This window comes from Prosopis cineraria, unplaced genomic scaffold (genome assembly GCF_029017545.1).
Source record: "Prosopis cineraria cultivar Desert tree isolate PC_DT_omini unplaced genomic scaffold, ASM2901754v1 PC9, whole genome shotgun sequence".
NCBI lineage: Eukaryota > Viridiplantae > Streptophyta > Magnoliopsida > Fabales > Fabaceae > Prosopis > Prosopis cineraria.
Window position 1 is genome coordinate 1,229,987 of NW_026555340.1, and position 72,089 is coordinate 1,302,075.

Consider the following 72,089-nt stretch of genomic DNA (forward strand, 5'->3'; position numbering starts at 1 on the left):
AACTGCCAAGGCTTCAAGTTTAAATTTGAAACAGCAAAACTAGAGGTTTTTGGGGAAGCTAAAAATAATTATTTATTTAGTTATTTTTGTAAAAAATAACCCGGTAAAAGAAACCCATTGCCTCTTGAACTCCCTCGCAGGGGGGCAAATTGGCTGATTTCAACTATGATTACCCTGTGTTGGCCTGTCTCATGTGTGCGAGGCTACTTCTCCTCCAAGCCCATTTTACTAGCCAACTTCATTCCTTAGTATATATACATTAGGAGAGTCCTTCTTTTAGTCAATGTGGGACTTTGACACACACACACTTTTGACACACATTCAACAAATGTGTCTGTCGACTTCACATGGAGGATAATCACTTCGAATTTGGTGTCTGTCAACTTAAACCAAACCTAGACTAATAAAACTTAGCACACAAAAAAGTCGGTGTAACTTCGTTATTGAACCAACAGATCTTGAGCGTGTGTTAGAGGGTCTTATTAATTAGATTATACCCCACAGTCTCTGCTATTAACGATGGTTTTGCATGTTATCGATCATGCGCGCACCTGGTTTTAACAAATGCTTTAGAGATTTTGCCACAATCTAATAGGAGCGACCCTACTCCACATTTGTATAGGTGTTTTCATCAAGTATATTTACAATGAATACACCATCCATAAGGACTATGAAAACATTAAGAGCTTTCGCTCAACTTCCATTCAATGCATTCTGGCACTTTCCCAAGCCATAGGAAGGGATAAAATTCAGTGCTAGCAGAACTAACAAGTGACTTGTTCTTACCCATTGAACCTTCTTCATGGGATCTCCAATCACAAAGATTGGGTTGCCATCACCGTTAATTTCAAATAGGCTTAAGTTTCATTCCCTTTGACATTTCAATAATAAATTTCTTCCCCAGGTGTTTAGTTAACAAATCCGCCAGATTTAACTCTGATCTTACATAATCGATTGAGATGACTCTATCTTTGAGCAGCTACCTTATAATATTATGTCTCAATTGAATATGTCTACTTTTGCCATTGGAGGTCTTATTTTTAGTCATTGCTATTATAGACTAGCTATCACAATGTAAAGACACTGATGGTGTGGGCTTTTCATCTATTGGAATACTCGCTAAGAAGTTTTTCAACCACTTAGCCTCAGTCCCAGCTAACTCCATGGCAATGAACTTAGAATCCCTTGAGGATTTTGTGTTGATTGTCTGTTTTGCAGACTTCCAGGTTATTGCTCCACCATCAAGAGTAAATATATAACCAATAGTAGATTTTATCTCTTCTAAATCCGAAATCTAGTTAGCATCACTATATCCTTCCAATACAGTGGGGAATCCACTATACAATATACCATAATTCATAGTACCTCTCAAATATCTCAAGACTCTCACTAGAGCCTTCCAGTATTTACTGCCTGGACAGTAGGTATATCTACTCAATTTGCCTACAGCATAAGCTATATCAGGCCTAGTAAAATTCATCAAATGCAACAAACTCCTAATAATCTGTGCATACTCAGATTGAGCTATTGGGTCACCCTTGTGCTTTTTTAATTGCACACTCGAATCATAAGGAGTACTTAGAGGAGCATCTTCAAGATGCCCAAACTTTCTAAGAATTTTCTCAACATAATGTTATTGGGAAAGCAAAATTCCATTTTTATTCCTTATGATTTTTACACCCAAGATTACCTTAGCTTTACCCATATCTTTCATATCAAAATTTGAAGAAAGAAAATTTTTTGTTTCATTAACAACACACATACTAGAGCCAAAAATTAGCATATCATCTACATACAGGCATATAATCACACAATTATTATTCACTAGTTTTGTATAAACACATCTTTCTACTTCAACAGTAGAAAATCCACCAGTTGTCAAAACTTGATCAAGTTTCTCATGCCATTGCTTAGGTAATTGTTTTAAGACATACAAAGACTTGACAAGTTTATAAACTTTATTTTCTTGCCCAAGAATCACACATCCCTCAGGCTGTACCATGTAAATTTCTTCTTCCAAATCACAATTTAAAAAGTGGTTTTAACATCCATTTGGTAAACAAAAAGTTTGTAAATTGAAGCCCAAGTAATAAGAACTCTTATAGAAGAGATTCTACTCATGGGAAAAAATGTGTTAAAATAATTTATATTTTCTTTTTGCATAAAACCTTTGGCCACAAGCCTTGCTTTATATTTATCAATTGAACCATCTAAAAAATATTTTTTCTTAAAAATCCATTTACATCCAATAGCCTTAGCTCCTTGGGAAAAATCTACTAAAACCCAAGTTTTATTTTTCCTTAAAGAATCAATTTCAATTTCAATTGTTTCTTTCTAAAAATTGGCATTAGAAGAAGAAATAGCTTCATAAAAATTTAATGGTTCGTCTTGTACTAAATAAGTGTAAAAGTCATCTCCAAAACTTGTTTCTTTCCTTTGCCTTTTACTTCTCCTTAAAACCAAATCCTCATTTAAATTTTGTTCAAATTCTGAATTCTCAACAGGTTTAAAGACATGCTTAATTTTTAAGGGAAAAATATGTTTAAAAAATTCAGCATCCTTAGTCTTTATAATTATGTTTTGGTCTAAAATATCACTTTTTAAAACTAAAAATTGATATGCTGCACTTTGTTCAGCATACCCAATAAATGTACAATCAAAAGTTTTAGAACCAATTTTTCTCTTTTTAGGATCAGGTAATAAAACTTTTGCAAGACACCTCCACACTTTTAAATATTTTAAATTTGGGTTAAACCCTTTCCATGACTCATAAGGTGTTTTCTTTATTTTCTTATAGGGTATCCTATTTTGTAAAAAACATGCAGACAAAATAACTTCACCCTACAAGTTATTAGGTGCAGAAGAACTCACAAGCAAAGCATTCATCATTTCTTTTAATGTTCTATTTTTTTTTCTACAGCACTATTAGACTTGGGAGAATAAGGAGGTGTTATCTCATGTATAATTCCTTCTTTTTCACAAAAATCATTTAACAAAACATATTCTCCACCTCTCTTAGATCTAACCTTTTTAATTCTTTTGTTTAACTGATTCCCAACCTCTACTTTATATAAAAGAAATTTTTCAAAAGCCTCATCTTTGTTTCTTAACAAGTATACCTTAGTATATCTTGAAAAATTATCAATAAAAGTGATATAATATTCTTTACCACCTCTAGTCATGGTTTGTTTTAAATCACCTAAATCTGTGTGAATTAAAGATAGTAATTCAGATTATCTTTAACTAGAAAAGTGAGGTTTTTTACTTTGTTTAGTTTCTGCACATACTTTACATTTTCCAAAATCTTTGTTTTTAATTTCAGAAAGTAGTCTAAGTTGTCACATCCTATTTATATAATCTTTATTAGTATGACCTAGTCTAGTATGCCACATATCAAAGGAATTAACCATATAATAGGCATATACTCAAAAGATTCAGTCATATTTATTTCATCAACATTCAAATAAACAATCCCTAATTACAATACTCTTTGCCCACAAACACATTATTTTTTATCATTACAATCTTATCATATTCAAATGATACTTTAACCCTAGCTTTCCCTAAAAGAGCAACTGATACTAAGTTAGCTCTAACTTCAGGCACATGCAGAACATCGTTCAAAGCTAGAGTCTTTCCTGATGTGAGCTTTAAGACCACTTTCTCTTTTCCTTGAACTTTGGCAGTTCGGGAATCAACAACGTAAACATAGTCTTTCCCTTCCTTTACAGGATTATAGGAGATAAACATCTCTTAGCTAGCACATATGTGCCTAGTAGCCTCGGAGTTTACCACCCATTTCTTCACATCAAAAATCAAGAGAGCTTGTGACACTACTACAGCAATGATGTCATCATCACTATCACCATCTCATTGTACCAAATTTACATTTGGCTTCCAAGGCTTATCACGATTTGCTCTCTTCCTACACTGTGCTGCATAGTATCTTGGTTTACCATAGGCAAAACAGTCTCCTTTCTTCTTAAAAGAGGGGTTAGAAGCATTGGGTTTGTAATCATATTTTCTATTCTTCTTGTCTTTAGTTTTAGAATCATACCTCTTGTGGTGAGGCTTTGTCTCCACCAGGTTGGCTTTAGATGTCATTTCTTTGGTTCGAGCTGCACGTATTGCCTTGCGATTGTGTCTTTGATGATGATGTGAGTGATCAGGTCAGTCAAGGACAACTGCTTCTGTTTGTGTTTTAACTGCTATTTGTAATCAGACCATGATTCTGGCAGCTTCTCAATCAGGATCCTAGCAACAAACTCGTCTAGAAGGTTGATGTTTTCAGCACGAAGCTCCTCCAGTAGCTTATGATATTCGTTGATTTATTCCTTCACATCCTTGTTCTCAGTCATCTCCCATTTATAATAATTTCCCGTAGTGAACTTTTGTTTGCCAGCATCCTCAGCAGTGTACTTTGTCACCAAGGACTCCCATATATTACAAGCTTCCTTATAGACACATTAGACATCAAACAGATCATTAGATAAAGTGCTAATGATAGTGTGTCAGTATACCTTGTTTGCATAAGTCCATGCAACTCTCTAGGCTTAATCAGTATCAGCAGGAGGCTCGAATTGAGCAAAAGCAGCGGCCATACCATGCATGTCAAGAATGGTGAAGACTCGTTCTTACCAACATTTGAAGTTCTTGCCGTCAAAGACTTCTATCTTCAATATGTCTAGGAACGACCTCAGTATGGGAACGGCAACAGTGGCAGGGACATACTGACTTCCAGCCGAACCACTGGGCACACCTTCGAGAGTGACATTCTTAGCACTATTAGTTGCCATCGGGTTGAATAGTTCATAAGATTATTGTCGGCACCAATAGGAGACGTGAACGGCGAACTATGTATTGCTTAAAATATTGTTGGTGGCTCCAGTGGGAGACATAAACAACAAACTATGTACTGTTTGAGTTATGGCTGGAACTGTCCTTAAGAACTATTTTGGCACACTGTAATAATGAATCGATAGTTCCCCAAGATTAAACAAGCACTTCCTGTGGCGGAATAAGGGAACAGAACAACAGAGACTAAAAACAGACACAGATAAACATGAGAGCAGAAGGCAGAAGGAGGAGAGAACATTGAAAACTCAAGAGGCTGGTCCCCATTTTCTGTCAGCACCCAGGGGCTATATATAGCCTGAAGATGGAGACACAAATACTGGCTCATAATCACTGATTAATGCTTTGGTTACACACGTTTTAAACAGCAAAACATACATGGATTAATGCTTCAGTTACACACGTCCATTAATCCACAGAAAAAACGTTTAAGACATTAACTTCACAAAATCGGTTTATCTGGAGACGTTGGCAAATGAAAGATTAACTCATAAAATTAGTTTTTAGAAGAGATTTAATGCTGGAAAAACTATTAAGGCTTCAAGTTTAAATTTGAAACAGCAAAGCTAAAAATAATTATTTATTTAATTATTTTGTAAAAATAACCTGGTAAAAGAAACCCATTGCCTCTTGAACTCACGCTGGGGGGTGAATCAGTTGATTTCAACTGTGATTGCCTTATGTTGGCCTGTCTCATGTGCGTGAGGCCACTTCTCCTTCAAGCCTATTTTACGAGCCCACTACATTCCTTAGTATATATATACATTAGGAGAGTCCTTCTTTTAGTCAATGTGGGACTTTGACACACACACAATTTTGACACACATACAACATAAATTTCATACATCTTTGTTATAATATTGACATTTATAATTTAATTAAATAAAATTGAAAATTTTTTCAAAAAATTTAATAATATCTAATTACTTTTTCCTTCAAAAAGTACTTATTCTTTTAAATTTAAAATTTAAACTTTTTAAGTGATCCATAATACTCTTAATTCTCTTCTATAAATATCTTTATTCTCAATAGAATTTCCTTTTAAGTGATCCGTAATAATTTATAAATAACAAGTACTTCGCTGAATAAAACTGTTTAATACAACAGTAAAAAAATGTTTATCAAACACCTTTTTTAAAACCTTTTTTCTTAAAATAATCAAAATTGAAAATCAAAAGATAAAAAAATTGCCTGAACAACAACAATTTTCAAGTCAGGAAGCTACCCTGACAATTCCAAGATGTATGATCCAAACAAAGTTGGGATTTTACCTTATATGCCCTTATCGATATCACATCTTGATAATTAATTAAATTTAATAATATCGTTAGCCTTAGTTTGTAGTACCAACTAATCTATTTTTTGTACTAACCTTCATAATTCTTAAGAGATTGCCCTTTTAAGTGATCCATCATCTCTATATAGATATGGCTTACAATCTCTCTTACTTATCCCTGGAAGACTTCCATTCCAAACACAAGGCATGACCTATGCTTTTTGCTATTCTCATCTTCTTCCTCTATTATTCTGCTTCTCCTTACCTCTCATCCCTATCTATTCACTGTACATTTAAGAGTCTAGATTTGGCTCTAATGATGCCGACATACTCTACATGGGATCTGCTGGATCTCAGGCTGGTTCTATTCAATTCAACATTTATGAAGACGAGTTCGGTTTCGGCCGTGCTCATCATAAGAAAGGATTTGGACCATCTAAATTTTTCTATTTTTTTCAATTTTAATTTCAATTTCAATTTCAATTTTAATTTTATAAAAATAAAATGTATAAATGTTTTTAATAAATATATTTATCATCAATCTGAATATATTCATCATCAATCTAGATAATACTGATTAAATTTGAATGGTTCAATTTAATATTATAATTTTTATAAATTAATTATCTAGATGTATTCTGAAGAGTCCAAATTCAATATTAAATTTTTATCTGCAAGGCCTCAATTTAAAGTTTTTATTTTTATTTTATATTTATTAAAATAAAAAATTATTAAAAAATTAATATTGAATATGTCTTGTCCAGAGTACATTTAGATAGTCAGTTTATGAAAATTATAATATTAAATTGAACCACTTAAAATCTCAAATTAAATTAGTACTATTTAGATGATGAATATATTTATCAAAAAAGTTTATAAATTTTATTTTTATAAAATTGAAATTAAAATTGAAATTGAAAAAATCTAGGCCATCCAAATTTTAATTTGGATGGCCTAGATCTTTTCTTATGATGAGCACCACGGTGCTCAGCAAGAAATCGGACTCTTATGAAGACTATACTTGTCAAGTCGGTTGGGCCATCTATGCCAGAATAGTCAAACTCTGAGACCCAAGTACTGGACACATCACTGACTTCACCTCCCACTATACCTTCACTATAGACACACATGGTAAAACTAAGTATGGCCATGGAATTTGCTTCTTCCTTGCTCCTTTTGGCTTTGAAATCCCTCCAAATTCTGCTAGTGGCTTTATGGGCCTATTCAATATGAAAACTAGCTTCTCATCCAAGAGCCAAATTATTCACATGGAGTTCGATTCTTATGCAAATACTGAATAGGGTGAGACGATGGAACATATGGGAATCAACAACTATTCTCTTGTGCCATTAGTATCTACGTATTGGAATGCTAGTCTACACAGTAATGATATTGTAAATATATGGATTGCCTACAACTCTACATCGAAGAACTTGAGTGTCTCATGGAAATACCAGAAAACATTTAGTCCTCAAGAGAACACTAGTCTCTCTTATCTAATTGATTTATCTGAGGCGTTGCCTGAATGGGTTAGAGTTGGATTTTCTGTGGCAACCGAAGAGTATGGAGAACTCAATACTCTTCTCTCTTGGGAGTTCAACTCAACAATGGATGATACAGAAAATAACAAAAACAAGACAAAACTTATGATAATTTTAGTCACCATTTTAGGGAGTGTTGTTTTGATAGTTGGAGGAGTAATTGTAACATACGCATTACTTTGGAGGAAGAAAAAAATGAGAAGCACTATGAAAGAAGGTACAAACTTAACGTCAATGAATGATGACCTTAAAAGGGGAGCAGGACCGAGAAGGTTCTCTCATGAAAAACTTGTTAAGGCTATCAACAATTTCTCTAAAGACAGGGAATTAGGTCGAGGTGGATTTGGAGCTATTTACCAAGGTTATTTTTCAGATATAGATTTAACAGTTGCTAAGAAGAAAGTATCAAGAGGATCAAGGTAAAGGAAAAAAGAGTATATAACTGAGGTTAAGATTGTTAGTCAGCTAAGACACAGGAATCTTGTGCAGCTCATCGATTAGTGCCATGAAAATTGTGAGTTTCTACTTTTTTATGAGTTCATGTCAAATGGTAGCCTTGATGCTTATTTGTCAGGGAAGAAGCCTCCTTTTCTATGGAACTTGAGGCACAAATAGCTTTGGGATTAGACTCAGGAGTGCTCTAGCTTCATAAAGAATGGCAGCAATGCATGCTTCACCGAGATATCAAATCAATCAATGTCATGCTAGATTCCAACTTCAATGTAAAACTTGGAGACTTTGGGTTGGCCAAGCTTGTGGACCATGATATAGGAGCCCATACATCAAGATTGGCAGGCATAATGGGCTATGTGGCTCCAAAATATGTGAGTATATGTAGGCCTAGTAAGGAATCAGATGTTTATAGCTTTGGAGTGGTTGCCTTGGAGATTTCCACTAGAAAAAAAGAAAATGTCCTTATGAAGGATGGAGGTAGAGAAATAGGATTGATTGAATGGGTCTAGGGCCATTATGCGAGAGGAGAGCTAGCCTTGGCCATGGATGAAAAGTTGCAACTATATTTATAAATTGGTCATCTAGTTCTTATATTTAGGATTAGAAAAAGAAATAATCCTCCGGCCCTTTTTATAAGTCATTTCTACTAACATCATCAATATCAATACAAAAAAAGTTTAAGTAATAAAAGTGTGTAGAATTTCAAATATATCCCTATATAACAAATTCAAAAAGTGATATCATATTACTTTTTCTTTCTCATAAAGGGTAATTTTGGATATACTTTTCAAATATTACCTTAAAGTTGCATTGTGACTTATAAATGAAACCAAATAGACCTTCTAGAACGTGCCTTATAAATGGAACTGAAGGGAGTACTATCATATTCAGGCTTATTAAGAAATATCTAATAACAAATAATAGAATTACTCTAATTAAGATTAAACATAGTGTCTAGGCTTTAAGTGGAAATGATATGAACAAACAATAAAAGAAACTCATAGGCATTACATTATTGCAAGACTTCATTCCAAGAGATAAATCTCAATATGACCATTTGGTAAGCGTCCCTTGAATAAGTTTAGTGTCGGGTTATCTACCCTTAGTAGATCAGGCCCATATAAAAGCCTAAATTGAGGAATACGGTTCTTGTCACAATTATGAGAAATGCTTGGGGTTAATGTGCAATTTACTCAAGGCCTCAAATGTAATTTTGTCCAACCTTTAAATTTTAAGAGGGAACGATTAAGAAACTGAATTAGCCACACGTTCCCATAAGTCATCGATTATGGGTGTAGTTTTCTCATTTTTTCCTAAGTGAAAAGAACAGACACTTTCATTTTTCCTAGCTTCTTATTCTCTCTCTATGTGTGCATTTGCTGTGTGTATCCGAATGAAGTTCGACCGGTGTAGCTTTATTCCCACATATGTCTGTGCAAATCAACGACCCAAGGTATGCTTTTCTCCTCAGATTCTTATATTGGTATCAGAGCATTCATTTTTCTTGGGCTATGTTTCCTATGTTTAAAGAACCTATAATGATTTATTTAACCAAATACATGCAAATATACAAGTTTATTTTTTTGTTTTCTTACTGTGTTTTCGCATGAATCTTCCTCTATCCATCTTTATGATTATTATTGCCAAAAAACATGTTTATATGCTTCTTAGTTGATATGAGTGTTCCATATAAGACTATACAAGTTTTGCATGCAATCAATAGTGATGAACATAATGACCGAAAACAAACCAAATAGTGGGTGTTTGAAAACTGAGTTTTTTGAACAAAAGGATTAGATAAACGTGTAGAGCTCAAAAAATGAAGAAAATGACACCAAGAACACATAAAACGGAGACCGAACAAAGGAGATATGGCCTCTGGAAGTTTCGAGTCTGATGGACCTGACTTGCCAGAGGAACCAAGTCAAGTTGACTCGGTTGGAGGTAGACAACGATAGAAACGACACGTCGTTTCTATCTTCTTCAAAATGACACATTGTTTTGATGTGTCATTCCTTAAAAAAAAAAGGTTTCTTCTAGGCTAGCGAGCCCAGAAGCCTTAAAAAAAACCAATTTTAGGCTTCGAAGCCCAAACAAAAAGAAATAGTTTTCTTTTGGGTTATGGGTCACAAGTTGGGTACATCGAACCCAACCTAGATTCAAAAAAATTTAAATAAATAAAAATATATTTAATTTAAATTTTTTAAATAAAATATAAATAAATATTTGGACATGTAGCCTATGGGACCCACCGGAAGACTCAATCGGCACGTGGTTGAACCCTCCCTGTAGCTGTTAGTGCGCAGAGCATAACAGACCAGTGCGTGTAGACGTCGAAGCACGATAAGGCCCCTGAGAGTGAAATATTCTCTTTTTTAATTTTTTTCTAGAATTTCTTAATCCAAAATTGTTCTTGAGGTGTGTGCCAGTGTGCGCGGGACCAGATTAGGACACAGTTTATCTTGAAAAATCCTTAAATTCAAGATCTTTATTTTGATATATAATTTGCATATTTTAGAGAAAAAACAAGAATTTATTTTTTCGGTTATCTAGTGCATTTGAAGAGTTTAAAAAAAAGTTTCAAATTTTTTCTCTTTTATATTTTTTAGGCAAATATGAAGCAAGAGGCTTCTAGCAGCACTGATAACTTAGAAAATTATTCTGTTAGTATTGAGTATTTGAATGAACTAGATTATGAGCCTCTTAGTGAGAATTTTAACCCAAAACCCTTCGAAGAGGAGGAAGAGGAATATGAACATTAAAGTCAAAATTTTGATTCTAATCCTAAACAAGATCCCAATGTTGATCTTGAAAATGTGTTGGAAGGACCTAAAGAGGTGCGCATGCTGTCGAGACCATAATATGAATCAGAGGGTGATGAAAATGTTCAAGATGAAAATGAAAATGTGGAACAACCTTTCACACCCTCAGTGATCATAAATATAGCAAAAAGAGAAGCTAAAAGAATAAAAAAGCTGGGTCAAATTTCTCTGATAATGAGAGCAAATTCAAGCTTCATAACAAAAGAAAAACAAGCTGTGGTTATAGGAGAAATTTTCAAACAACTTAGGAAAGAGCTTGTGCAACATAACAAGCGAAACAAGTCATACTCAGAAAATCCTTTATAGAATAGAGCCATCAAGGGGATAAAAGTACAATAAAAATATAAAGACATAATTAAGAGTTATCTTTTAGGTCTATACCTTAAGCATTAATCTATTTTTTCAAGAATTTATTTTTAGTTAAACTATGTTGTATTAAGACCTTGGTAATTTATGATATATATGAAGCATGTTGTTTTATTTTTTTTATTACTTTATATATACTTTTTTTGAGTGGGAGCTCTAAAGTGATAAGTCATTTAAGAGCCATATATGATGATAATAAAAATATTTGTAAAATTCTTTATAGACGATAGTGATTTTGTTAGAATCAATGTGATGAGAGATATAAACGTAGCCTCTTGATCATTGACCTAATAGAGTTATTATCACTCTAATTAAGAATAATACAAATATAAGACATTGTACGTTTCTCTTAAGTATTTTATTCTTGGTTTAATATAGAAAACTATTAATGTGGGATAGTTTCATCTCAGAACTAAGAATAGCAAAAAAAGCATTATCGTTGAATTGCATAAGGGTGACAAATTAAACAAGGATAACTAGGATATTTAGCACCGTAAGGTGTCATATATTTTGGAAGAACAAGATGTTGTTGAGCCACTAACTGTGGTCATGGCTGAACTTGAGGTAAGGTGTAATGTCCACCTTGACACTACAAAAATTCACCACACAATCACAACAACCAATTATAATTAGAAGCAAGGATTTGCTCCTAATCTCACACTTTATATATAAGGTTAAAACTAATAATCTTTTAAAAATAATTTAAGAATATTTGGGATCCCATAAAAACCCTTTAAATTGCTAGTTTGAGCTCAAACTTAATGTTTTAAATAGGCATTGGAACCATGGAAAAGTTTTGGGAAGCAACCACATCAAAATAGGGCCAAAAATGTCATTTTTGAGTGTTTTGGTCCATCCGCCGCGGCTCGTGGTCTATGCGCTACAACATGTGGCATAGAATGCCAAATTTTCTCACTGTACCGTGCGCCACAACTTGCATAAAATGCACCGTGGCGCACCTGTCCATGATAGATTTTCCAGACGAACTTCAAACACCCATTTTCACATCCGATGTTCGATTGGAGTGATTCAAGCACCTACGTGAAGCTTATTCAATAAGCTAACTAATGATACAAGTTTCGTTATAATCTGACACCGTATGAGAATTTTAAACACTTAGATGCAAAAGTCAATTTTTTAAAGAAATTTTCAACCATCTAAGTACTCAAAACTCACAACTAATACCATTAACCCATTGTGAGGCTTGAACCAAGTCCAATGGACCAAAATACAATTGAGTGACCAATCAAACACACAAAACATATCAAACACAAAATTTGGCCACTCAATGGCCATTTACCCAATATGGCTAAAACACACAGTCAATACTACATGCACTATTTGGCTTCTATTGCCACATAATACATTACAATTACACTGTCACCACATAGATAAAACATTCCTTGCACTTGTATTGGTATTTTAGCCCATCACCATAAAAATTCCCACATATTCACATCATATACCATATTGGGCTAAAAGACACAATAACATAGTATGAAACAAGTACAACCAATTAAAATGATATGCATTCCTAGTTAGCAACATATAATATCATATAATAAGTTTATGTACACCACTCAAACCAAAATCGGGCATTACTATTCAATGTAGAAAATCTACAAATTCTTGCCCCATTCCTTCCCTCACTCAGTCTTAGCTGTAGAACCTGTATAATGGTAACCACGGGGTGAGATAAAACTCTCAGTAACTAAGATAATCTACATTAGTGATTAGCAAGCCAAGTTATAAAAAAGCATTAAAATAAGTTACATAATCACATTATCTAAGATGACAAATTTGCATGCATGATCCCTAACCATCCGGTCCTCCAATACTCCTGACCAAACCAGTAGGCTATTCACAGAACCAAACCACATATATGGTCCCCAAGCTCACCATCCATGGTAGGACTACTCGGCCAAGGTGTTCTAAACCACTTCTGGACTATTGATTCTCCCTATTACAAGTAATTGGGGTGTCATTACTCTAACACTACATCCTACGGATGCTAAAGAGCAAAGTCTCTAACTCTGTACCCTTTTGAATACTAAGGAGAGTAAATCTCCAACACCGCACCCATTTTCGAGCACTAAGCAGAGTAAATGCTGCACCTGGCGTCCCGAGATGCCAGCAATGCCATATGGACTTAATCTTCACTATCTCCACTAGGGTGACCTCCCACCCTCAAATATGCCACATTTCACCATATATCTCCACTTGACCATACATAAACAACTTTTCAAACCAATATAAAAAATCTTACCATTTACTTCAAAAATATAGAATTTCACAAACCAATACTCTACTCATTTTCTAAAATAGTTAACCTTTAAAGAACTTATACATATATACTCAACAAATCATAGAAAAGCACTTGAAAATAACTTATACAAAGTAATAAACAATGCAAATTATCTAGTTACCTCAACTGTAACACCCTCAAAAATACAAACCGATTTTTCACAAATTATTAAAACCATTATTATAGTAGAATTTTTTTTTACCATGATACATCCAAGACATACCACAGGTCTTAAAATATCCCAAAAGGCAATTAAAACCATGAGGGACAGACATGATCCTCATGGCATGATATTCAAATCAGATCATAAATCAAGAGGGACAGACATAATCCTCTTGGTCATATAAATACTTTTAATAAAAAGGATTAGAGTTTACATGCTTCTCAAAGAAGATATGTCCTAAGTTGGCACAAGATACATTGTATAATCCAAAATAAGAGGCAACGTAAAAGATGGTGTCTCATACACCATAGTTACACCTCTGGTGCTTTCTCGGCCGGACTCGCTCCTGTAAAAATATTAACCACGGGAATGAGACTTAAAAGTCCCAGTAACCAAAAATTAATATGTAATGATGCATGCGAATGTAACTAATCATGCGATTGCTAAGTGGGCACACAAAACATTTAACCGAACAATATTTTCAAACAAACCGAACAAGTATTTAATTTGCATGACTGCACCTTATATCCTCCTTTCGCCATGTTCGGACGCCAAATCACCCGGCCAAAGGTGAGTTGGACCAAGCGACACGCCACTCATTGGGTCCAATGAGGGCTTACCACGTGGTAATAATTAACCGAACAGAAATTCCCATTAACACCATACATTAAATACCCTGACAAGTCATGCATCATTCAAATATCCAAACAGAAATATATCCGAACAATAATATCTCATCATGATAAATAAAAATAATTTTTTTAACCCACTTGGCAATAATTTCAAACAAGCATATACAGTATTTATTTTCAATAATTCATAATTTTCCAAACAATAAAACAACACATAATCATTCACAAACACACCCATCACAACACATTAATAATGGTTACCTTGTGTCTTGAATAACAAGTTCCCCTTCACAACTCCTTTTTCATCACTATCTTTATCAATATAATCTACATAATTATTTCACAATGCTATATATTAATTTTACATTAAAATAAATAACTCTAATTTAAATAGTTAGAAAGTCTTAGATCTATAATCCATATTAACACTAATTTAAGATTTATGCCTCATTTAACTTCCCAAATTCTTTTCTAAAATTCTCGTACCCTAATAAACTATTTTTTTTATTCTCAAATCACTTCTAGTATCACAATTTCATCCTTCTATATTCTAAAAATTCGTCCAAAAATAAATTAAATTTTAAAATTATCCTGAAGCCTCAAATCACCTTTCTATAACCTCAAAAATACCTATTCATACTTAAATAAATATTTAATAATCATAGGTTTATCCCTACATCTCATATTCCACATAAATTCAACCATATAGATCTAGATTTTAACTCAAAAATTCTTAAACATGAGTTTCAACCTCAAGAAAATATTCTATAATATTATTATATCCCTAAGAGTTTTAACCTATATTTTTAATCCATCATATCATCAGATTAACTATCCTATAGAAATTCCTAATCAGAATATTTACTCTATCCTATAAAATAATCATATCACTAGAAAGCTAATATTATTTAGAAAATAACTATAAAATTAATTTTGTAATTAAATAAATTTTTAAATGCTAATCTAAACAGGAAAGCTAGAACATACCTGAAGAAAAAGAAAATAATCCCCCTTGTGAGAAAACGCCGAGCAACGTGAGAGGAAGAGAGAAAAATAATATAAAAATGGGATTGTGAGTCCCAAAATTATATTAAAAAAAACTATAGGTTTGAATTTAATTATTCAAACCTTTGGGCCAAAGTTGCAATTTTCTCTAAATTGCATCTTAGCCTCTCATGCTTCCTAATGCACACACTCCCTCCTTTTTATACATGAAGGCACCTCTTCTCTTCCCTCATCTAACCAATGTGGGACTTAGAAACAACAACCTTCCCCCCCTTTTTTTTGTTCCTTCTACCTTCTCTCTTTTTTTTCAACACATACATAAAAAAAATTATTTATGTATTATATCTTAACTAAATATTGCTTATGTGGTTTTAAATTTAAATTTTTAAATTCATAATTAAATACCTAACCATAATATTATTTCTAAATAACCTCAAATAATATAAATTCCTATTATTATCATCATTTTTTTTTCTCAAAACCTAAATTCCACAATTTCTTTATTATATAAAAAATCAGGATGTTACATCAACCCTTTTGTTACTAAAAGGGTTGACTGTGGTACTAAATTTTCTTCTTGTGTCAAGGTAAGTCTTCCCACACCACAATCTACATCAACAAGTACTATATGTTAATTTTCAATTAACACAACCACCATTAGCTAATAATAACCTCCTAATTCTCCCACTTCTCACTCAAATTCTCAACAAATAGACTTGTCAAGATTAGAATTTGTTTACATCATCCCTTTAAGTCTCTTTTTAACTCTATCACAACATAAAACTCAATATCTCAACTTATCGCACTTAAAATCCCATGATCAAGTTGGGGCTTGATCTAAAATTCACTAAACAAGAAAGTAGCTTCCTATTACCACATATCCAAGATCAATAAACCTAAATTAAAACCTTTAGAGTCAATAGAAACCTTCAAAACATTGACTCATGGCTTAATCAAATCAGACCAAATTCTCACTCTTCTAAATCCCATGGAAAATGAGATGAAAAGGTAGAGGAGAAGGGTAAGAAGCTTACTCAAGAGTTTGAAGGCTCAAATCATCTTCAAAATCCTCCTAAATTGATGCCCTAACAGTGCCCAAAGCTGCCCCCTTCATGCTCTAGGTTTTCCACCCCAAAATCTATCAATTTCTGATCATTTCTAAAAATTTAAGTTTCCTGCTGTGCTGTACGCCACAGTGCATGCCACGCAAGTCGCGGCTCACGACGCAGTGAGCAACAAGTTAATTTTGCTCCCCCCGATGCCTCCCGACTTGATCCGACTTTCATCCTATCTCAATTTAGAGCCAAATATGACCCAAAAATCTAATTAGCCACCCAAAAACATAATTAAATAAATTAATCATATTTTTAACTAATTTATCCCTTAATTAATCCATTTTTCCAAATTTAAAGTTTTAGGATGTTACAGTTCTCCCCTACTTTAATAGAATTTTGCCCTCAAAATTCAAGAACAACCACAACACATACCTAGGGAAACAAATAAGGATATTGCTGCTTCATTTTATCCTCTGCCTCCCAAGTAGCATCACCAGGAGCCATTCCTTTCCACACCACCTTAACCAATTGGATAATCTTGTTCCACAATTGCCTATCTTTAATATCCACTATTCGTTCTGGCTCTGCTCGATAAGTCATATTCTCTTGCAGCTCTACCTCTTCGGGTTCAATCACATGAGATGGATTAGGTTAATATTTCTTCAGTTGAGAAACATGAAAAACATCATGAATTCCAGATAATTATGGTGGTAAGACAATTTGGTAGGCAATTGGCCCAACTTTCCTGAAGATCTCAAATGGACCCATGAATCGAGAAGATAATTTCTTTGCTCTGATTGACCTCCCGATTCCCGTCATAGGTGAAACTCTTAGAAAAACATGGTCAACCAGCCATAAACTCTAATGGCATTCATCGTTTATCCGCATAACTCTTCTTCCTACTCTAAGCCGTTAGAAGTTTCTACCTTATCATTTAAAGCTTTTGCATTGTCTAATCCACAATATCAGGACCCATAATGCTTCTCTCACTCAGTTCAACCCAATAAAGAGGAGATTGACATTTTCTTCCATATAGTGCCTCATAGGGAGCCATTCCTATACTGGAGTGGAAACTATTATTGTAGGCAAACTCAGCTAAAGGAAGATGGCTATCCCAATTGCCTTTCGGTTCCAAGGCACAAGCTCTTAACATGTCCTCTAAAGTCTGTATAGTCCTTTTTGTCAATCTATCAGTCTGTGGATGATACGCTATGCTGAATCATAATTCAATACCTATTGCCCTCTGCAATGCTTTCTAAAAGTTTAAGGTGAACCTTAGGTCACGATCAGAGACAATGTCCTTTGGCACCCCATGCAATCTCACAACTTCCTGAATGTAGATCTTTGCTAACTTCTCCAATGAATCACTTATTCGCACTGCCAAGAAATGGGCTGACTTTGTCAACCTATCTACAATCACCCAGATAGAATCATAATTGGATTGGGTTCTTGGTAATCCCGAAATGAAATCCATAGATATACTATCCTACTTCCACTTCGGTATCTCTAGTGGTTGTAAGGTTCCTGCTGGTCTCTGATGCTCGATTTTAACCTTTTGACAAATTAAACACCGAGACATAAAATCTATGACATCTCTTTTCATTCCAGGCCACCACCAATACCACTTCATATCTAATATATCTTAGTTGCTCTAGGGTAAATTGTATATCTACTCTTATGTGCCTCATTCAGAATTATCTTTCTAAAATCAGCCTCATCTAGTACACAAACCCGATCTCGATATACAACATATCCATCATCACTGAAACCAAAGTCTGTGGTTTGCCTTTCCTTCACATCTTCTCGAATTTTCAACAGATACTCATCCTCAAGCTGTGCTGTCCTTAACTCTCTCCAAAACTCATTGGTAATCTCTGTGGAATGTAGGCTACACAAAGTAAATTTCGGTGAGTCATGCTGAATATGCAAGTAGGATTCCAACAATTTATGCTCTTGCACTATTAGATAAGCGACATGCAATGACTTTCAACTTAAGGCATCTATAACCATATTTGCTTTCCCCGGATGGTATTTAATTTTGAAGCTATAGTCCTTTAAAAACTCCATCCACCTTTTCTGCCTCATATTAAGTTCCTTCTTATCCACTAAATATTTCAAGCTCTTATGGTCACTGAAAATACTACACACTGCTCCATACAAATAATGCCGCCAAATCTTTAGTGCAAACACAACTGTAGCAAGGTCTAAGTCATGAGTAGGGTAATTTTCTTCATGTGGCTTGAGCTATCTAGAGGTATGAGCCACTACTCGCTCATCTTGCATCACCTAGACCCTTTAGGGAACATCTGTATACACATCATATGGTAATTGTGGATTAGGAATAATCAATACCGGTACCGTAGTCAGTTTCTCCTTCAACTTTTGAAATGCGATCTCGCACTTGTCATCCCAAATGAACGGCTGATCTTTTCGAGTTAACCTAGTCAATGATAAAGCTATCTAAGAGAAACCCTAGATAAATCTACGATAATATCCAGCCATCCCAGAAAACTTGTATTTTAGTCACGAAACTAGGCCTCTCCCATTTTAACACCGCATCTACTTTATGCAGATCTACTGCAATCCCTTCTGCTGACACAATATGTCCTAGAAATTGGACCTCTCGTAGCCAGAACTCATACTTGCTAAGCTTGACATAGAGCTTGTTGTCCTTCAAAATTTGTAGCATAATTCTCAAATGCTTCACATGCTGCTCCTCATTTTCAGAATATATCAGAATGTCATCAATGAATAACCACAATAAACTAATCTAGGTAAGGCCTAAATATACAGTTCATGAGTCCATGAAAACTGCAGGTGCATTGTTAACCCAAATGACATAACAGGAACTCATAATGCCCATATCTGGTATGAAAAGCCGTCTTGGGCACATCCTCCAAGCGCACTCTTAATTGATGGTATCCTAACCTCAGGTCAATTTTTAAGAACACCAAAGCTTCCACCAATTGATCTAACAAATCATCAATCCTTGGTAAAGGTAAAGATATTTGTTCTTCACCGTCACCTTATTCAACTATCTATAATCAATACAGAGCCGTAAGCTACGATCCTTCTTCTTAACAAATAGCGTAGGTGATCCCCAATGTGACACACTAAGTCTAATAAATTCTTTTTCAAGTAACTCTTTTATCTACTTTTTCAACTCAACTAACTCTATTGGTGACATTTGGTATGGTGCCTTTGAGATTAGTTTAGTTCTTGGCACTAGGTCTATGGTGAATTCCACTTCCCTTTTCTGAGGCAAATCGGATATATCATCAGTAAATACCTCAGGGAATTCATTCACTACCCCAATCTTATTAATATTTCTATCATAGACCCTATGCACTAAGAAGAAAACCATATAGCCATACACCCTTGCTGCATTAGTTTCTCTGCTTGTACAACTGATAAGAACTAGACTCGCTAGGAATATTAGCCGGTGTTAGCATGTATCGGTAACAAAACTGTCTTCCTGGCATAGTCAAAGTGGCATTATTTGCCATCAACCAATCCATACTGATAATCCACATCCAAACCCTTCATAGGAATCCAGATCAAATCTAGAGTGGTTGAATGATTTTCAAACTTCACTTCTACATTCAAACATGCTTTACTAGTCATATCAATGACCCAGATGGTGTAGACACTTTAATCACATAAGGAAATTCCTGCAAAGGAAGTCCCCACCTCTCTACACATTCATATAAATAAACTAATGTGTTAGTACCCGAATCAACCAATGCTTTAATTTTTTGCTCGCAGATAAAATAAAATACCTTTTGTCAAATTCGGTGACACTCTTGCCTCCTCCTGAGATAGTGTGTAGACTTGTCCTGGAATAGTAGATCTCTGCTCTGCCATCTCCATTGTTCCCTCAGGGCATTGTCTTGTAAATGGTCGGGTTTCCCATATTTAAAACATGCCCAGCACCTCCCAGGATGTGACCACCCATACTTAGCACATGATAGTGGTCGAGCTGTACTCAAGGTCAAGGCAAGCATATTAGAAGCCTATTGGGATAGTTGTGGAACACTAGAACTCCTAACTCCATCCCTCTGAAATGTTCCCTAAATCTGTGATCCTCTAACAAAGCCTCTCTTGCTTGGTGCTGCAGAACTACTTGAGCCATAACCCGTCTCTAAGAGACTCCACTCAAAGGGCCTAGAGAGGACAAGAACCTCCTATAACTATCTCATCTCTTTTCTGCTTCTACTTCCCAACCCCTTCTTACTGCAATTCAGAGCCAATTACACATGTCAACGTATGTGGTTACTCCTAGCAGAGTAATTTGTTGTCTATATTCAAGCCTCATCTTTTCAAAAGTCTCTTGGCCTTCCACTTGCTATCATTTTTTGTCTCATTCAGATAAGTAGAAAACTTTAAAAGCTAATTAAACTTCGTAATGAATGCTTCCTCGTCAAGATCTCCCTATCAAAATGCATGGAACTCGACCTCCTTCTCATCTCTAAATGCTGAAGAAAAATGATTATCAAAGAACATTTCCGAATTCTTCCCATGTTAGCTAACGTCCATCAACTGGTCTTGTAAAATTCCAACAGTGTTTAGCATCCTCAACCAGATACACTATGACTATAATCACCTTCTGTTCTGTAAAGCATGGGTACCACCTATAAAGATGGTTTTAACTCTCTCTATCCATTTCTCTACTTTCCTTCCTTCATTTCCATTAAAGATTGGAGGTTAAACCGAGAAAAATTCCTCTATGCTCGATCATAACAATCCAGGGGTCTAACTACCAGAACTATAAGATTGTTCTAATTTTCTCTCTGAGCTTCCTTTGTCTCCTTTGTTCCTCCTCACGACCTCTATTTAGATCAGAACGTCATGGTCTTGAACAGTTCCTGGGTATTGCTCATCATATGCCGTAATTCTTCAAGAATTGCATCATTACCCAAGGGCCTTTATTGTTGTTCTCTACTTGTATCTCTAGTTATACCTCTGGTATAGGCCCATCATTCTCCGATAAATTACTGGCCTTTTGGGATGCTTCTTCTTACCATTTTTCTCCCCTCCTAAGGAAGAAAGCAAGTAGAAAAGGGGAATTAGTAGGAAATAAAGGAAATGAGACAAAGGGAAAAAGTTGTGTACATAAAGTAAGTCCAATGGACCAAAATACAATTGAGTAACCAATCAAACACACAAAAACATATCAAACACAAAATTTGGCCACTCAATGGCCATTTCACCTAATTTGGTCAAAACACATAATCAATACTACATGCACTATTTGGCTTCTATTGCCACATAATACATTACAATTATACTGTCACCACATAGATAAAACAGTCCTTGCACTTGTATTGGTATTTTAGCCCATCACCAAAAAAATTCCCACATATTCACATCATATACCATATTAGGCTAAAATACACAACAACATAGTATGAAACAAGTGCAACCAATCAAAATGAAATGCATTCCTAGTTGGCAACATATAATATCATATAACAAGTTTATGTACACCACTCAAACCAAAATCAGGCATTACTTCAATGTAGCAAATCTATAAATCCTTGCCCGATTCCTTCCCTCACTCAGTCTCAACTGTAGAACCTATAAAATGGTAACCATGGGGTGAGATAAAAATCTCAGTAACTAAGATAATCTACATTATTAATTAACAAGCCAAGTTATAAAAAAGCATTAAAATAAGTGATATAATCACATCATATAAGAAGATAAATTTTCATGCATGATCCCTAACCATCCAGTCCTCCAATACTCCCGACCGAACCAGTAGGCTATTTCACAAAACCAAACCACATGTATGGTCCCCAAGCTCACCACCAATGGTAGGACTACCCGGCCAAGGTGTCCTAAACCACTTCTGAACTACTGATTCCTCCTATTACAAGTAATTAGGGTGTCGTTACTCCAACACCGCATCCTACGGATGCTAAGGATTATAGTCTCCAACTCCGCACCCTTTTGGGTACTAAGGAGAGTAAGTCTCCAACACTGCACCTATTTTCGGGCACTAAGGAGAGTAAATGCTGCATCTGGCGTCCTGAGATGCCAGTAATGCCATATGGACTTAATCTTCACTATCTCCACTAGGGTAACCTCCCACCCTCTAATATGCCACATTTCACCACATATCTCCACTTGACCATGCATAAACAACTTTCCAAACCGATGTAAAAAATCTTACTATTTACTTCAAAAATATAGAATTTTACAAACCAATACTCCACTCATTTTCTAAAATAGTTAACCTTTAAAGAACTTATACATATATACTCAACAAATCATAGAAAAGCACTTGAGAATAACTTATGCAAGGTAATAAACAATGCAAATTATCTAGTTATCTCAACCTTTTTGTTACTAAAAGGGTTGCTCGTGGTACTAAATTTCTTCTTGTGTCAAGGTAAGTCTTCCCACACCACAATCTACATCAACAAGTACTATATGTTAATTTTCAATTAACACAACCACTATTAGCTAATAATAACCTCCTAATTCTCCCACTTCTCACTCAAATTCTGAACAAATAAACTTGTCAAGATTAGAATTTGTTTACATCATTCCTTCAAGTCTCCTTTTAACTCTATCACAATAAAAAAATCAATATCTCAACTTATCGCACTTCAAAATCTCATAATCAAGTTAGGGCTTAATCCAAAATTCACCAAACAAGAAAGTAGCTTCCTATTACCACATATCTAAGATCAATAAACCTAAATTAAATCTTTAGAGTCAATAGAAACCTTCAAAATATTGACTCATGGCTTAATCAAATCAAACTAAATTCTCACTCTTCCAAATTCCATGGAAAATGAGATGAAAAGGTAGAGGAGAAGGGTAGGAAACTTACTCAAGAGTTTGAGGGCTCAAATTATCTTTAAAATCCTCCTAAATTGATGCCCTAGCAGTACCCAAAGTTGCCCCCTTCGTGCTCTAGGTTTTCCACCCTAAAATCTATCAATTTCTGATCATTTCTAAAAATTTAAGTTGCCTGCTGTGCCGTGCACCACGGTGCAAGCCACACAAGCCGTAGCTCACGATATAGTGAGTAACAAGTTGATTTTGCTCCCCTCGATGCCTCCTGACTTGATCCAACTTTCATCCTATCTCAATCTAGAGCCAAATATGACCCAAAAATTTAATTACCCACCCAAGAACATAATTAAACAAATTAATCATATTTTTAACTAATTTATCCCTTAATTAATTCATTTTTCTAGATTTGAAGTTTTAGGATGTTACATAAGGAACTCAGCTCAACATAGGAGAGACTAAGAGGCATTTACGGTATGAAAATAAAAAATAACATCACATGAATAACACTTCTAAGTGCTATGGCGGACGATCTAATGTGTGAATTTGAGAAACACTCCACTACCAAGCCATATGGGCTACCTTAAAAGAAAAGTTTGGTGGTACCTCAACCACCAAACTGAGAAGGCTTACAATTAAATTTGACACTTATAAACTAAAGCCAAATACTTCTATGTGACAGCACCTTAGAGAGATGGCCAACATGATTTATGAACTTAAAAAGTCGGGGTATGATCTTTCTAATGAACGGCAAGTACAGGCTGTAATCAAATTGCTCCCAACTAGGGGAGTATATGAAAGTTAACCTAACCCATAATGAAAACATTGTTAACTTTAATGATGTGGCTAAACACCTTGAGCTATAGCCTAAATGTCTGGAGGCTTACAAGTTTTTGGACAAGCTTACCTTGTCGAGAAAGGTGGTCCTTCAAATTCTAAGCCTAAGAGGGGCAAGAAGCAACAAAAGAAAGATAACAAGAGTAGCCCTAAAGTAAAGAAGGACAAACGACCTTTCATGAAGAAGGGCAAGAAGAGCGGTAAAAGGAGAATTAACCTTAAAAAGGTCAAATGTTTCACCTGTTAAAAGATGGGCCATTTTGTAAAGGATTGTCTTAAGTAAAATGGACATTATCAGGTACTTGTAAATTATGTGAATTCACATTTTTCTTATGTTTCCAATAATGTTTTTCTAACGAAAACTGTTTCCTCTTCTTGGATTGTAGACTTAGCCTCCACAAACCATGTAAGTAAGGATCGTGGATACTTATATAGAGTACTGTCAATTGCCAAATCAAAGTAAGTGGCTTTACATTGGCAACAATGTGAGGATCAAGGTAAAAGGCATAGGAACTTGCAAGTTGATCTTGGGAGGTGGAAAAACCTTAATTTTCCATGATGCTTTACATGCATCGAACATCCGACGGAACTTAATTTCAATTGCTTGCCTTTTAGAATTTGGGTTTATAATTATTTTTCATGACAAGATTGTTGACATTATGTACAATTTAACATTTTATGGTTGTTTCTTTTCTTTCAAAAAGGTTCTTTATTATGGATATTGTTGACAAAGTTTATTTTCATAATTGCTTTACCACCTCTTCCAATAATATTGATATGAATATTTGGCATGCTAACTAGGGCATATTAATCAAAATAGAATGATTAAGCTAGCTAAAGAAGAAATGCTAGGTCTAATTATAAACATGGAAATGTCCTTATGTAAAAATTGTCTAGCTAGTAAAGCAATGAGAAAACCTTTTGGTAAAGGTGTTAGGGCTGAAAATCCATTGCAATTAATCCATTCTGAATATGTGGTCCTATGAGTATAAGGGCAAAACACAGAGCTTGGTATTTTATTACCTTTATCGATGATTTTTCACATTTTGGTCATGTCTATTTGATATCACAAAGTTTAAAGCTCTTGAGTGCTTTAAACAATACATTAATGAGATTGAAAATCAAATAGATAATAAAATTAAAGCATTACAAACTAACTGAGGACGTGAATACTTGTCTGACCAATTTAAAGAAATCTGTGAAGAAAAAAGAATAATTAAACAACAAACTATTCCTAGCACTCAAAGTAAGTGGCTTTACATTGGAACAATTGAGGATCAAGGTAAAAAGGCATAGGAACTTGCAAGGTGATTTGGAGGTGAAAAACCTTAATTTCCATGATGCTTTACATGCATCGAACATCCGACGGAAACTTATTTCCAATTGCTGCCTTTAGAATTTGGGTTATAATTATTTTTCATGACAAGATTGTTGACATTATGTACAATTAACATTTTATGGTTGTTCTTTTCTTTCAAAAAGGTTCTTATTATGGATATTGTTGACAAAGTTTATTTCATAATTGCTTTTACCACCTCTTCCAATAATATTGATATGAATATTGGCATGCTAACTAGGGCATATTAATCAAAATAGAATGATTAAGCTAGCTAAAGAAGAAATGCTAGGTCTAATTATAAACATGGAAATGTCCTTATGTAAAAATGTCTAGCTAGTAAAGCAATGAGAAAACCTTTTGGTAAAGGTGTTAGGCTGAAAATCCATTGCAATTAATCCATTCTGAATATGTGGTCTATGAGTATAAGGGCAAAACACAGAGCTTGGTATTTTATTACCTTTATCGATGATTTTTCACATTTTGGTCATGTCTATTTGATATCACAAAAGTTTAAAGCTCTTGAGTGCTTTAAACAATACATTAATGAGTTGAAAATCAAATAGATAATAAATTAAAGCATTACAAACTAACTGAGGACGTGAATACTTGTCTGACCAATTTAAAGAAATCTGTGAAGAAAAAGAATAATTAAACAACAAAACTATTCCTAGCACTTCACAATAAAATAGCGGTTGCTGAAAGAAGAAATAGGACTCTTCTAGACATGATTAGGTCAATGATGGCACAAGTAAATCTTCCAATCTCTTATTGGGGGACGCTTTACTGATTGCAACCTTCATACTTACTTGTGTGCCCTCAAAATCAATTACTTCCACACCCTATGAGTTATGGATAAAAAACCAAACCGAAATTTAAATATCCTAAGATCATGGGGGTCAGCTATATGTCCATGAAATTCCATAAATATGGAAAATCCAAGAAAGAAGAAATGTATGTTTATAAGATACTCTGGGCAATCAAAAAGTATATTTTCATTGGTGAAAATGATAATAGAAACTATAACTGAATTTAAATATAGAAATATCACATTTTTAGAAAATGAGTTCCCAGCAGGGGAGAACTTGATCGAATTGTGTCTCTTTATGAGACACGGGAGCAACATAATATAGAACAAATAGATAGGCCTAAAATCGTCGTAAATACTGATCTAAGTGGGAGCTCTAAAAGGTCTGCCAGAAGACCTAAAAAAGAATCAAAATCCAAAGAGACCCCACTTTAAAAAAGTAATAGAGAAAGTGTGCCAAAAAGGTGCTTCCAAATTAGGGTGAAGCATTGATGGTAAACTCCTTTAGATGATGATGAGCCACGTCTGTAAATGAAATTTTATTAGGACCTACTAAAGATAAATGGAAGAAAGCAATGGATGAAGAAATGAATTCCATGAGGACTAACCAAGTATGAAAATTATTGATTTACCCACCTGACCGAAAGGCTATTGGGAACAAGTGGGGTTCTCAAAATCAAAAGAAAAGTGGATGGATCATTGATAAATACAAGGCTCGCTTAGTAGTGAAAGGGTATACACACTAAGCGGAATAGATTATGAGGATACATTTTCTCCTATTATACACTTCAATTCTATCATACTGATTTTGGCATATAATAGATATTCTAGACTAAAGTTGCACCAGATGGATGTAAAAACTGCTTTTTCTAAATGGTGATCTGGATAAAGAAATTTATATGCAACGGCATTATTTCATTGAAAAAGGAAAAAAAGATAAAGTATGTAAATTAAATAGATCAATTTATGGACTAAAACAATCATCCAGATAGTGGTATGTGAGGTTTCACCAGTAATAACCTCATATGACTTCGAAATGAATGAGGAAGACCACTGTGTTTACATCAAGAGATTCAATGGAAACTTCATAATTTATCTCTTTAAATTTCAATTCAACAGTTTGATTTCTTGAAATTTAGGATACTAGTAGTACTCTTTAAAGTAGTACTCTTTAAATCACTTTGATCGGAGGTCGGATTGCCAAAAGGCTCCTCATGAAAAGGGCGATGAAGGCTGTTATGACAGCAAATTAATGCTGTCATGACAGCAATTCTTTTCCCCAGTTTTGCCTAGTTTTGCTTTCGTGTGCTAAATGTTGAATCTTTAGACTATTCTAAAATGTTTTACATGTATATTTTCTGTGGTGGGCATTGGTTTAGTGGTTGAAATAGTTTGTCTCTTAGGTTAGTTTTAGGATCATTTTCTTAACTACCACTTTGTTTATTTAATTGTAGTGTGTTTTTGATAACACTTGAAGCAAGCATTACAAAGATTTCTTTGTATTTTGACTCCAAAAAAAAATTAAGCAAGAAAAAACTTGAAGGATATTTTTTTCTCTCAAAATTTCCTATAAGAAACTATTTCTCTCAAATTATTCGAAGAGAAACTAATTCTTTTAGAATAATACGTGAGAACTTCTCTCGAAAAAATTTATGAAAACCTTCTCTCGGATAGAAACAAGATTTCTTTTGGATTTTTTGGCAAAAAAATTAAACAAGAGAAAAAGGAAATTTTCTCTCCCAAAATTTTCTATGAGAAACCATTTCTCTCAAATTATTCCAAAAGAAAATGATTCTCTCATAATAATTTGTGAGAACTTCTCTTAGAAAAGTCTGTGAGAACCTTCTCTCATATAGTTTTGGAAAGAAATTCTGTAAGAAAGTTTTATTTCCTCCAATTCCTTCCCGCCTATGGGCAATGTATTGGTAGAACATTTGATTTAGTAGATATTAAATTAAAAAACACAGCAACCTAAATATGATTTTTAACTACAACAACAGTTAACGCAAGTTACAATTGATGAGAAAATTAATGCACATAAAATGCTTGTGGATTCACATATAAAATTGGACTTTCAAGACTGCAAAATTCACACCACAAATTGTTGGCACCATTATAAACTTGCCCATGCACACTTGATATGCTTAACCCTTATTTAACTAACCATTTCTCAATTATGGAATTTGATGGACTACGTTAGTAATTTTTATAATGTAAAATATATTAGTAAAATGCTTAACAGTACTTCCTTCTTTGTAAACACAATGTAAAACAATGGCATCTGTTGCTTATTTGAACAATCATGTGACTCATCATAACAAATAGTATTTTTCTCTAGAATTATTCTAGGTAAAAACTTAGAAAATTTGCAAGAAAAGAGATTTTACTTGGATTTTCTCTTGAAAGAAAAAAAAATTAAGCATGAAAAAAATTTGAAGGAAATTTTTTCTCTCAAAATTTTCTGTGAGAAACTATTTCCCTCAAATTATTCTGAGAGAAAATGATTCTCTTAAAATAATCTATGAGAACTTCTCTTGAAAATGGTTGTGAGAACCTTCTCTTGGATACTCTTTGAGAGAAATTCTGTGAGAAATTTTTTTGACATATTGGAAGAAACATTTAGTTCTTTCAATCCTTTCCCGCCTGCAGGCAACATCATTCCATGTCATCCTCCTCGTGACCATCATTTCTTTCCACATCACCTCCATACGTGTGTGGTGCCATGCTTATAAAGAAACTTACAATGACTTCTAAGAACATTTGATCTAGTAGATGATAAATTCAAAAATGCAACAACTTGAATATGATTTTTAGTTACCGCAACAATTAATGTAAGTTGTAATTGATGAGAAAAGTAATACACATGAAATGTTAGTGGATTCACTTGTAAAATTGGATTTTTAAGACTACAAAATCCACATTCCAAATTGTTGAATTCATCATATCCTTTTCCACAAGTACTCAATATGCTTAACCCTTTTTTAAATAATTATTTCTTAATTTCAGAATTAAAAGGACAATGTGAGTAATATTTATAACATAGACTACACTTGTAAAACACTCAACAATACTTCCTTCCCTGTGAGCATAACATAAAGCAGTGACATCTATTGCTCATTTGAATAATCACATGATTTGTCATAAATAATAGTATTTTCTCTAGAATTATTCTAGGTGAAAACGTTGAAAGTTTGAAGGAAAATTGGTTTCTCTAGGATTTTTTGTCGAAAAAAATTTAGCAGGAAAAAACTCGTAGGATATTTTTTCTCTCAAAATTTTCTATGAGAAACTATTTCTCTAGGATTATACCGAGTGAAAATGATTCTATCAAAATAATACGTATGAACTTCTCTTAGAAAAGTCTGCGAGAACCTTCTCTCTGATATATTTGAGAGAAAATAGGGCTTTATTTGAAAACTTATTTTGGAAATAGTTTTCTGTTTTCCAGAACAAGAGAACAAAAAAATTTGTTAGAAAAAGTGTTTTCAAAAAATGTTTTGGAGAACAAAAAAAATAAAATATTGTACTGGAGAACATAAAAATAGAAAAAAAATTTAGATATTATGGGATTATTGTTCTGGAGAACAAAGGAGAATGAGAAAAATACCAATTTTTCTTATTTTTTATTCTCAAAACATGTTCTATAAAACACCAGTTTTAAGAATAATAAAATGAAAATAGTTTCAAACAACCCTGGATTTCTCCTAGATTTTCTCTCGGAAAAAAATTAAGCAAGAAAAAACAAAAAGGATATTTTTTTTCTTTCAAAATTGTTGGTGAGAAACTATTTCTCTTAGATTATTCCCAGAGAAAATGATTCTCTCATAATAATTCACGAGAACTTCTCTTGAAAAAGTCTATGAGAACCTTCTTCGGATAAATTTCTAGAGAAATTTCGTGAGAAATTTTCATCACGTATTTGTAGAAAGTATTACTTCCTCCAATTCCTTCCCACCTGCGAGCAACCTATTAGTAGAACATTTGATCTGGCAGATGCTAATTGAAAAAATGCAGCAACCTAAATATGATTTTTAGCTAGCACAACAATTGACATAAGTTTTAGTTAATGAGAAAAGTAATGCACATAAAATGCTTGTAGCTTCACCTATAAAATTGGACTTTCAAGACCACGAAATTCATGCTGCAAATTGTTGATGCTATCATAACCTTGCCCACAAATGCTTGATATACTTAACCTTAATTTAAATGACTATTTCTCAATTGTGGAATTAAAAAGACAATGTTAATCATCTTTGTAGCATGGACTATACTTGTAAAATGCTCAACTTTATTTCCTTCTCCCTGTAAACATAATGTAAAGCAATGGCATCTATTGCTTATTTGAACAATCATGTCACTAGTCATATCTGATAATATTTTTCTCTAGAATTATTCTAGGTGAAAATTAAAGAGATTTCACTTAGATTTTCACTTGAAAAAAAAATAAATAAGAAAAACTTCAAGGAAACTTTTTTCTCTCAAAATTTTCTGTGACAAACTATTTCCCTTGAATTATTCCGAGAGAAAATGGTTCTCTTAGAATAATCCTTGAGAACTTTCCTCGGAGAAGTCCGTGAGAACCTTCTCTCGCTTAGTTTTTAAGAGTAATTCCATGAGAAATTTTTTTGAATAGTTTTATTTATGTCAATTCCTTCCCACCTGCAGGCAACGTCGTGCTATGTCATCCTCCTCTTTACCATCATGTCTTTCCACATTACTTGCATGAGTGCACGATGCCATGCCTGTATTTATTTTACTAATGTACAACTTACCTTGGCGTAGATTCCGTACATTTTGGTTCCAGTGTCTCCCTCATTTGGGCTTTTTTTTTTCACGAATCAAGTCTAGAAACTTACAAGGACTCCCAAGAACATTTGATCTGGTAGGTGATAAATTGAAAATGCAGCAATCTGAATATGATTTTTAGCTAGCACAACAATTAACGTAAGTTTTAGTTGATGAGAAAAGTAATGCACACAAAATGCTTGTGGATTCACCTATAAGATTGAAAATTCAAGACCATAAAATTCTTACTACAAATTGCTAGCGCCATCATAACCTTGCCCACGAATACTTGATATGCTTAACCCTTATTTAAATAACTATTTCTCGATTGTGGAATTAAAAGGACAATGTTAATAATCTTTGTAACATGGACTATACTTATAAAATGCTCAACAATACTTCCATCCCTTTAAACCTAATGGAAAGCAGCCGCATCTATTACTTATTTGAACAATCACGTGACTTGTCATGACCAATAGCATCTTTCTATAGAATTATTCTAGATGAAAACTTTGAAAATTTGAGGGAGAAGAGATTTCTCTTGGATTTTCTCTCAAAAATAGAAAATTAAGAAAGAAAAAACTCGAACGAAATTTTTTTATCTTGAAATTTTTTATGAGAAACTATTACCAAAGACAAAATGATTTAATTTGAATAATATGCTAGAACTTCTCTCTGGATAGTTTTAGAGAAATTTCTTGAGAAATTTTTGTGATGTATTTGTACCAAGTTTTATTTCCTCCAATCCCTTCCCCCCTGTAGGCAATGTATTGATAGAACATTTGATTTGGTAGATGCTAAATTGAAAATTGCGGCAACCTGATTATTGTTTTTAAATAGCACAACAATTAACCTATGTTATAGTTGATGAGAAAAGTAATGCACATAAAATGCTTATGGCTTCACCTATAAAATTATACTTTTAAGACTACAAAATTCACGCTACAAATTGCTGGCGCCATCATAACCTTGCCCATCAATACCTGATATGCTTCACCCTTATTTAAATCACAATTTGTCAATTGTGGAATTTAAAGGACAATGTTAGTAATCTTTGAAACATGGTCTATATTAGTAAAACCCTCAACAGTACTTCCTTCCCTGTAAGCATAACGTAAAGCAACAACATTTATTTCTTATTTGAATAATCATGTGACTCATCATAACTAATAGCATTTTTCTCAAGAATTATTCTAAGTGAAAATTTCAAAAATTTTAGAGAAACAAAGAAATTTCTCTTAGATTTTCTCTCAAAAGAAAAAAAAATTAAGCAAAAAAAATTCAATGGAAAATTTTTTTCTCTTAAAATTTTCTGTGAGAAGCTATTTCTCTTGAATTATTTTAAGAAAATTTTATGAAAAATTTTTTTTGACATATTAGAATGAAGTTTTATTTCCTTCAATCCATTCCCACCTGCGAGCAATGTCGTGTCATGTCATCCTCATCGGGACCATCATATCTTTCCACATCACATGCATACGCGCGTGACGCCATGCTTGTATTTCTTTTACTAATATATGACTTACCTTAGCGTAGAATCCATATCTTTTAGTTCCATTGTCTCCTTCATTTCTGCTATTTTCTGTTTCATGAATCATGTCAAAAAAATTACAAGGACTCCCAAGAACATTTTATCTAGTAGATGCTAAATTGAAAAATGCAGCAACTTGAATATGATTTTTTGTTGCTACAACAATTAATGTAAGTTGTAGTTGATGAGAAAAATATTGCACATAAAATGCTTGTGAATTTACTTATAAAATTAGAATTTGTAGACTGGATAATTCACGCTGCAAATTGTTGGCACCATCATAACCTTGCCCATGAATACTTGATATGCTTAACCCTCATTTAAATAACTATTTCTCAATTGTGGAATTAAAAGAACAATGTTTGTAATCTTTATAACATGGGCTACACTTGTAAAACGCTCAATAATACTTCATTCCCTATCAACATAACATAAAGCAATGGCCATCCATTGCTTATTTAAATAATCATGTGACTAGTCAATACTAATAGCATTCTTCTCTAGAATCATTTTAAGAGAAAACATAGAAAATATGAGAAAAAAATATATTTTTCCCATATCAAATATGATTTTTTCCCTATAAAAATGTTAACAACAGGGAATGAGACTCGAAAATCTTAATAACCAATACTAAAATGCAATCATGTATGCAATGTAAGTAATCATGTGATTACTAAGTGAGCCATAGAAAACAATTTCAAACATGTTCCAAATAATACAAAACAAGTCCAAACAATATGCATGACCGCCCACCTTATTTCCTCCTTTCTCTGGACCTCTGTCCACACTTGGCACTAACTAACTTGGCCAAAGATAGGTTAGTCCAAGCCCTAACAAACTACTCATTAAATCTAATGAGGGGCATATCATGTGGCACCAAACAATTAAAAACATTTTCCCTAAACGTTTCTTTCAAACCTGAACAAGTCATGCATACAATTAAATCACAAGGTATAATTTCCAAACAATTAATCATACTTTCAAACATATTATTTCTATACAACATATACATATACATCTTTCATCCCACTTGAAAATATTTTCATAAATTAAAATACACATTATCCTATTTTATTCCAAACAAATATTTTCAACAAAACATAGGCACACAATCAATTACATAACAGATACAACAACAAATTAGTAGAGGTTGTCTCGATGCCTTAACAAAATATTTCCCATATAGATGGTTCCTCACCACCAACACCTTCTACACCACAATCTACACATAATTTAAACATATAATATTACCCTAATTATAGGGTTAGGTACAGTGAAACTTCACACCAAATCATATATTTAACTACCCAACAACCTGAGTCTTCCTTAAATCAACTTCTAAATTCCATTTTGTTATTATTATCACCATATATTGTCATTTTGATATCTCCATTGTTATATATCGTCTTCACATTCTTATTGTTATATATTTCATGTATTATGAGTTGCATATTACTATTGAATATTAGATTTCAATTATAATCTCATTAATTATATTGAAATCATTTATTTACTATTTTCGTACTTCTATTATTATCCTTATATCTCTAATTAAGATTTTTTTTAATTTTTTCTGTTTATTTATTTAGCTTCCTATCGCAAAATATCTTCTATTTCCCATAATTTTTATTTTTTCATGATATCATTTATTTATTTATTTTAACTAATTTATCATATCATTTATTTATTTTATAATTATTATTTTAATTTATTTTTCTTATTCTTATTAGAGCCTGGACAAAATAGGGTGTTAATTCACATGTGTATTTTGATTAAGGGGTTTATCTTCAGAAAAGATGGGTAATTATAAAATTAACAGATAATTTTAATTAATTATATATCATAGTATGTTCAAAGTAGTTAAATATGTCGTATAAAAGGGAAAGGGGATTAATTTCCTTCATATATTTACTTACCTAAGTAAATAGTAGACGTTTTAAAGCGAAATTAATTAATTAATTAACTTTTCAAATTACCAGATCTGCAAGACAGCCCAAACTTACCCGTGATTTTGATGAACCATAAATGAGAGCGTTAGCAATCCTACATCTCAACTAAAAAAAACGGCATTTAAATGAGCAATAGCTTTTGCATGTATACGTTTGACATGGCATTAACTGTAAAGTGTAAACTAAAATCATTAATAAGATAGATAGCCTGCTTGTGAGTCAGTCACGGAGTTGCTTGGCTTTTTCAGTATAAAATCTATTTCAGTTGCATCATTACAACGCCAATTAAATAAGTTATATCATGGCTTCCTTGTTCCTTCTCGTCTTGCTGTTTGCACTACTCACCCCTTCAGGGTTTGCCCATTTCTTCAGTCCACCAGTATATGAGCCCCCTGTACAGAATCCCCCCATTGAGAAACCACCAATTTATAAACCACTCAATCACAAACCTCCTATAGAGAAGCCACCAATCTACGAGCCTACTATTTACAAGCCCCCAATCGAGAAACCACTCATTTACAAGCCTCTCATAGAGAAGCCGCCAGTCTACCAACCTCCTATTTACAAGCCGCCAATTGAAAAACCACCCATTTATGAACCTCCAATTGAAAGCCCGCTAGTTTACAAGCCTCTAATTGAGAAACCACCCATTTACAAGCCTCCCATAGAGAAGCCACCAATCTACCAACCTCCTATTTACAAGCCCCCGATTGAAAAACCACCCTTTTACGAGCCTCCAATTGAAAGCCCGCCAATCTACAAGCCTCCAGTTGAGAAACCACCTATTTACAAGCCTCCCATAGAGAAACCGCCAATCTACCAGCCTCCTATTTATAAGCCCCCAATTGAGAAACCACCCATTTACGAGCCTCCTATTGAAAATCCGCCAGTCTATAAACCTCCAATTGAGAAAACACCCATTTACAAGCCTCCCGTAGAGAAGCCACCAGTGTATCAACCTCCTATTTACAAGCCCCCAATTGAGAAACCACCCTTTTACAAGCCTCCTCTTGAGAAGCCGCCAATCTACAAGCCTCCAATTGAGAAACCACCCATTTACAAGCCTCCCATAGAGAAACCACCAATGTATAAGCTTCCAATTGAAAAACCACCCATTTACGAGCCTCCTATTGAGAAGCCACCAATTTACAAGCCTCCAATTGAAAAACCACCAATTTACAAGCCTCCCGTAGAGAAGCCACAAGTATATCAACCTCCTATTTACAAGCCCCCAATTGAGAAACCACCCTTTTACAAGCCTCCTCTTGAGAAGCCGCCAATTTACAAGCCCCCAATTGAGAAACCACCCATTTACAAGCCTCCCATAGAGAAACCACCAATCTACAAGCCTCCAATGAAAAAACCACCCATTTACAAGCCTCCAATAGAAAAGCCACCAGTCTACCAACCTCCAATAGAAAAACCTCCAATTTATGAGCCCCCAATTTGGACAACCCCAGTTGAAAAACCACTAATTTAAAAGCCTCCAATAGAAAAGCCACCAATTTATGAGCCTCCTAGTTTTAAACCCCCACTAGAGAAACCTCCCATCTATAAGCCTCCCATTTCCAACTCACCAACAGAAAAGCCACCAATTTATGAGCCTCCCATTTACAATCAGCCACCCATTTACATGCCCCCAGTACAAAAATCATCAGTTAACAAGTCACCCATTTAGAAACCCAAAATTTGGAGAGTCTCCCATACAACGGTTTCCACATATCAACAAACTTGCTATTTACGAGCCTCTGTTGCCTCCCCCATCAATTTACAAGCATATGTAAAATAATAATTTGGTCTTCACGGTCTCAAGTAGAACATAACAACGTCTCTCTTAAATACTAACGACTTATATGTTTGGCACCTCGCATCTCTCACTTTGCAATACACGAGTAGATTAGCAGCAGGAGTGAGAAGACTTGAGAGGCAATGTGCTGTATTTTGATTTCTTTTTATATGAAGTATGCTTTTATCTTTTATTAAGTTCCATTCAGTTGATATGCTCATCAAGTTAACGATAACGATCCTTGAAAAATTGCTATACAGATCGACTGTTTGAAAATTCCAATGCAAGGAAGCCATCATAATTGCCATCACTATAATATCAAATTCGCAATCCGAAAAAATTAGTGATGGCCGGATTGACTGACCGATCGAATTTGCAATGGGATTTGCAATTTTTTTTTTGTCAATAAATCAAAGCTTCCATCAATAATTTTGTCATATTTTAGTGGTGGTAGATCATTTTATATAGTTATGATGAGTTATTGATTGGCCCCAAATTTGAATGGATATTTTTAATATCATTTTCTCATAGGAACGATTTGTAGAATTGTGCTTCTTGTTTTTTTTTTTTCAATTCGTAGTCCAATCTCACTCACATGTCCTGTTATTCGTCATTAAACAAACATAATAACTTACTTAATTAGTTAGTTAACTAGTAAAAGAGAAAATGTCAATTAAGGATCATATAAAAGACCCTGTATTACATTTAAGACCTCATATTATTGAAATTCAAATGATAGATCTTGGTCCTTAATTGTAATTAAAAATAATATTAAGAATTGATAAAAAAAAAATATCCTTTATCAAAGAACAATCACCATTCCCAATGGATTTATTGTAGGCTAGTAAAATCATTTATTGGAGAGGAGTTAACTGCGGTGGCTGTGGTTGCAATAGTGGCTATGGAAGTTTCGGCAGGATAAGCTAAAAAGGTAAGAGATAGTTAATAAAAAAATGATGAGAAAGAAATATTTAATAAAATGCATGAAATATTTAATAAAACATATCACAACTTGAACTATATTCACAAATTTCATAAGTCATATGGTAAAAGTACTAACAGCTTCAGACATAGTCTTCATCTCATCAGGAGGGAGGGCATGGAACGAGTACCTCTAGTACTTTTACATCTTCTACCACCACTCTCACATGATCTTCTTGCATTTGCCTATGGTGGATAGTTTGTCTCGAAGTGTGAACGCTACCAAGAGTGACCAAACATCTATCAAGGTCCTTTAGATATAGCTTACAAAGTTCATTAGTATTTCCCACTAAAGGGCCCTCTGACACACGTCCAAGAACATTAATATCTTTCGTGCTATGAAATCTAAGAGACTGTGTATGAGGTGCATCAGTAGTTGTCTCTTGTTGTCAGGTCATAAAGGTCATCATCTCCTCTTTCATTTTTGCAAGTTGGGCTTCCAAGCAGACTTCCAAGCAGGCTTCAAATGAAGCTTCGACATCCTTCATTACTTGTTGCCTTATATTTGTCATTACAATTTCCAACTCCTCTCTCATAATAATACTCGGGCTACTAGAGCATGCAGGTACTTCAAAGTAATATGTGATTCCCACACCAAATTCAACACCTCTAGCACACCCCGAATGCTCTGATTTGCTTGTAGCAACCACCAAGATGTCATTTCTACCCTCTGGAGCAAAGGATCCTTGATCTTGTTGTTCCTTAAGAGCCTCATATAATAAACAGAAAAAATCATAATGAATAATTGAATTAAAAAAATTAAATATTACTTACAATCATTTCAGCAGCCTCGTGTGCCTTCTTGCCTGTATACCCTCCTTTCTTGTATTAATGACCATATCTCCATTTAGCCTTACAAGAACTTATTTGGACCATTTTATACACATTAAAAGTCTCCATATGCATTCATTACATATTCTTAGTGTAAATTTGCCTAATTGTTCAATTACATGCATAAAGGGCATTTTGGTCATAAAATTCACTTTTTCACCAAAGTAGGGTTAAGCTAGAAATTTATGGTTTTTAATGGGCTCAAATGATTTCTCAAATTATTTTTTATATATTCATCTTAGGTTGAGAGTTATTAAGAAAAGACAACTTTTTAACATTGTCTCCCTAATGGTTTTCAATTAGCCTTTGACTTTAGTTCAAGTGCATGCTTGTCTACATTTATGTCTTGTGAGGCTTTCATATTCATTTTTCCTTAGTAATTTTAATACTTTGAATGAATTTATCTTAGTCTAATTAAATAAACGTTACGTTATGATTATTTGATTTAATTGTAACCTAGGTGAATTAATGTGACAAATGAAGACATAATTCAAAGCAATCAAATAGAGCTTTTAAATGGAAAAAGAGGCATGACATTATCAGATTTGGAGAGGTCCAAATTAGGCTTGGAATAATGCATTGTATTCCACATTGGAATTGTCATCAATTTTCTTCCAAATTCACAAGTAGTTTTGGCTAAGTGGATAATTAGTTGAAAACCACAACCCTTTGCAAGTTTCTATCTCTTTTCTCTCATTTTCTATTAACCAATTTTGTGCAATTCATATCTCTCACTCCTTTTTCTATCTTCAAACATTTTCTCTCACTTTCTCACTTGTTTTTCAATTTTTCCATCCAATCAATTACCCATATCTCTCTCATTTCTCATCTAAATCACACAAAATCACATTCATTCTTCTCCTTTCTCTCTAATCTCATCCAAACACTCTAATAAAATCAAGGATTGAAGGCTAATATCATCATTGGAAGGAGATTAAGGGTTTAGCCACTTTGGTTCTCAATTTGGAAGCTTTGAAGATAATGATGGATTGCTAGATTTCTCAAGGGATCCTAGAGGGAAGATGGACGGAGGATGAATCAATAGGCTTCTAATGGATAAGACTTTCTAATTCACTTCATTTCTCTTATTTAATTTGATGTTTAACACTTTAGTCTAGGGTTATTCTATAACTGGTTTGTAATTCTAATTGGAATTCATTTTGAAGTAATGAGAGATACTTGTTTGGTTGATTCAGCCATCTCTAGAAATATACATAATCTTGTGTTTTTCTATTGATGATTCTTTTTCTTTGCTCTTATATAGTCTTGTGAGTAAGGTTAAAATATTAGAGAGAACTACCATAGTCTTAGGGTTCAATCTAACCATTGATGTGCCATGGTTTCACTAGGGTCTGTCTAACCTAAACACTTAGTCATTCTAAAATCAAACTAGGGAAAGAACCTAAGGATATTAGTGATGACTTAGGGAATTAAACTAGCTAGATCAAGTTTTTTAAGATAGTCTTCATAAGGAACTACTAAGAGGCCAAGAAGAGAAATCAATCACTAAATCCACAATTAATAAGATAGGTAATGATTTTTCTACTATCTAAACTCTAGGGCTCCACTTTATTAAAGGGTATTCACTTCACTCATTCTTTAGTCTAGGTTTTAGCATTTTTGTTCATTATTTAGTGGCTAAACTCTTCAACTTATAGGTAATTTGTTCACTAAATAACTTCATAATTAAATTGAAACACTCACTAGGGAGATGACCTAAGGTTGACCCTATATTACATTAGGGTTAGAACTATTATTATTTTGATAAGTGTGCGATTAACCCATTCAACAAGAGATAGTGGGTATAAGAGAATAGAAGGATTGAATTTAACTTCATGTTTGAATGATGCAACTACTTCTTCTCATGATTTGTTGATGAGTTTGAAATCTCTACTATTCTTAAACTTGAAATGCTTGAGAAGGGTATATTTTCTTGTGTTGTAGGTACTAATGTCATTGAGACCAAAGCTATTGGAAGAAAATTCTATACTTCCAAAATCCAAGGCTGTGGCTATAGTTTAGGCACTTGAAGATAAGTTGAATAAAAAGTGAGGCGCTGTGAGGGTTGAAAAAGAGAAAAAGCAATTAAGGAGCCTAAATTTAGCAAGGGGGCTATGAGTTCTACACCCAAGTTGGACTTGAAGAAAGTCATTCTTTCTTGTGTGGAGCCATCTACCTTCGCGTTGAAGCCTTTGCCATCCAATCTCAAATATGCATATCTCCTAAGAAGCTTTCAGTAATAATTTCTAACTCTCTATCTCTTAAAGAAGAAAGTGCATTGCTTGATGTTTTAAGAAAGAATAGGCATGTTATTGGTTGGACTTTAGTTGATATTCCTAGAATATACCCTATTGTATGAACTTATAAAATTTTTCTAAAGGACAATGCTAAACACACCAGGCAACTACAAAGGATACTTAACCCATTAATTTTAGATGTTTTAAAGAAAGAGGTAGTTAAGTTGCTTAGTGCTAGGATCATATACCCCATAGTTGACAATGAGTGGGTATCTCCAACTTAAGTTGTCCCTAAAAAGGGATGAATTACTGTGATTAAAAATGAGAAAGGAGAGCTTATCCCTACTAGACTTCAAAATTCTTGGAGAGTGTACATTGATTATAGGAAGCTTGATAATATGACTAGGAAGGACCATTTTTCATTGCCTTTTAGTGATCAAATACTTAAGAGGTTGGCTTCTAAGTCTCATTATTGCTTCCTTGATAGTTTTAGTGGATACTTTCAAATTCCCATAGCTCTTAATGATCAAGACAATACCACTTTTACATGCCCCTTTAGTACTTTTGCTTATAGGAGGCTGCCTTTTAGTCTATGTAATGCACCTGAAACTTTCCAAAGATGCATGATGTCTATCTTTTGTGATTTCATTAAAAATAGTGTAGAGGTTTTTATGGATGATTGCATAGTATATGGCGAGTCTTTTGAGTCATGCTTGCATTCTTTAGATAAAGTGCTTGATAGGTGAAAAGAAGCTTATGCTTAACTTTGAAAAATGTCATTTTATGATCGACAAGAGCATTGTCTTGGGTCATTTGACTTCTTCAAAGGGCATAGAGATGATAGGGCTAAGGTTGATGTGACTGCTTCATTACCATACCTACTTGTGTGAAAAATTTGAAATCCTTTTCAGGACATGTTGGATTCTATTCATCAGGATGATAAATTAGGATTTAGCAAGGATCATATTCATCATAAAATATGACTTATTCCTCAATAATCATGATTTAGTGAGGAAATAATTTTCTCATTATTTCCTCACTAAATTTGTAGCTAAATGATGGGTCACTAATAATTAGCAAAGAATAATGTTTTCCTCAATAATTTAGCAAGAGATTAGTAAGGACCTAATTTCCTCACTAATAGTAGCGAGACCATAATTTCCTCACTAATCTTATATTTTTATCATGACCATTTAGATTGTCATCGCAATTTCCTCGCTAATAAATTTTATTATTTTATTATTAGTAACAAAATAGCAAGGCCTTTTTCCTTGGTAACAAATTAGTAAGGAACTAAATCCTCACTATTTCCTCAAAATTGGTTTAATTGGAGAGAAATAATTTCCTCATTATTTCCTCATTGAATTGCAAATTGGTTATAAATAAATCCAATTCAATCAAGCAATTGACTCGCAAGTGAAATTTTTATTAACAAATAATTCAATCCATAAACAATAACTGTATAAGAAATTTAAAGTACACAATATAATATAAGTTTGCCACATTAAAATCCCTGCCAAATTTAAAGTACACAATATAATCCCTTTAAGCCAATCCTTGTACACCCTACCAAAGCCTCTCTCCTAATATAGATTTAGCTCTGAAATTTCTAGTTGCTACCTTTAGTTCTTCGAAAGTGAAATCTATCAAGTTTGCCACATCCAATATCTATCCATTAGGTCACCTCTCCACCTCTATTTATTCATGTCTACAAGCCATTAGATTCCTTACAATCAAAAGAGGAATTATTGCAAATAAACTAATTAAGTTGTCAAGAAGAAAAGTGTCAAATGCAAGCTACAGAGAAATACACTTTACCATGGTAGTGGGTAAAGAGACAACACAAATACCTTCATGCTTGAGTGTGTGCTCATCTAGCCCGGTCCCCATATGCCACAACCTACAAGGAAAACATTTGTATTCTTCAAATGTTTGTACATAATATGGTTATTGTGAATTATTTATATTCTAGCAATTCACACAACTAAGTTGAGCTAAGTAGAGTATCTACCAAGAAAATAACTATCTTTTGCAACTCCATCAAATCAAAAGAACTAGAAATTATAATTGTTACAATTGCCTATTTGTAATCATAATCTTTCCTTAGCATAAGTATAGTTTTGTTTAGGTACTTTACAATAAGGGGCATAAAATGTATGAAAGGTAGTCATTTTCCAATCAACAAAAATATCAAGAGAATCTAGCTCAAAATGCAAAACTTTAAACATACAAATTAAATCCAAAGTCATCCATTCAAATTAAATGAATTATACTTGAGTACGTGTAACATCCTGAATTTCAATCCCAAGAACTAGTTGCTAATCAAGGGTAAATTAATAATTAGGAAATTGATTGTGGTTTAAGTATGGAGTTGATATTTTGTGTTGTTTGGGTGTTGCATTGATAGGATAAAAGGATAGAGAGGTAATTCAAGACAGAACCTATGAGCACAAGTAAGAATTTTCTCACTGTGCCACGTGCCGCGGCGCACCATCCAAAAATCACTTAAAGCTTATGTGAATAGCTTATGAAAATAAAAGGGAGGAGGCTGGAGAAGCGTTTGAAGAGCAAGAGGAAGACATCTCTACTAGGGCAAGTATTATCTGGAGCTCAGGAGTCTGCTTCGATTGATTACTTGCTAGGTAAGCATCACGCAATCCTAAGCTTCAATTCTACCTCTTTTTCATTGAATTTCATAAGTTGAGAAATCAAACCATGAGATTAGGAGGCATTGTAATCTAAAAGAAAGGGTTAAAACGAGATATCGAATATAGAACTAAGATTTTGACCAATATGGAGTTGAACAGTTGAGTTTTAAGCATTTAGGCTCAAAATGACCTAAAAGTTTGGTAAATAGGGTGAATTTGGGTGGATAAGTGTGTTCGGAAATTGTTATGATTGTTTGAGTAGCTTATAGGGCTAATGACCATAAATAATAGATAAGTAAATTGAAAAGGGTTCAATTGAACTATTTTATGTGTTAAAGGATTTTGTTTAGCTGAAATCAATGCCTATGAATTGTGTCGATAATTGACTGAGAGACACTGTGTTATGTGGATTGAGCACATTTGAAGTTACTCGTGAGAATCTGTGCCCTTAAAAGCTTAGTATGATTGGTAACCCTTAGTCGCAAGGGTTACTATTAACTAGAGTAAGCCTTTTACTTGTTTGTTTATGAAATTGTTTGCAAGTATTTTAATATAACTACATGCATTGTATTGTGAATTGATAGAATAGCAATATTGTGAAAGTATATGTATGTAGATGTGCGAGTATTGATTGAAATAAATTTGAGAAGTAACACGTGCACTGACATGCATAGCATCCACAAGATATACCCTAAATTATGGTAAGGGGAAATGCGGCCTTATTATGAGGAGGTCCAGGAAGTCCTGATGATCCAGAGCGTAGAGCTTGACTCTACTAAGATAGACCTAGAGAAGAAATCCTAATGATCCAGAGCATAAAGCTTGACTTTGCCATGACAAACCTAGGAGATTGAATGATCCACGAGGTTACCTTAAACTAGGATAAGGGTTGTCATCCTACTTTATATAAAACTAGGAAGTCCTGATGATCCAGAGCATAAATCTGGGCTCTACCATGATCAACCTAGAAGACCACCTATATGAAAATGACCTAGTCTGAGCAGTGGTATGATGGGCTCTATTCCTGGTGACTGGAAGGCCTGGTCCAGGGGTAGAGTTTACTCTACCGGGGGGAACTAGGACTGCTTTGCATGAGTATAACGATATTGATGAAAATGAATTCCTATATATGCATATATTATTGCTTTTACCATTACTCATGCTACTTCATCGCTTGTTTATGATTTTATTTACTAACCGATAGTTGAGATTACCTTCGAGTTACTAGGATGTATGTCTCACTCCATTACTTTTGAACATAGGTAAAGAGAGATTGAAAAGGCTGGAAAAGAAAGCAAGAAAAGAGTAGCCTCAATTGATAGTGATATGACTCCCTATAAGTAGATATGAATGTATAAATGTGTTGATAGAATTAAGTTGCCAACTAAGATGCATATTTGTATGTGAATATGAGAAAGTGGATGGTATTGTGAAACTTGCTTGTATATATGTATATTTGATGCATTTTGCTAAGGTGGCCCTGAGGAAGGTGCATGGGTAAACTCAAATGCGAACAACCAACCGTGTGATTTTATAACTTGTTACACTAGTATATATATGTGATGATTGTGAATTGAATGCGAATTGTGTTAATTGTATGAGAACTTAACACAAATGGTAAGAACTTGATACAAATGATGAGGTGGAGCCCCATTTAGAAGAATCGAGTACATATGTGATTTCCGACCATATGGTGAGACAAAGCTCTATTTGTGAGAATTGGAGGATGGAAAGTAGAACAAGTCTAGTTTCATATATGAATTTGTGCTATATATGTGATTTTTTTCATATAAAACCATAAGTGTGTAATGTGGTTTTGAGAAGCCAAAATGGGCTATTGATGTGATATTTAATATATATAATGTTAATCAGGTGTATGTGGTCCTTTTGGACTTAATTTAAGGCCCAAAGTGGTCTAATGGAACAAGAAATGCGAATTGAGCACTTAGGGTGTGCGTTTTTGGAAGAAAAGTGACTTTTTATACCTGAGTGTCTAATTTTAGATCAGATTGTCATATCGAGTCCAAAATTATTCCATTAACTAGTACATATCGTAAGCTTCATGTGGATGCTTGAATCATTCCAATCGAATATCGGATGTGAAAATGGCACACGCTGAAAGTTCATCATTTTTGTTGTCAAAATGACAACAAAATTTTAGACAGGCGCGCCACAGTGCATGACGCAATATGAAACAAGGCAAGTATGTCACGGCACACATGCTGCACGCCATGGCGTATAGCCCATTTTTTAGGTTGGGAAATTGTGATATTTTAAGTCTTTTAAATGGGTTCATGCTTTCATTAGCCCTATTATTTGAATATATGTTTTAAGAAGTCAGGATCCCACGATTTTGAAAACAAATTAAGGGCTATTACTCTGATTTTGGACTTATTGATTATGTGGTAAAAAGGTAAAGCACAGATTGAGATGGGACTTTATAGTTCGGCCCTAAAGACTTTACAGTTTGGTATCAGTTTTTTATGGTTTTGATCTATTTGGACCTTGCATTGCATTAGTTGGCAACTTTTATATATTCATTACTCTTTTTTAGCCTCTAACACCTATTTACTGACTTTTTCTACCTTTACTCTAAAGGAGGGAAAAAAGGTATGTGAAGCTACTGTAGCTATATTGTTGCATTGCTATAGAGCTATAAGACAACGTGGTAGAGTTCCACGACGCACACGGGCTCAGCATGCCTAAGATATGCAAGATTTGAAGCTCCCACTGGAATAACCTCATGGTAATGACCCTATCATGGCACATATACTAGAAGTCATGCTGAACATTCAGAGAAGTCTAGCAAGCCATGATGCCCTGAACCGTAATAGGGATTACAAGGAGCCAAGGCTAGAGCAAGAGGCAAGCCTTAAGGGTGAAGAGAGAGTAAAAACTGAGCAGCAACTTGAGATACAGCTTAGTGGGCCAGTGACCTCCCATGTTGTAGGGAGTAGACCAATGACCAATAAGGAAGATCAACAGATTCCCATAGACTGAGTCTAGAGGACTTTTTTACGATTGAATCCGCCAACTTTTGATGGCAACATAAAAGAGGGAGATGTTAAGAACTGGATCAAGAAGATGGAGACCATTTTTTAGGTTACTTTATGTTCCTCTGAGCAATAAGTGGCATTGGCTATTGTGTAGTTGATTGAGGATGCCAAACATTAGTGGCATTCGATAAGACCCTCGAGTGGTAGTCGGCTCAATTGGGAGCAGTTCAAAGTGAGATTCTTTAACTATCACTTCCCTGTGACTTTTAGAGATGAGAAAGAAGTGAAATTCTATACTTTGTAGTAAGGAGAGTTGGATGAGGAGTCATTTATGAGGAAGTTCAACCAGCTTTCTAAATTTGTAACTTATCTACATGAGAAAGATGATAGCAAATAGAGAGCCAAGAGTTGAAAGAAAAGATGCCCCCTGAGTATAGAAGGCAAATTGCCTTGTTAGGAGAAGCTACATACGAGGAAACTTGCAACCGATTTTGAATAGCTGCGAGGCGAGGTCGAGAGGCAGATGTTAAGAAGAGAAGAGATAACTATGAGTAGTTTTCCATTGCATTAGGCCCAACTGGAGGGGTATCAAAGAGAAGAAGTTTTGGTGCCAATGGTTCTGGATCCTCGGGCACGAGGATATTCAATAAAGGAGCACAATCTCGAGGAGTAATTGGCTAGGGCAAAAGGTTTAATAGGGCTAGAGATTCTAGAACTCCACAGCAATCGGGTCAGACTACTACTGCCCTTACTTCTCGTGTGAGCACTACGTGCTCACCTATGTGCACGATTTGCAAGCAAAATCATCCTAAAATGTGTTAGGCATACTACATCTGTGGTGGTATGGGTCATTTTGTGAGGGATTGCCTCAAGAATTGAGGGGGAGCTTTTGAGCAGTGGCTAGCATTGCTAAGACTAGTTTACACTATTTCTCGAGAGGAGGCTCAAACAGTGCCGAATTTGATCATAGGCACAATTTCTATTTGCGAGCAAAAAGTTGAGATTCTATTTGATTCGAGAGCTACTCATTCATTTGTATCGCATGATTGTGTAGAGAAGTTAGATTTGCCTATGCATGAATTGCCCTATATTGTTAAATTGTCTACACCCTTTGGACTACTGGATAAGACTAGTAAGGTATGTAAAAGAGTTGAGTTATGCTTTAAGGGTAGAACTTTGGTGATAGATCTGATCCTGATTCCTATGCAAGGATCAGATGTTATTATTGGAATGGACTAGTTGGTAGGAAATAATGCTACCTTGGATTGCGCCAAGAAGATGGTATTACTACCAATTCATGTGACACCTACTATGGTTTCCATAATAATCGCCAATCAGCTAAGATTGTTATCAGTAGTACAAGTTGAGAGGTTGGTTTCTAAAAGTTGTCAAGCCTATGCAGTTTTCTTTATGATGGAAGGCAGTGGCAATAGTGACAATATTGATAAGATTCAAGTGGTGAATAAGTTTCCAGAAGTGTTTACGGATGAGGTATCAGGTTTGCCACTGGAATGAGAAGTAGAATTCTCTATTGATTTGGCAACTGTACCGAGCCGATTTCAAAAGCACCATATAGAATGGCTCCTTTTGTATTGGTAGAGCTTAAGAAGCAGCTTGAAGAGTTGCTAGAGAAGGGTTTCATATGCCATAATGTGTCACCATAGGGTTCGCCAGTCCTGTTTGTGAAAAAGAAGGATGGCAACCTATGATTGTATATCGATTATAGGCAACTGAATAAGGTGACAATAAAGAACAAGTATCCATTCCAAGAATAGATGATTTGCTCAATCAGCTAGTGGGAGCTTCAGTGTTTTCTAAGATTGATTTGCAATCTAGGTACCATCAGTTGAGAGTAAATTCAAAGTATGTGCCCAAGACAATATTTTGTACTCGATACAGTCACTTTGAGTTTTTGTGATGCCATTCAGGTTAACAAATGCACTTATAGTTTTCATGGATTACATGAACTATATATTCCGTCCCTTCTTAGATCAGTTTGTTGTCATGTTTTTAGATGGCATACTGATATACTCTAAGGATGAAGAAAAGCATGCAAGGCATTTGAGAACTGTATTAAGGATTCTGAGAGATAACTACTTATATGCCAAGTTGAGTAAGTGTGAATTTTGACTACGAGGTAAAATTTCTCGAACATATGCTGTCAACTAAGGATATTTCAGTAGATCCTCACAAATTGGATGAAGTCTTACAATGGGAATGACTAAGTTTAATGACTGAGGTGAGGAGCTTTCTGGGCTTAACAAGCTATTACAGAAGGTTCATTTAAGGATTTTCACATATTACTGTTTCTTTGACTTGATTGACGAGGAACGATCAACCTTTCATTTGGGTTGATTAGTGTGAAGCTGCTTTTGTGAAGCTTAAGGAAAACCTAACCTCAGACTAGTGTTGATAATTCCCAATCCACAATTACCTTACGAAGTTTACACAGATGCTTCTTTGAAAGGTCTGAGGTGTGTGTTAATGCAAGAAGACCGATTTGTGGCGTATGCATCTAGATAGTTGTGACCTCATGAGGAGAGTTATCCGATGCATGACTTGGAGTTAGCAATTGTAGTATTTGCTCTCAAGATTTAGCGACATTATCTCAACAGTATAAAGTTTAATGTGTGCAGTGATCACAAGAGTTTGAAGTATCTTGTGCATCAAAAAGAGCTCAATATGAGGCAAAGGCGATGGATGAAGTTCCTAAAAGATTACAACTTTAAGTTTAAGTATCATCCAGGGAAAGCCAATGTAGTGGTTGATGCTTTGAGTTAAAAATCATTACATGTGGCTGAATTGATGGTTCAAGAACATCAATTGTTGTTGCCTTTGCTAGAGGTGTAGCTTGAGGCATCAGATTATACTCTGAATGCAGTTCACTCAACCACTATTTTCAATGAGTTTTGGAAAGAGATTCAAAAAGGTCAAAAGAGGGACACATTTTTTACAACTACGCAAGAGGATATAGAGGAAGGGCGTACTACTTTGTTTTACTTCAGTGATGATGGGTTCATCTTGTATAAAGACCGAATTTGTATACCAACGAGTGAGGATATCAGAAGGAGACTATTAGAAGAAGCTCGTCGGAGTAGATACATGATGCATCCTGATGTGACCAAGATGTACCATGACATAAAGAAGCATTGATAGTGACAAGGCATGAAATAAGATGTTACTGAGTTTGTGAACCGGTGTCTCACATGTCAAAAAGCGAAAATCAAGCATCAAAGATTGACTAAGATGCTACAACCTCTGGAGATTCCCTAGTAGAAGTGGAATAGCATTTCAATGAACTTTGTATCTAGTCTACCGAAAATTCAGGCAAGATATGACTCTGTATGGGTTATTGTAGATCGATTGACCAAGCTAGTATATTTCTTGCCAATTAAGGCCACCTATGATGTGGAAAGGTATGCAGAAGTATATGAGTTGTAGTGAGACTGCACGGTGTACCCAAGGATATAATGTCAAATAGAGATCCTCAATTTACTTTGAGGTTTTAGGGAGCGCTGTAGAAGACAATAGATACCAAGTTGAGGTTTAGTACCTCTTACCATCCACAGACTAATAGACAAATTGAACGTGTAAAGGGGCATCTTAAATTAGGACTTATTCATCAATCTAACTATAATAAATCAAAGACTAACCCAAAAGGATTATCCTATAAGAGATTAATCTAAATAAATTCTTAATATATATTTTTACAAACAATTCAATATAAAGAGATCCCAAATCTTTAAAATATTCCAAAAACTCATATCATTCAATTAGACTTATGCGGAAGCATGATAAAGGAAACACATCAACATGGAAGAAGAGCTTCCCTTTTTATTTTCTCTCTATGCCTTACTCTACAATACATATATACATATTTACGACATAATACTTGGCCACTCAAACCCTTCCATAACTGGCAGCGGGGGGTCAAGGTCTCAATTACATTTATCACAATGACTATTACCTAATCATCATACTCTATATATCATCTATTCATCAATAGCCTATCATATACATGAATTTTCCTTTTATTCGCATATAATTAATATCAACTGCTCACCCTTGGACATAAAAAACACAAGGGGAGACCATAACAACATTCAAGTTCTCAAATTAGGCAATATTAACTATTTCCACTTGCACAAATATTTTGGCCCATTAATATAGCACAAGCATCAAATCACATTCCCCAAGGCCCAAAATACATTTCCCCCAATACAAAACTCATAATGCAAATGGATCAAGAATATATTATCCTAGTTGGCAATATCATAAACTAAATACACATATCAAAATAAAAAGAGAAAGGCCTACAGAAGTGATTACTATCACTTGGCCTAATGCTCCTTTTCTCTGTTCTTCTGAGATGAGCTAGCTCCTATAATATGTTAAAAGAGAAAGGTGAATACAACCACTCAGTAATCAAGGTATCTCTAAGTTATACAAATGCATGATAATTAATCATGAATGCAAGTGGCCAATAAATTTATCAAGGTGACCATTCAAACAATCACATTAATAACATGTTAATCACATTAACATTTAACTTATGTACATAATTTTAAGAATAAAGTCAAGTACAAAATTTGCACAAATAGCTACATATACATTATTCGCATAATTACTACATGTTCTCATTTCTACAATTATAATCATATTCTCAACATAGCTATCAATCACTCCAATGACATGATAGTAATAATATACATGACCGATCTCTTCCTTATATCCCCCCTTATTTCCTCTGACATGAAATCTATGGGCCAACAACCGAAAGGGATCGTCCATGTGGTGAGACTACCCAAGGCCTTAATCATATTATGAGGGGCTACCAGGTCAGGGTTACCTTACTCACTTATGAACATGGTTTCCCCTAAATCACACACTATGGGGTGTCATACCCAAAACTAACTCTACGCAAAACTCCAGGTAGGCCAGTGGGGTCAAGTCCCTTAATAGGAACAATGCTACAATACCGTACAAGGTAAGTAGCGGCTATAACCCCTAGGATTATTAGTTAATAGCCAAGTACCATATGGATTTTGCATAACCGCTAATTCCTTCACTAAGGCGAACTCCCGTCATATGATCATACTCATGAAAAAATGCATTTCAAAAACTCATATATATAATTCAAAATTATCCCACATGCTCATCAACTTTTTTGCTCAACAAACATCAAGAATCATCATATTTCAATCATGCCTCTTGCATCAATTTTTATATTATCATACAAAACCACATTAGCATCATATAAAACTCAACATGTTCATACAATTCATCACTATGCATAATCCACAATTCATAATCAAGAGTGTACACATAATCAACAACCATCAATCTCATTACTCACACCAAGTCATAATTAACTTGATCACAAGTCATAGAGTCTCAACAAAGCCACATGCATTACAAATAACCATTTCAAAATTTAGACATATATATGTATATATATATATATATTCTTTTATTTCACCAACATAATTAATTAACATACAAATGCATAAAATATATTTCCCCCGGTTACCTCAACCTTTGAGAGGTCAAAGGTTACCCCTCAAGTTACAACACTTCCAAAGCTTTCCAAAGCTTGAATGGTGTCAAAAGAAAATTAATCTACAATTAATTATATCCCAATGTGTCAATAATATTATTAACACAATTTTCACTCAAACTCTAACACCTGAGTATTTATTTTATTTTATTTCATTTTTTTAAGACCTTAGTCTTAGCCTCTTAAGTTCTAAAATTTAATTTCATGTATTTGAATCTATCTACTAGGTTCAATCGTCTCCTTCATAATAATTTCATTCAAATAATTTTCTAATATCAAAATTTCCCTTTTTATTCCAAAAATTCGCACATAAAAATACCCAAAAATTGCAAACTTGATTTCAAGCCTAGAATCATGATTCTATAGCCATAATAATTTATTTCTCATCTCAAATAATCATCTAAATATCAACAAATCAATTTATATTTTCAGATTTAACCAAAAATCTACCCATAGGGATTTAGGGATAAACTCAAATGCCTCAAATTCTAATTCTATCAACAAAATAATACTCTAGAATATTTATTACACTACTAACAACCTCAATAATCAGATTTACTCATCAAAATTCATCCCTCTTTCAAACCCTAGGTTTTTCAAAATATCAACATCTGCAATTCAAAGGGAAAAACAATTAAAAAAAATGTTTAGAACACTTACCTAATCTTAAAATACTTAAAATCTCATCTGAAGTATCCTAATATGGAGCCCTATCTTCTACTTCAGCTCTGCTGCAGGCGTCACGCTCGCTGTCTCTGTTTTCGCTCTCTGTCGCGTGAGAAGGAATGAAGAAAGAATGAAGGAAATGAAGAAAAGAATCAGATGTGTTGCTTTTCAAAAGAAAACTGTGGGGCCTACATGTCTTTCTTTCCTTCTCATTATTATTATTACAATAATAATAATAATGTACACCAAACACACGCATGAAAATTTCCACCCCACCCCTTTAGATTACTTTTTTTTTGGCATTATTTACACCTCAACACCCAAAGCAAAAATTAGTTCTCTTCCCCCTCTTCAATTTTCAATTTATTTTATGTTCCTTTTTCCTTCTTCTTTCTTTCTTTTTTTTATAATAATATTATTATTACTATTTCTATTTACTATAAAATCATAACTTAGAATTTAATCTAAATTAAATCCAATAATAATCTTCTAACTAAAATTATTTATATCTAAATATTCCTTCAAAATTACTCATTTGCACTAAATTAACTTAATTAACCTTAGGTTAATTTTTGAGATGTTACAGAGCGCACAATACAGACTAAAGACATGTTTTGATCGTGTGCCCTTGAGTGGAAAGACAACTGGGATAGCCATTTGCCTTTAGCTGAGTTCGCCTATAATAATAGCTTTTACTTGAGTATTCAAATAGTACTGTACAAGGCATTATATAGGAGAAGGTGTAGATCACCCTTGTGTTAGGTTGAATTAAGTGAGAGAAGTGTGATTGGTCCTAATATTGTGGATCAAACCACCGAAAAGATCATAGTTATATAGCAAAAGCTTCTTACTACCTAGAGCCATCAAATGAGTTATGCTGATAAGTGACGTCGACCGTTAAAGTTTGAAGTGGGAGATCATGTGTTTCTCCAAGTTTCGCCATTGGCCAACATTGATAGGTCTATAAGGGCCAAGAAACTAACACCTCGCTATATAAAACCATACTAGATTTTGAGTAGAGTAGGTCTTATAGCATATAGAATTGCTTTACCTCCACCTCTATCCAGAATACATGATGTTTCATGTGTCACAATTGAAGAAATATCAACCGGATCTATCACATGTGATTGAGCCAAAAAAAGTTGAGCTTCAGGAGAACCTAACTTATCAAAATGAACTAGAACAGATAGTGGATGTTAAAGAGAAGTAGTTGTGTAATAAGACTATCTGATTGGTTAAAGTGTTTTGGCGAGGAATGGCTTCGGGTGACGCGACATGGGAGATGGAGGAGAGTATAAGAAAGCAATACCCTTATTTGTTCCCGTAAGGTGAGTTAGGCTTGTGTTTGAATTTTGGGGACAAAATTCCCTTAAACGAAGAGAGAATTGTAACATCCTGAATTTCAATCTTAAAAACTAATTGCTAATCAAGGATAAATTAATAACTAGTGAATTGATTGTGGTTTGAGTGTGGAGTTGATATTTTGTGTTGTTTGGGTGTTGCATTGATAGGATGAAAGGATAGAGAGGAAATCCGGGACAGAACGTACAAGCACAAGTAAGAATTTTCTCATTATGCCACGCGCCGTGGCAAAGGTTGCATGTGCCGTGGCACACCGTCCAAAAATCATTTAAAGCTAACATGAACAGCTCATGAAAATAGAAGGGAGGAGGCTGGAGATATGTTTGGAGAGCAAGAGGAAGCCATCTCTGTTAGGGCAAGCATTATCTAGAGCTCGGGAGTCTGCTTCGATTGATTACTTGCTGGGTAAGTATAGCGCAATCCCAAGCTTCAATACTACCTCTTTTTCATTGAATTTCATCAGTTGAGTAATCGAACCATGAGATTCTAAGGTGTTGTAATCTAAAAGAAAGGGTTAAGATAGGATATCGAATATAAAACTAAGGTTGTATGACTAGTATGGAGTTGAACGATTGAGTTTTGAACATTTAGGCTCAAAATGACCTAAAAGTTAGGTCAATAAGGTGAATTTAGGCGGATGAGTGTGTTAGGAAGTTATTATGATTGTTTGATTAACCTATAGGGCTAGTGATCATAAATAATGAAGAAGTGAATTGAAAATGGTTCAATTGAACTGTTTTATGTGTCAAGTGATTCAGTTTAACCGAATTAATACCCATGAATTGTGTTGAGAATTGACTGAGGGGCACTTTGTTATGTAGATTAAGCACTTGTGAAGTTGCTCGTGACAATCTGCGCCTTTTGGAGCTTAATGTGATTGGTAACCCTTAGTAGTAAGGGTTAAAAGTAACTGGAGTAAGCCTTTTACTTGTTTGTTGTGAAATTGTTTGTAAGTATTTTAATATAACTCCGTGCATTGTATTGTGAACTCATAGAGTAGCAATAGTGTGAAAGTATATGCGGATGTGTGAATATTAATTGAAATGAGTTTGAGAAGTGACGTGTGTACTGACTTGCATCACATCCACGAGATATACCCTGGATTATGATATAGGGAAATGTGGCCCTACTATGAAGAGGTCTAAGAAATCCTGATGATCCAAAGCGCAGAGCTTGACTCCGCTAGGACAGACCTAGGAGAAGAAATTTTGATAATCCAGAGCATAGAGTTTGACTCTACATGACAGACCTAGAATATTGAATGATCCACAAGGTTACCCTAGACTAAGGTAGGCGGCCATAGTCTTACTCTGCATAAGGCTAAAAAGTCCTGATAATCCAGAGCATAGAGCTAGGCTCCACCATGATCAACCTAGAAGACCACCCATATAAAAATGACCTGATCTGAGCAATGGTATGGTGGGCCCTATTCTTGGTGACTGGAGGGCCTAGTCCAGGGGTAGAGTTTACTCTACCAGGGGGAATTAGAACTGCATTGTATGCGTATAATGAGATTGATGAGAATGAATTCCTATATATGCATATATTATTGCTTTTACCATTACTCATGCTACTTTATCACTTGTTTATGATGTTGCTTACTAATCAATAATTGAGGTTACCTCCAAGTTATTAGGACGTATATCTCATTCTATTACTTTTAAACACAGGTAAAGAGAGCTTGAGAAGGCCGGGAAAGGAAGCAAGAAAAGAGTTACCTCAATTGGTAGTGTTATGACTGCCTATGAGTAGATATGAATGTATAAATGTGTTGATAGAATTAAGTTGCCAACTAAGATGCATATTTGTTTGTCAATATGAGAAAGTGGATGGTATTGTGAAACTTGCTTGTATATATGTATATGTGATGCATTGTGCTGGGGATGCGCCTAAAGAGGGTACATGGGTAGGCTAAAATACGAACAAGCAAACGTGTGATGTTATAACTTGTTCCACTAGTGTATATATGTGATGAGTGTGTATTGATTGTGAATTGAATGTGAATTATGTTAATTGTATGAGAACTTAACACAAATGGTAAGAACTTGACACAAATGGTGAGGTAGAATTCTATTTGAAAGAGTCAAGTACATATGTGATTCTTGACCATATGGTGAGACGGAGCCCTATATGTGAGAGTCAGAGGATGAAAAGTGAAACAAGTCTAGTTTTATATGTGAATTTTTGCTATATATTTGATTTCCTCATATAAAACCACAAGATGTGGCTTTAAGAGGCCAAAATGGGCTATTTATGTGATATTTGATATATATGATGTTAATTAAGTGTATGTGGTCCTTTTGGACTTAGTTCAAGGCTCAAAGTGGTCTAACGGAACAAGAAGTGCAAATTGAGCACTTGGGGGGTGTGTTTTTGAAAGAAAAAATATCTTTTTGCACTTGGGTGTCTAATTTTAGATCAGATCATCAAATCGAGTCCGAACTTGTTCCATTAGCTAGTACACATCGTAAGTTTTGTATAAGCGCTTGAATCACTCTAATTGGATATTGGATGTGAAAATAACACACGCTAGAAGTTCATCATTTTTGCTATCAAAATGACAGCAAAATTTTAGACAGGTGCACCGCAGCGTATGACACAGTATGAAATAAGGTAGGTGTTCTTTGCCACATGCCATGGCACACAAGCTACACACCGCGATGCATGGCCTATTTTTTAGGTTGGGAAACTGTTATATTTTGAGTCTTTTGAATGTATTCATGCTTCCGTTAACCCTATTATTATGAATATACTCTAATTTTGGCTTTATTGATTGTGTGGTGAAATGGTAAAGCACAGGTTGAGATGAGACTGTATAATTCGGACCCAAGGACTTTACAGTACGCATACAAATTACCTCTATTATGGTGTTATTCTAAAGGAAGTATGAAACTGTAATTTTCCTGAGAATAAAACAATAAAGGCATGGTACCTACATCATAAAGGAAAGTAGATATTCATATGTTAAAAGCAAGATATCCGGTTGCAAGAATCATTCTGACCTTCATAAGACAAGGAAGTGAATTACCATCGAAGCCCAGTACCTTACTCATACTAAATTGAACACATTCTTCCTTTTCCCCTACTCTATGGTTTCCTTAGAACATTTAAATACCTAACACATAATAAACAAATATATACCTAAAGTCAATAAAGGAAAAAAAATACACGTTAGAAACAACAATTATAACATAATCATAGATTATATAGATTAAATTTATAACATCATTATCATGTTCCTACTGGCCACAAAACAATCAATATTCTAGGATTATGTGATTACAACTTGTTAATTTTTCTTGATAATACATTGATGATGAGTTTTAGATCTACAACAAAACTCAATTTAATTCTCTAAGAAATTAGAAATTAACATTCATCACTAACCCGTGGTGAAATAATAGTGATTTTAACTCTCACATTCCAACTGTGACTAACTTGACTCAACAAAACTTCTTTTGTCATCATTTCTCTTGAAGGACCTGAACTCAATTTTGTCCTCTTTCTTCATCATTCTATAGTTTCTTTCTTCATTATTCTACTTTCAATGATTCTGTCACTTAACAAACCAAGACATATTTTCCAGCTTTGTGTTCTTTTCCCTTCCTGCAAGCTTTTCTCTCAACAGATATCTGTCTCTGTCATTTTCTTATTCAGAAATTTTTAGTATTTAACTTCTTTCACATGCCAAATCCAAATTCCTTGAATAGCAGCATATTTAGTGAGATGAAAGATCACCAACCACTTTAGAAAAACAATATATTCTCATGCAAAAATTAAGAACAATATAACATATTAGAGTAATTAATTTGATATGAATTAATAATGTCAAGCTAGTCATACATAAGTCAAAGCAAGCAATTTTTTTTGGTTAAAAATAAGATGAAACTTTATACTTCTATATATGAAAAGGCATGAGCAAATCTTTCTCATTCATTCAGAAATCTTACCAAAGATTATCCATGGACTGAAGAGTTTCTATGGACAATTAATACAGACACACTACCCTTCTATTTACTTGCTTCCTCATATAGTAGATTTCCTGGAATTTCTTCCCTTGAAATCCGACCTCTTCCTCTAGAAGCCTACATAAATGGCATGGAATATTTCTCAAATAAGTTAGTGAGGAAGAGTTATCGAATTGATTATGGCTACATCAATGAGTCTATCTGGTAAGAACCACCATGTCCTTTTCTTACAATAATTTGTTTAGAGAAAATGAAAGTATATCATTAACTTTATGCCATCTGCAAACATCGTCTTTAACATCACTCTTCAAAACTTAAATTTTTCCTGCACAATTTCCTTTGACTCCACTGTTAAAGATTCTACTTCAAACTCTGCCATGTATTATTTCTAAATGAATGATAGCCCATTATGTGACAAACGACAAAGTTTGAGATGACATCTCCATCAATGTGTTTAGTTAAAAAAAAATGGATAGAAGAATTTAAATCTTGATAGGTGAAAGTTGAAGGAGGTATCTTGTTTTTCAAAGCTGATGGGGGTGTTTGAAAAATGGCTCAAAGGTATATGGAATATTTGCAATTTTCTCAAAAGCTTTTTGTTACTAGATAAACACATCTAGATTTCTTTAGAGCCCATTAAAAAAAAAAAAAAAAAAAACTTGAATCCACAAGACCACATTCTATATTCCACAATCCAAGTCTAGCACAGTTGCATGTATGACTCCTAATCCAATCCAATAAACCAATACAAATAGTTAAATTAACCATAGAATAAATAAACTTGAGTCTACAGCATGCATCCAAACCACAACTCTATACAATTGGCATCATAGCTACATTACAATATGGAAATATAGTCTTATAATATTTCTCAAATGATCCAGAATTCCATATCCTAACAAATAGCAATCGAGTTTGCTACCAAAAGTAAGCTACCATGAATCCACAAATCAGAAATTGCCATGGTCTTGCCATTTATATTGAAGAAAAAATCAAAAAAAAAATAGAGAGAAGTGACATACTCGTGAGAAGCAAAGCAGAGATTAGTTGAAGTTTTAAAGACCAGAGAGAGTGAGCCATATAGATTTGAATCTGATTCAGAGTTCAGACTATTAAGGGAGCAGGGAGGCAAGGATGATAGAGGTAGTTGAACCCGGAGGAGGATGGAGCTTTACTGGTAAACGAGAGGTGCTCTTGTTACTTGCACTTGCAAGGGCATGAATGCAAGGCGAGATTCGAGGAGCCAAGAAGGAAGAGATGAAGCTCAACAGATGACAACGGCGTTCATAAGGACACGAACATGAGGTGAAATTCGAGAAAATGAGAATGAGTAGGCGGACTTCCAAGATGGATAGAGATCCATAGATGACGACGACGCTGGCAAGGTCAAGAACATGAGGCGAGAGAGAACAAGGAGGCGATCAGGACTCAGGCGATAGGCAATGGTTTTCTGAGATTGGGTAATGGTCAAGATCCAAATTGGGTTAGGGTTTGTATGGGAAAAAAAAAATTGGAGGGAATTAGATTGGGTAAAAATAAAATTGGAGGGAATGGAATGGTCAATGGAATTATAAAGGGAATATAATTTTTTAAAAAATATTTTTTATATAAAAAATATTATAAAGTAAAAACAATTATTTACATATATGAAATTTAATATTTTTAAGAAAATTATATATGATATAATATAAATTTTTAGTAAATATTTTTTATATATAAGACAATATAAAATAATAGATTTTTTAGGTAAAATAGGTACTTTAAAAAAAATATAAGTTAAAACATTTTTGATTCTCATCATTATTTTTTATTTTACTATTAAGTTTTTAGAAAGGAATGACCATTCCTTCCTAATTTCTCTCTAATTAGAGAGGATCATATTACCTCACTAACTCCCTCACTATTTAAAACATTTAGAGAAGATTACATTATTCCTCTCTAATTGGACAAATTAGAGAGAAATATATTATTCCTCACTAAATTCCCTTAATAAATTTTTTTTAGAGATGAAACAAAATTTTCTCACAAAATTCCTCGTTAATGTAGTCATTTAGAGAGGAATAATTTAGTTTTCACTAAATTTCCTTGCTAACCTGACTTTTTCTAGTAGTAGATATGACATTGCCTATGACTAAATTGCTTCAAACAGATGTGCCATTTGTGTTTAATGATACATGTAAAAAGAGCTCTGATTGTTTGAAAGGCATTCTAATATCTCCTCCCATTTTAAGATCTCTTAATTGGTCACTTTACTTTGATCTTTTATGTGACAAATCTAATCTAGTTGTTGGTGCTATGCTTGGGCAAAAGGATGGTAAATTTTCATATGTCATTGCATATGCATCAAAGACTCTAGATAGTGAAAAAATTAATTACACAACCACTGAAAAATAGCTTTAAGCCATTGTGTTTGCACTTGATAAAATTCAATCTTACTTGCTCAATTCAAATGTTGTTGTCTTCAGTGACAATGTGGCTATAAGGTACTTAATGAAGAAGCCAGACTCTAAACTAAGGTTGATTAGACAGGTCATTCTTATACAAGAATTTGACCTTGAGATAAGAGATAAGAATGGCTCTACCAACCATATTACCAAACACCTTTCTAGGCTACCCCATTTGGAGGATTGTTTGGTAGACTTTAAGCTTAAGTCTCATGAGTGTGATTTGTTCCCAGATAAGTGTTTATGTTGTGTGTCCTCTCTTTTGCTATGGTATGCTTCCATTGCTAATTATCTTAAGTGTGGAATCTTTCCACAAAATTTTTCTAGATTTCAAATTGAAAAGTTGAAAAGAAAGCCTAGGTACAATGTTTAAGATCCACCCTTGATGTGGAGAGTTTGTAATGATAAAGTCCTTAGGCGTAATGTTGATGAGCACGATGTTCCCTCTATTCTTCCGTTTTGCCATTCAAATGCATGTAAGGGCATTTTAGTGCAAAAAGGACTTCTAAGAAAGTGCTAGATTGTAGGTTGTATTGGCTCAACTTGTTTAAAGATGCTTATGATTTTTGCAAGGTTTGTTTGAAATGTCAAAAACTAGCTAGTTAGGGTAAGAGGCATGAGATACCCCAACAACCCATGATGTTTTGTGAAGTTTTTGATATTTAGGGCATTGACTTTATAGGCCCCTTTCCATCTTCTTTTGGCTTCCAATATATTCTCCTTGGTGTTGATTATGCAAGCAATTAGATTGAAGCCACACCTACTAAGACTTGTGATGCAAAAATTGTGCTTAAGTTTCTCAAATCTCATATTTTGAAGGTTAGGTGTGCCAAGAGCCTTGGTGAGCAATCAAGGGAGCCATTTTTGCAATAAGCTCATGATTAATCTCTTATCCAAATATGGATTGAAGCACAAGGTCTCTACACCTTACATCCCATAAACAAATGGGTAAGTAAAGGTGTTAAATAGAGAGGTCAAAACAATCCTTGCAAAAGTGATCCACACAAATAGGAAAGATTGGTCCACTCATTTGGATGATGCTCTATAAGCATATAAGATGGCCTATAAGACACCTATTAGGATGTCTCCATTTAGGTTGATTTTTGGTAAGGCTTGCCATCTACCCATTAAGATAGAGCACCAGGTTTTGTAGGCAATTAAGAAGTTAAACTTAAACTATGAAGGCTTGGCCAATGATAGATTGTTTCAAATGTAAGAGCTAGAGGAATTGAGACTTAACTCTTATGAGTCTTCAAGGTTTTATGAAGAGAAAAACAAAGTTCTTCATGACAAAATGATTTTGAGAAAGAATTTTAAAGTTGGAGAATTGGTTCTTGTGTACAAGACAAGATACATCCACAAGCATTTAAAGCTTACATCTAAATGGCATAGACCATATGTAGTGACTAAGGTGTTCTCTTATGGAGTGCTTCAAGTCAAGGATGAAGACATAATTATACTTGGAAAATCAATGGCCATTTATGCAAGCTTTACAAGGAGGGCAAAGATAAAGGATATACAATTCATACTTTTGAGCCACTATGATAAGGTTGTATATCTCTAACCTTGAGCTTTTACCTTACTTTATTTGATATTTTTGATGATTGAGTATAGTTCAAGTATGGGAGAGATCAACCTAGTAGGACAAATTAGAGTTTATTTGCTTTTTTTTGTTTGTTTGTTTTGTTTTTTAGTTGTTATTTTGAAAAAAAAAAAAATCTACACTTACACTTTTATCATGCATACATCTATATTGATCTTATCTTATCATATTATTAGTTTACGCAAACACTGAGGATAATGCATGATTTTAGTGTAGGAGAGAGGTATAAACATTTTGTTTTGTTTTGTTTGGTTTTTGAAAAAGAAATTAAAAAGAATATAAAAAAAATCATGTTTTGTTTGAGGTTGCTTAAATGAACTAGCTCTTTGAATGGATATTTTTTATGTTTAAGATGTGGCAATTTTTAGGATTGAATAGGTATAGAGTAAATATTCTCTTACCTTGAATTAATAGAAAAGAGTGGCAATTTACCTATTATTGAAAGGAGCCAAACACTCATGTGTGATTAGTTTTCTTAGTGATACTTGTTAGAAATTATGCCCAAAGGCCAATCATTGTACTATGTATATTGTTATTTAATAAATTTCTCTTTTGTTATCATATCAATTGCATATTCACTATGATAACTGTATCCTTGGACAAACTATAATGATTGTCCTAAATATCCCTGGTCGGTCATCTATGAGGAATCATAGATGAAACAAGACTAGCATGACTTTGATTAATTATATATATACAAATCAAAGTTATAGGCACTTGAAAAAGTACAAGGTGCTGGATCGACCCGTTATGAGAAAGTTGCATGGTATAAGTCATAAGCTTATCTTATATGTAACTGTTTCACTAAGTCCTTTGACCTGATATCATCATGGATTCCTACATGATGACCACTAAACTTTAACAAAAGTCACCTTTGACTAAGTGATCATAAAGATTATGATTGAGTTTAGTGATATTCATGTAGAGGAATATGAGTGGTCAAGATAAAATTTATCCCTCACATTAAGTGAGAGATATTACTAGGCCCGTCAATGACTAAGACTGAGAAAATGTATAGCCATATTACGATGAAAAGGGTTTTTCCATTGATACAATTAATCCACTCAGAGATTGAGAAAGTAATGGTCAAGCAAAGGAGAATGACAATTCCATGTCTCACACTTGACCAAAACATCGCATGACAAAATGAATGTGATATGGTTACAAGATAAGTTACATCAGATCATTGATCCCCATGTGAATTAGGTAGTTGCAATGTCTTATTAGCCACTTGTGACTTGTGGACTAATAGCATAATTAGCTTTTTGCCAACTTCATATAGGCCTATAGGGTCGCATACAAGAACAGCCCAACTCGAGCTATAATGTTCAAGTTCATTGAATTTGAAATATGTCTAAATTCAATGAATGTAATATAGGGTGAATGAATTATATATATATATATATTTGAATATTTATTTGATAAATATTTATATATATATATGAAATATGAAATATAAAATTCAAAATATAATTTTATATATGTATTTTTTCAAAATATGTATATATATTCATATGTGTGTGTGTATCTGATATATGTATGTATACAAATATATATACATATATACCTTAATATATATATATATATTATTATATAGCTGGCTATGTGTTGCTACAGGGTTTGACCGAAACTGATCCGGGTCATAGCAGAACATGAAAGGTTCTCAGTCCTCTTTCATACTGAGATTAACAAGCCGACAGTCTCAAAGCCTGGCTATAGACCTTTCATAGAACCACTTCCTTCAGATCAGTACAGTACAGCCTTCCTTCGTTTCCTATTGGAGGCGTAGCCATAACAACACATAACCAGTAATTCCCCTTACAGGATCATTGCGAAAATCCAAAACTTTTGTTAAGTATTACATAATGATCCCCCCTTAATCCTTAAAAAAAGAAATTACTCAACCATACCTTTTAATCTTTAATACTTGTAAAGGAGGAAATAAATGAACAGAATACTTTTATTGATATTGAGAAGGCAAGGTTATAAGGAGGCAGAGAACTCAAGTGCCCAAGGAGGCTCTGAGGTTCTCAGCCGTTCTTGAATGTGTTCTTCTTCAGAAATTACATGGTTTTATATAGAGTTGGCATTCCAACCCTAGTTACATAACCTTGGTTAATTTTAACTCTAATAATTATAAGAAGACAAACTACATTTGACAAAATGGAAAAGCTAATCTTAGACTACATAGACTTTTTAACAAAATGAAAGGCTAAAGTAATTATTACAAGAGACATAATAGGCTTAGTCTTTTTGACTTTCTCTTTTTCCATCTTCTTCTATCTTCTTCAGTCTTCTTATACTTGTCGGCAAGCTAATCCAGAATATTCATGTTGATAGAAGGGTCTTCATAGTCTTTGTCTGCTTCTCTTTTTTCATCACAATATTTGCATTTATGGATAGCATACTCTGACAATACTTGACATATTTTCTTCTTTGTCCCTTCATGATTATCCATCGAATTATTTCTTAGTCTTTGGTACCAATTATTGAAGCTCCTTGAATTTCTACTATTTTTCCCTACTGAAAAAATACATGTTGTTGGTCCAATGAAGTATGTTCACTGTTCTTCTTCTGCTGTAGTTGTCCTGTTGAGCTCCTGAAAAATTATATGTACTTCCTGGGCTCTGATAGTGGATATCTTATATCTGAGATCTTCTTCATTCATAATATCTTCTTTTTCTTCTTGTTTATGTTCAAATGGTCTTCTTGTTGTCCCAAATTTAATTAGATTAATTGGAGGATAGAATTTGTCAGCAGTTATTTCTGCTATAGTAGAGTAACACCTGATAAAGACTTGATATTGAGTTACTATTCCAAAATAATGTTTGGCAGCTTCCTTAATAGATTCAGGAAGTTTAGATATTTCTAACATATCATCGGAAGGATATATAGAGTGAATAAGGCCATAACTATACAAGGTTTTTACAAGATCAGGGTTAGTGTTTGGATAAACAATAATTTTGTTGAAGGAATAATGAGAAACATATTTAGTATTACTGGTATTAGGAAGGCAAAATGGTTGGTCTTATTAATGAGGAGTTTTAAATAATTATACTGGTCTAAGGTCTTAAAGGATGGTAAAGTTACTGGGCTTGGACTTCTTCTCCTAGAAGAGGTAGAAGTAAATGCACTATTTTGAGGTGTTCTTGTCACTATTTGGGCTTTAGACTTTTGGGCTTCTTTCACTATCTTAGAAAAAGGAATTATTGGACTGGCTTTTTCTGGACTATGAGGCTGGAATAATAACTCAGGTGTTTAAGTAGATGACTCAATTACTTGTTTTACTTGTCTTTCAGGGGATTGGGATAATGGACCCTTAGATTTCTCTAAGTCCTCCACTTTACATGTCAAAATATTCACCTCATCTCTAAGATGAGATACTGATTCAGATAATGATTGCATATTTGCATTCTTAATATTTTATTTTTTGTCCTACTCCTTGCATTCTTAATATTTTATTTTTCCTTTTCCATAATTCATCTGGTAATACATTTGCTTTTGCTACTGAAATATTTGCTCCTGTATCAACTAAAGCATGATATTTTCTAGATCTATATTTTTGATAATTAATTTTTACCAATATGTAATATAATTTTGTCATATCAATTTTATCTTTTGGATAACTATTATTTGATGATTAATATTTATCATAATCCTATCCTGTTGTATTCTCCATGGTTTTATTTGTTCTAAGAAATCTATTCCCAAAATTTTACAGTTAACACATCTCTTTGATTTATTCTTATTATAGATATTGTCCTATCTCCTTTATTTGTTATTTCAATATTATTATTTATTAATCCTAATTGTATTGTACTTTTTTACTCTCTTGGGTCTACTAATGCCATTACATCTATCCAATTAGCATCTTGTTTTATTTGTATAATTATAAAATTATTGTTTTGTATTGGTGTTGTAGGTCTTATTGATTCTAAATTTGAATTTACAGGTGTCTCAGTTCTAGATCTTAATAATAATCTTTCTTGTCTAGACATTCCTCTACTTGTACTAGGTCTTGGTTCTTCAAAACTAAAACTTCTTCTTATATTAGGTTGATTTATATTAATATTTAATGTTGGTGTACTTATTCTTAATGTTCTTTGTCCTATATTGTCGTTGGTTATCAATCTTTTGAATTATTTTCATTTTCATAATATCCTATTACATTATCTAATTTTAATCTTAATTGTTCAGGTATTGTTATTTTAGTTGGATCTAACTCTATTTCTTGTAATACAGACATAAAATGTTTGTCAATTGTTAATTTACCTTTATTTCTTTTATAAATTTTATGCTCATTTGTAAATACTAATTCTAGCATAGCAGTTATACTGTTAGTATCAGTCAAACCCTGTAACAACATAAAGCCAGCTGGTTGTCATTATGGTATTATCAAAGCAGAAGGACAAAATTATGTTAAGAAGAAGATAATTTAAACTTCTTAATTCCTAAAATTTATTGTTATTTAACTCAGTTGCCTGCTTACCTGCTTTCCTTTACTGTTTATCTTTGATTTTGAATATTGTTGGCTAATATTGGGTAAATAATTACTGTTATTGGTATTATTCTGATATTAGTTAGTTTAATATTAATATTAGTTGGAAAGAAGAATAATAAATAATAATGTTAACTTTATTTTTGCAAAGATTATATGCATGTCATTATTTGTATGATAATCTACAAATAGATAACAAAGGTTTAAAACAATTAGTTTATGAAGCTATTAGAGATGAAACAATAATATATTTAAGGAGACTAGAAGTAGATAGAAATCATATAGAGTACTGTTATTGTCTATATTTAAGCATTGCAATTATAGAAGCATTAGAAAATTCTTCATAATGAATATTATAAAAACAATGAAATCAAAAATGTATGAAGTAGAGCAAAATAAAATCCCAGAAGGATCTTATATATCAGTAGAAAATTTATCATGTATTTTAATACCTTTTTTATTAGGAGGACAAGGAGATAATATAAGTAATCAAGCTAATTAGACAAATATGTTTTTGATGAAACAATTTGGTTGTTATATAAATAAAAATATAAAGATTTAGAATATCTTTTTAATGAAAACCAGATAATAAATATGCTACTTGAAGAAGTACAAATTTTGTTAGAAAAAGAAAATCCTAGAGAAAAGATGAAAAGACTTAAGAAATATGCAAAACCTTTAGAACAAAAAGTATATGAAATAAAGAAAGAATGTAATAAAAAATTAGATGAGATAAAATATGATACAGAAAGATTAAGAACTGAACAAAGTATGATAAGTCATAATATTTATAGAATAATAAAATATTTAGGAATAAACCCTCATAATAAATTAGAAGATGAATGGTCACAAATAAATATGATGAGAATAGTTGAAGATGAAGAAAATATAAATGAAGAAAAAATAAGAAAACAAGATATGCAAGAAAATATAAGACAAACAAGAATAGAAACAGAAAGAATAAAAAAAGGACAAGAGATAATAAATAATAATTTATGGTTTATACATGCACAAATAGAAAAGATAGAACTACAAATATTTGATAAAGAAAATGAAACAAATTATGCAAAGAAAAAAGATAAAGAAATAAAACAAAGACTAGAAGAAGAAATAAAAAGAGAATTAAGAGGAGAAAATGAAATAGATGAAGAAGAATTTGAAAATGCAAATAGAGCTGCAGAAATTATGTTAGGAAACTATAATTAAAAACTTAGAAAGAAAAATAAACCAAAACCTCAAAATAATGCAAAAATAAATATGGCACAAATAATAAATGATATAGAAACTGAATTAGATAGCCAATCTGAAGAATTAGAAACAGAATTCCAAAAATTATTACAAAATGAAGAAATAGAAGAAAGAGAAGAATTAGAAAAAATAAAACAAGAATATAAACATCTCATAAATAATAATTTTGAAGAAGGATTTGTAAATATGCAAAATTCACAACTAGTAATTCATGATCAACAATCATATGGAATACCTTAAAATTTTGTAGCACCAAATTTAGATGATCCATCCTACAATAATAGAAATGTAGAATCAAGTAGAATATCTGAAGAAAATAGAGATGAAAGAATGATAGAACCAGATGAAAGAGAACAATATTATGAAACAGATTTTATAAATCAAAATAAGAAAGAATGTAATAATATACCCTTTATTGCTACATTTAACATACCAAAAAATAATGAATTTACACCCACACCATTAGCACAATATGAAAGTAAACAAATATCAAATTCAAGAGTATGGTTAAATTTAGATTGTAAGTTAAATAATATTCAAGTAATAGAAGAATGGGCAAAAGCAACATTAATAGCATTAATAGAAAAAAATGTAGATGTAAATACTGAAAATATATAATAGAAGCAACATTTTTAGGAAATGTAAAGAATTGGTGGTATAAAAAACCTCATGAATATAGAGAAAGATTCAGAAGATTAGATAAAAGTTATAATAGTAAAAGAGAATATTATGCTATGTTAATAGAAAAATATATAAAATTATTATTAAATGAATTTGGAAGAATAAGTAGAGATATACATGAGATAAGTAAACAAAAAGAAGCAATAAAAATATTACATGAAATAGAATTATGTTCATTAGAACCAGAATACTTAAATGCTTTTATATGTGAATATAAAAAATATTATTATAAAGCTGGATTAGAAGATTTAAAAGAAGAAAGATTCTATTTAGACTTATTCTATAGGAAATTACCAAAATTAATATCAGATACAATATTATAAGATTATTATGATACTTACAAAGTAATTTCAGAAGGAGATGAAATAATAGATGATATAACACAAGGTCCAATAAATGTGTTAAATAAAATAGATACTATGGGAAGAAGAGAATTATTTTTAAGAAAATAGATAGCTGATAAATGTAGAACTGCTTGGAGAAATATGAAATATTATAAAACAAACAAAACAATATTAAGATGTGGAGAAATAATGAAAGAACATAAATGGGGATGTAAACCAGAAACATATGGAAGAAAAAAGAAGAAAAGAAAATTAAAAATAAAATTCAAAAAAATATCCTAAAGAAAAATATTATAAGAAACATAGTAAATATAAACCAAGAAAATTCTTTAAGAAGAGAAAAAAAAAAATATAAATTATAATAAAAAACCTAAAAAATGTAAATGTTATAATTGTGAAGAATTAGGACATATATCACCTAATTGCCCAAGTAAAAAAGATAAGAAAATTATAAAAATAATGAAAGAAGCATATAAAGAAAATTTACAACCAATAGGATATGATGAAGAATTATTTGAGATAGAAAATGAATTAAATAATTCAGAAATAGAAATTTATAAATTAAAAATTATTAGTGAAAGTGAATCTGAAAGTAATGAATCTGAAGAAGAAAAAATAGGTGATATGTATATGATGAATGAATTTGAAAGTAGTAATCAAAATGAATATGATGATTATGAAGAAGTTGTAAGTGTAGAAGAAGGAATAGTTCAAAAAAAATGACTTTTAATCAAAAAACAATATAAAAAAAAGAGATTCAAAATTAAACTTGAAACCTGAATAATTAAAAGATGAAAGTTCTATGAATAAAGTTGAAAAACTTGTGAAGTCTAAAAAACAAGAAAAATATGCATGTGTAGTATTAGAAAAGAAACACCCTATAGAATTAACATTAACAGAAGGAGTATTAAGAATACCATTAATAAGTAAAGTTTTAATAGATACTGAAATTAATAAATTATCATTTAAAGATGGAGTAACAGAAATATATATTGCTGGAGTACAATTATTAGTAAAAGCTTATTTTTAAGAAGGAAGAAATTCACCAATAGAATTATTAATAAATGATAGAAGAATAATTAGTAGTGTTGAAGATAGTATTTTAGGAATATTAACTGAAAACTTGATATATCAAAAACTAAAATTTATAGTAAGTACTAATTTTTGTATTTCAAGAGCTGATGAAAATATGAATAAAACCTTATTAATATATCATAAATTAGAAAGAATAAAATTATTATCAGGATCAAAAATAATAAGTATAACTGCTATGATATGATTGGTATTTACAAATGAGCATAAAATTTATAAAAGAAATAAAGGTAAATTAACAATTGACAAACATTTTATGCCTGTATTACAAGAAATAGAATTAGACCAAATCAGAATAACAATACCTGAAAAATTAAGATTAGAATTAGATAATACAATAGGATATTATGAAAATGAAAATAATTCAAGAAGATTGATAACCAACAACAATATAAGACAAAGAACATTAAGAATAAGTACACTAACATTAAACATTAATATAAATCAACCTAATATAAGAAGAAGTTTTAGTTTTGAAGAACCAAGACCCGGTACAAGTAGAGGAATGTTTAGACAAGAAATATTATTATTAAGATCTAGAACTGAGACACCTATAAGTTCAAATTTAGAATCAATAAGACCTATAACACTAATACAAAACAATAATTTTATAGCTATACAAATAAAACAAGATGCTAATTAGATAGATGTAATGGCATTAGTAGAGATAAGAGAGCAAAAAAGTACAATACAATAGGATTAACAAATAATAATCTTGAAATAACAAATGAAGGAGATAGAACAATATCTATAATAAGAATAAATCAAAGAGATGTGTTAACTGTAAAATTTTGGGTAATAAAAGATAATAATAATCAATGTAAAATAATCTTAGGAATAGATTTCTTAGAACAAGTAAAACCATAGAGAATACAACAAGATAGGATTATGATAAATATTAATCATCAAATAATAGTTATTCAAAAGATAAAATTGATATGACAAAATTATATTACATATTGGTAAAATTTAATTATCAAAATTATAGATCTAGAAAATATCATGCTTTAGTTGATACATGAGCAAATATTTCAATAGCAAAAGCAAATGTATTACCAAATGAATTATGGAAAAAGAAAAATAAAATATTAAGAATGCAAAGAGTAGGACAAGAAATTAATTGTATTGAATTAGAAGCAAAAGAAATTATGATACAAATAGGAGAATATGAATTAAAAATAAAGAAATTAAATCAATATAATGAGAATTCATGTGATGTAATATTAGGAATAGATTTTATTGAACAATATTATCCTTTACACATGTTTAAAAAAGCAATAATATTAACAACACCTTGTAAACATCAAGCATGGAGAGTAAGAGTAACTAAACCTTAGAGTAGAACAGATGAAAAATTTCAAAAGAAAACAAAAGATTATGAAGTACAATTTTTACCAAATAAAAAACCTTTGTATAATAATGAAGTTATAAATTCAATAAAAATATTAAATACTGCAAAAGAAATTAAAACAATTGAACAAAGATTATTAAAAAATTATAGTGATAATCCTTTAATTTATTGGGAAAAATCTAAACCTTTAGCAAAGAAAGAATTAAGAGATTATAGTGAAGAAATAAACTATAAACCTTATCCATGGACAGAAAATGATAAAAAAGAATTCATAATGCATATTAATGAAATGAAACAATATAATTTAATAAGAGAAAGTAGATATGAATATTCATTACCTGCAATAATTGTAGTAAAACATAGTAAAGAAAAGAGAGGAAAGTCAAGATTAGTTATAAACTATAAAAAATTAAATGAATTAGCAATAAGAAATAGATACCCAATTCCAAAAATAGATTTATTATTTAATTTAATAAGAGAAAAAAATATTTTTAGCAAATTTGATTGCAAATCTAGATTTTTTCAAATAAAATTAGAAGAAGAAAGTAAGAAATATACTGCTTTTAGTACATCTGAAGGATTGTATGAATGGAATGTATTACCTATGGGATTCCATAATAGTCCTAGTATATTTCAGGAATATGTAACAAAATTATTATTGCCAAAAAAGATTTTGCTGTCATATATATAGATGATATTCTAATATTCTCAAAAAATAAAGAAGAACATGAAAAATATTTAGAACAATTTATAGATCTGATACAAGAAAAAGGATTAAATATATCACCTAAAAAAGCTGAATTAAGAAAAGAAAGAATAGAATTTTTAGGATAATACATAACTAATAATGGAATAGAATTACAAGAATATATTAGTAAGAAAATATTGGAATTTGGAGAAATTAAAAATAAAAAGAACTTCAATCATTTTAGGAATAGTAAATCAAGCCAGAAATTATATTCCAAACTTATCAAAACTAACTACAAAAGTAAGTAAATTAGCTGGAGAAAAGACAATATGGATATGGGATAAAGAAAAAGAAAAAATAGTAAATCAGATAAAAGCTTTATGTCAAAATCTACTTAAATTAACTATTCCAATAAATAATGATGTAATATGGATAATATATACAGATGCTAGTGAAAATTATTAGGGAGCAGCTTTATATCACATCAATGAAAAAGAAGAAGAAGTAATTACTAGATATGCAAGTGAAAAATTTAATTATTCTCAGACTAAATATCATTCTAATTGAAAAGAATTTTTAGCAATAG

At 33.0% G+C, this 72,089-nt stretch overlaps 2 protein-coding genes, 1 long non-coding RNA gene and 1 pseudogene across 37 annotated transcripts; 3 read left to right on the forward strand and 1 right to left on the reverse strand.

Annotated features, from left to right (window-relative positions):
- Positions 1-7,101: 7,101 nt before the first annotated feature.
- Positions 7,102-8,696, forward strand: LOC129320364 (L-type lectin-domain containing receptor kinase IX.1-like; annotated as a pseudogene).
- A 23,898-nt stretch (positions 8,697-32,594) lies between these two features.
- LOC129320322 (uncharacterized) lies at positions 32,595-59,032 on the reverse strand. 35 transcript variants are annotated; one of them, XR_008595735.1, is made up of 8 exons: positions 58,577-59,029; positions 57,537-57,671; positions 56,589-56,701; positions 52,219-52,326; positions 51,532-51,620; positions 50,331-50,382; positions 42,176-42,257; positions 37,263-42,065 (listed from the first exon to the last, which is right to left on the reverse strand). XR_008595735.1 is itself a non-coding variant. In XM_054965718.1 (2 exons), exons 1-2 carry the CDS (start codon positions 42,229-42,231, stop codon positions 37,679-37,681), a joined length of 345 nt encoding a protein of 114 aa, XP_054821693.1. In that variant the 5' UTR covers positions 42,232-42,257; the 3' UTR covers positions 37,263-37,678. The 35 variants fall into 35 exon arrangements, 1 of the variants encoding a protein (XP_054821693.1); XR_008595733.1 differs by having other exon boundaries at positions 42,208-42,257; positions 50,319-50,382; XR_008595749.1 differs by having other exon boundaries at positions 37,263-37,990; positions 42,208-42,257; positions 58,577-59,028.
- Positions 34,665-36,501, forward strand: LOC129320321 (repetitive proline-rich cell wall protein 2-like). Its single transcript, XM_054965716.1, has one exon. The coding sequence runs from the start codon at positions 34,824-34,826 to the stop codon at positions 36,000-36,002; it is 1,179 nt and encodes a 392-aa protein (XP_054821691.1). The 5' UTR covers positions 34,665-34,823; the 3' UTR covers positions 36,003-36,501.
- LOC129320324 (uncharacterized) lies at positions 40,218-44,521 on the forward strand. The gene is made up of 3 exons (XR_008595767.1): positions 40,218-40,356; positions 42,765-42,999; positions 44,268-44,521. It is a non-coding gene; the product is annotated as an uncharacterized LOC129320324 (long non-coding RNA).
- Positions 59,033-72,089: the final 13,057 nt, after the last annotated feature.

Excerpts from the sequence above, each read along its gene's own strand:
- LOC129320321 (XM_054965716.1), top strand. The coding sequence starts at position 34,824 with ATGGCTTCCTTGTTCCTTCTCGTCTTGCTGTTTGCACTACTCACCCCT.
- LOC129320322 (XM_054965718.1), bottom strand. The coding sequence starts at position 42,231 with ATGAGCACACACTCAAGCATGAAG. Across the intron at positions 38,000-42,207 it reads GCACACACTCAAGCATGAAG|GCTCTTAAGGAACAACAAGA; the intron begins GTATTTGTGTTG and ends TTATTATATGAG.